The 72,089-nt window shown below is 32.6% G+C and overlaps 1 protein-coding gene across 1 annotated transcript; it reads left to right on the top strand.

Moving 5' to 3' along the window:
- Positions 1–4,381: 4,381 nt before the first annotated feature.
- LOC149775176 (protein Star-like) lies at positions 4,382–7,616 on the top strand. The gene is made up of 3 exons (XM_089944364.1): positions 4,382–4,748; positions 6,019–6,213; positions 7,210–7,616. The coding sequence occupies exons 1-3, from the start codon at positions 4,392–4,394 to the stop codon at positions 7,603–7,605; spliced, it is 948 nt and encodes a 315-aa protein (XP_089800490.1). The 5' UTR covers positions 4,382–4,391; the 3' UTR covers positions 7,606–7,616.
- Positions 7,617–72,089: the final 64,473 nt, after the last annotated feature.

Here is a 72,089-nt window from a genome sequence, read left to right on the forward strand (position 1 = left end):
ATTTGTTCATGCAAGCAGTAACCACGGCATAAAACTCACTGATGAGAGTGATCCTCAACAACATTTGCAAATTCTCAACTGTAAATTATATGCGTTGTTTGCTTTTATTTGTACGCCCCAGCATGTGACAGTGGTCACGGACTTTGGAATCGGTCTCGAAGAGACCATCACAGTTCTAGCAATGAGAGGCTGCGAAAAACTTAGGAACGGTATCACGGATCATAATCATGACTGATGGTGAATAGAGCTGCTTTCGAATACACTTCGCTGTAACTTCAATTGATTTAAGAAACACCTCAACCGTGCCTGGAGCACTACCGCCCAGAGCACAATAACGAGTTTGAGGTTCAGTTAGTCCGTCGCACCTAACTACTGAATAACAAAACCATAATGGTACCTGTTCAGCAACTTGTCCTGTTTGGTCGTTGTTGAAAGCAAAGCTTTACACCTCATGGTTGAGACATTTAAAGTCCGCATAGTCGATATAAGGAACTTTCATCTTTCGTTGCACTGCAGGCAATTTGAAAATGTTTTACCAAATTCTGGCTTTATTATTCGCTGCGGTTTTTCACTGATCCTACAACAGTAAAAGTCATGGTTGGTGAGCATTCGTTGGGTGTTAAACACGTACGTGGAACGTCTGCAAGGATAGTTATTATCCTTATTCTTACTTCCTTGTCCATACGTAGTACGATACCGACGCTGATTCTTTTATATCACTAATGAACAACAAATCAATCTGAGTTCGTTCATGTTGTCCATGTGGGGAATGTGCAAGTGGAGAAAAGCTTTTATCTCAAGTAAACACATTAACATTGATACCTGTGTTAAGTGTTTCAGATTTGTTTAGTGTGGTCTTGGTAACCTGCACGGGAAATTCTATATCTCCAAAGTTGTTTACCTAGGTGCTGTCGGTATTTTCGAGGTTGATCTTGGTTGTCACTCGCCAAGTATAACAGTTACGAAATTGCCCATTCAAAATATCCATCGTCAACATTTCTTTATGTTTAACACTTACCTTGACGGAACCCACGTTGGTGTTGATATATAACTGGATCCACGAAACGACTGATATGGTGAGATATGTACCTCAACTTTCAATCATCTTTTGAAAGTCCATCCAGATGCTGCTTTGGTATATTTCTCCAATGTCTCGAAAATCTTTTTAATATCTTTGTTATCGCTTAGGAACAGGATTGGTCAGGAACCGCTATGGACCCACGGTGTAAAAATTTAAATACTTCATTGTCAATTTGTTCTAACCAAATGCGCATTAAAGAAAGCATTTGCTTTAACTCGAGTGACCAAAGTTTATTAAAACCGATGTGATTACAGGAATCATATTTGTTAACATTGTCGAGCATTTTTTCTGGTTTTTATGTGTGTGTGTGTGTGTGTGTGTGTGTGTGTGTGTGTGTGTGATAATTTGCCACGTAATTTTCTAATTCACCAGTACGTTTATAAAAGGAGTGTATACTATAAGGCCTCCTTTTGGTCCAAAAATTCACAAATTTTCAAAAAGGTTATTAGCCTGATAATACCATAGTAAAATAAACATGTATCAACATTGGAAAAAACTTAAAATTGCAATTGGTTGTTCAAAATTATTTTATATGACTCCATAGACATAGCTCATGACATCACGGTTGGCTATTTTGTGCTAACATTTGAGCAATTTATACAAAAATTGAAGTGGTCCAAATTCCAACCCAATTCAGATTTTCAACAAATATAAAGGTATGTGTGAACAAAATTTAGCTAGAATATCGTTTTGGTTGCTGCACGTGGCCCATGTGAGAGATGATCAAGTCTGACTGCATCAGCGTTCATTTGTACCTTAGATCTTTACAATGGTTCAGTATTAACTATATCTAAAATCTAACACATATGCAAATTTCAAACTTATTCTCATTTCCGTTCCTGAATGAGAAAAGACATCAGACACACCGTGTTATTTGCTCACCCTTTATTCCAGTACAAAGTTCCACAAAATGCATTTTTCTCTTCTTTTCTAAATAAAAAAACGAACTAACAAAATCGACATTCAAATGTCGCCTGTCGTTTGTAATATTTTTTAGAATCGCATTTTGTGACATTTAGGTGCTCTAAACTTTGGGATGAGGTTAAGCTAAATATAGAAGATTCACTGAAGAAAGGCAACCCACCACAACAACAAAACCAACAACAACAACATGCAGCTTGCGTATTATTTTACGAATGGGGTCTAAAAGATAATGGCATGATGATAAAAATAATAATGCAATGTATGTTTCCAATTTGTTGAATTACACAACGGTTTAGTTTTCAAAGCCACTGTCTGTGTTAAAATAGTAATTGGAGAAACCACGTACTTAAAGTTAAGATATATTTTGAAAAACAAGCAAGTGTCTTTCCCGATCTTCAGCTAATATCGACTAAATGACTATTTTACATTTTTATGCATATCCACACATGGTCCAGTATGATAATAAGCACACATAGTCATGAAATAGTAATTGTTTTCAACCGGATTGTTCTCCAGCGTGTTCAGTACAAATATTCTAGGTATTTTTTATATTAGCATAACATATTTTGTTATAAGTCGAAGCTTGAATTAATTTCGCCTTGAATTTATACACGCAGAAGAAAATACATTGCTTAATTAAATCAAAATAACCTTTGTTTCTTTCATCACTACTCTTGCACAGTAAGTAAGCTACATTGATTATATCTCCAGCGAGTTATAACTGGTTCATGTAACTACATCAGGGTACTATGCATTGTTTGAGAGTATCGATCCACCACTGATTCTTATTAACCGCCTGCCATACCGTATACAGCCTCACAAACGTGTCTCCCTTTTGGTCACTTTCGTGGTTAATGCTAATCATCCACGCGTTGCACATAGTACATAGCTTGCTTGCCGAGTCACGGGGGACAGATACTTTGGCGATCATATTGACCCAAAAATGATAAAAGGCAAAACGCGCGTAATGACATTAGTCTTTTAATTTTAAGATGAATTGAGTGTCCCGGTGATGTAGTTAGAGGTTAATAAAGGTCATTCCTATTCTTTGTAAGTCTCAAAACTAATTAATCAATCTATTTATTTATTCATACATTATTTTCCATTGCTTATATAGTCCTAACAATAATATAAAAGTCAAAATGGTATCAATCACGCTGTTATCTTTACCAAACATAATTATTTAATTAATCATGGAAAAAATGTTTTTCAATTGCTTATCCAGGACAAAATAATAATGGAAACATGTATATAAAAAAGGAGTTCGTATTCCACAGCTGCACAGAGTTTCTGCTAATAAAAAGCGGCCATTTTATCCGAATCAGTGAATTGAAATGGCCATTCATATTTATCAATGATTCCATCTAATGCATTACCTGAAACAAAGTTATTGTCAGGCAATTTATTATATAGAAACATTATGACACCAGTATTATTGGGTACCGGTATATAAGCGTCCATAGCAACAATGGCCAGGATGTAGGCAAAGCTAATTAAAACATTCAAAGAAACGTTAAAAACATTGGTTCCATAGGATACTGAAATATTATATTCTCATAGGTAAGTCGTTTACATGTTTCCCTTTCACTTAACGCTTACAGTAGGCGCTCACCATTAGAGATCTCTACCATCTCACCTCTGTCCTATTGGGTTTGAGTATCGAGTTTGGCCAATGTTGAAATGTGAAAAAGCTTGCCCCTAGCTTCCCGTGGGTCAGTTTTTGTTACCTTAGTTTTACCATGCTCTTTCTCCACTAGGTATACTGGCCTCCATGTATAGCCCATCATGCGCTGAAAACTGCTGTGTAACCCCAAGCAAAGTAACTTAACTCTTACACACGTTTTGATGCATCCATACTTTAACACATTAAGTTGTTACTTGTGTGTGTTGTATTCCTAAATTTAATTTCAAAGGAAGTAATTTACTCTTTTATCTAATGGGTTTACATATTAAGTTTAAAAAATAACAAAGCATGTAAAGGTAGACTCCATGTTTAGCTTTTAAATATTTCCAGTTCAAATGATAAATTGCCTGTTGCGGAAATAATCTTGAAAAGTATTTTAATTACCTCGAAAACAAAGCAGTGATGTCACCTGAAACATGTAAATTTAACCTATTGCGAGCAGGAAACATAACAGTGTATATTACTTCATATCACGAATGTATTTATTTGTTGGTATAAATATCAGTGTTTATAGTTCACTCGTGTATAAAATCAAGTAACTAGTTCAGTCTCATGTAAGAACACATTCATTGTTATATTCACTCTGAAGTTATTTCATATAGGCATTGCATCATAAATACGAGATATAAAGTCATTTTAACTGTCGTGTTGAAAAAACTAATTTGACGTTGTACTTTTTATAGTGTCTTTGCATCAATCAAAATGAAGGCATTGAAGCGCAGGTGTAAAGTGTACTATCTTGTATTTATCCTCATGTTGACCATTGGGATAACATGGTGGATTCAGCGGAGCATTATAGGAGCAAAGAAGGCTCAATTTTTAAATGTCAATCATAAGTTCCAGCCATTTGTCCAAATAAGAAATACTTCATTCAACTACAAAGAAGAAACGGGGAAACTAAATGAGGCAAAGGTAAAAATGGATGACCCACGCCTAATTGAACTGATACGGAATTATTGGATAGAACCACCCTCTAAAGAGCCATATAACCTGAAAAAAGATCTGGAGGATTATTCTGCTGGACAGACCCCATACGCTGACAGCCGTATGAACCACAAGGTCGCTGTCTATGTCTCTCTTTCTTTCGCACACACGCACACACACACACACACACACACACGCGCGCGCGCGCGCACACACACACACACAAATGAATTGTACCTGGCTTATTTATGCTTTCAATACAGTGTCGTGATAGGAGTTCTAACATGCCAAATGACCATAATGTGTGAAGTATATCAAGTTTCTCCTCACTCACTTATGAATGCAAGGATAAGTTAATTGTCAGATGATGAGCTTAAAAACTGGGAGCATGGGCATATATAATACTTTTAACAGATGCTGCTTTGACTTTACTCACTGCAAAACGTCACGAGAACAGCTGTTATCTTGTTTTCTTTCCATGAGATCTAATTTCATGTAAATTAATGATATTGATGCAGCTTTGCTTGTAGCAATTTATTTGTAATTGTTGGAGAGATAATATTATTCATAACTATTTACATTTAGTCAAATATATACTCCAATATACTGTTAATTATATTATGTTTTAAGCGATCAAATATATTTCACTCGAATTCAACTTTCGAAGAATTGAATTATTTCCACTTCGGTGCGACGGAATCGAATATCTTCACAAATTCAATTTGCAACCATTACTATTAACCTTATTAAGGAAATCCTTGAAACACTGAGTATGTAATAATGATGCCAGGGGTAAATATCAGATGAGTGGATATAAAAAAAAAACTGTTTGCATCTAATTATTATCACCCACTCTTAGCCTTGTAGACTTTGTCTCTTTTCTTTTTCTATCCTGATTTTTCTGATGTCCGCAAGACACTGCCTCGAAATACAAAAGTAAATCAGATATCTTCTAATATAGTGCAATATTCCGACTGCTGAAAAGAGGCCAAGCCACGAAAACATATACAGCAAACGAGCGGAAACCGACCAGAATATGTGAAAGGAAAAATATATTGGATCTCATATGAATGCTGATATGAATTGAAATTTATGAAACGAGTCAAGAATCATAATGCATGTGAGCATTAAATTTAGACGAGTTACAAAATGCTATTTTGAATAAGAATACATGTAAGATTATTTCTATCAAATGACAAAACAAACTTATTTTACTTCGTGAAACAGCAAATTTGTGTAGTGACATGGGTTGCAAAAATATGCCTCGGTCATTACGTTTTGCATTAATGATGATATCACATCATTATGTCTTGTTTTTTTAAAATAATTTGAAGTTCAGACAATTGAAAATAATGAAGAGTAATATTCGTAATATATTTATGTGTGTGTCTTTTTGTTTCTTTAGGTAAATGGCTTTTTTATTGAAGCAGGTGCGTATGACGGTGAATCCTCGTCTACATCCTTATTTTTTGAGAAGTATCGAAAGTGGAATGGTCTGCTTGTAGAGCCGGATCCTAGACATTATCTAACAATAAAATCAAAACACAGAAAAGCGTATCGGATTAACGCGTGCTTAAGCACTAAACCTTACCCTATACAGGTAATTTTAAATTGCTATAAATTTATCATAATAATCCAACTGCTTTCGTATACTGGTGTAGACATTCACCTGAATCGTATTTACTATGCCAACTTACTATATAGATTCTATTAATAACAATATGGTCGGCTTACATGGAAGACGCAAAAAGAAGTTAAAATGCACTCGAGTCCCGAGATACACTTACATCAGTAATCAGTGTAAGACGTATTGATCTTGTCTTGTGGAATTAATATGCTGCAATAATCAGATTTGCGCCTATACTGTACGTTAGTTATCTCCTATTTTCATAATCTTTGTTTCCAATTACCATTATATATAGACGTATTTACTCTGTTTAAGGTATATAGCTAGGAAGATAGAAGTGACCATTGGCTACAGAAGGAGTTATTTATATCATAGGTGTTTGCAAGATATAATGTTAAACTCATTCGGTATGTTACGATATAACTCTTTAATAAGTCTTTTGACGGATCACAAATAAATCATTAATTGTGAACTCACTTTTGTGTCTGTTGCAGCAAAATATGACCTGTTATATTTTCTTTTTGTGTCATATGAAGACTTAAATTTATATCCTCTCACGTACTAATTTCATTTCTCCTGGTCATTCGTAAATGTTCTGTCGAAATATAACAAGCTGGACTCTATTACGGAAAAGTTGTTTTATCTTCCAAAATAGATTATACTGGAGAACTTTACTCAAGGTGATAAATTAATCTTCATTTACTCGCATATACTGATGGTCATATAGAAGAGAATATTTTCAAAAACAATTGACATTTTTTCTTGATATTACACTCAGAGACACGCCTAGAAAAGAATAACCATTATATATTTATTCTTAATCCAAGTCCACATTTGATCGAAGTTTAATATTTGATGGTCACATGGTTTAGATGTGTCATTCTGTAAATGGTTTTTGTTCCTGGAAACTGTTACTCAGAGCACTGAGGATTTGTTAGAATTAATATTATCATTCTTGACCTGATGCAGGTTACATTCAACATGGGGCATGGAATCAGGGAACAAATGGGACGCATACACGAAACAAAAGAAGCTGAAGAGTGGATTAAAAAGGAAAACATCGGGTTTACTAGCACAAAGGTGCAATGCTTTCCATTATATTCCTTACTTTTAGCAATGCAAGTGAACCAAGTAGATTTATTTACCCTTGATGTGGAAGGCGAAGAATTGCACGTGCTAGAGACTATACCATTTGATAAGATTAATATCGGGATGATGACTGTGGAGTACATACATTCAAGTGAAGAGGGGATCACACGCTTCCTAGAGGAAAAGGGATATAGAAAAATGATAAAAATGAGGACACCAGGGTGTGCAGATATTATCTTCAGGAAGAATGATATTCCATTTATAGGATATGAATAATACAGTTCAAAGTAACATCATTTGCATCGTACTAAATATTATCCAGACAAGTTGCTTCTTTTACATTCTTTCTCCGTTTCTATTTACTACATCAACTAATATTGTCATCCATTCAATCGACAATTTATCCACCAACCAATTATCTATATATTTATTTATCGACGTATCTTTATATCTACCAAACTAACCAGGGCCGGAAAATTACAGTGGTCATATGGGGTGGTTAAAGATGGAAAATCTATCTTTGACTTTAAGTTGGCTTGTAAAATTAAACAAAAGTATGGTCTAGATACTCTTTTACTCTTTCCTTCTTATGTTGAATATTCAAACACAAATACCCCAAAAATATAACAGCCGGTTTTTTTTCCTTTGTTAAATAAGTACATGAAATTTACATCAGATGCAATGACGTAATACTGCTAGTATATAGCTAGTTTATTCGTGTTCGCAACCCTGTTTACGTAATCTTAAATAACCAGGCATAAATTCAGAGGTGAACTGTTTACTTTATTGAATGTTCAATGTTCTTCAATCATGAAGTCAAATTTGAGTATGGAATCACTCTCCATACCTTAAAATAACCATAGGTCGAAAGTGGTCTCTGATATGTACGCTGAATAAGTGTCAGTGGTGATTGAAAACAGTTCAGAACAGATACCCAGGGCAACGGAGCTCCATTAACTGTACAGTTAAAGTGCTGTTCTATGTGTAGTGTACTAGCTGCTTAAGGTGTACAGTTTTACGCAAAATGAATTTACCTGGAGAGAAAACGTGCCTATTAGTGATTGTTATGCAGACTTTCCTTCTTTTATATGAAACAAGTTACATGATAAAGACATGTTGGTATAATAAGTGCAGGGTAGATCCGACAACACTATTCTCTCCAAATGTACCCATTGGAAATCCAGTAAATAATTTGGAAACGAGGTCGCAAATTGAGTTACCGAATACAAAAGAGACTCTTTTCTCTGGAAAGTGGTTCCGTGCTATCCCGATGAATCTGGAATTAGAGAAAGAAGTATATCTTGTCGATGACAACAAGACAAATTGTAAAAATTGGGCAGTAGTTACCACGATTTTTAAGCCATCAGAATCCGTCCGGTACATAGTTAAAAACTCCAACTGGTGTATGGTTGTAGTCGCTGATATCCAAACGCAGTCTAAGGAGTCCTATATGTCTGAACTTGGATACAAAGGAGAAAATGTTATTTTTCTGGAGCCCGATGATCATGGCAAATTGTACCCTGCGATTTCAAAAGCGTTGCCATGGAAACACTTCGGCAGAAAGAATATTGGTTATTTATATGCGATTCATCATGGTGCAGAGTACATATGGGATTTTGATGATGATAATATTGGTCTAATAGATCTGGCAATGGTTACAGCAAAGAAAAAGTTCAAGTATCTCATTCCATGTTCTGGGCTTAAAAAGCCAATGATTAACCCTTACCCGTACTTTGGTGTCAGTGAAACGTATTCATGGCCCAGGGGATTTCCTTTGGAGGAAATACGTAACCCTGCTGTAACTCCAGCATTATGCCAATCAAATGCTTCTTTGACAATTGGTGTCATCCAGTCCTTGGCAAATAAACAACCGGATGTTGATGCTATTTATAGATTCACCCGCGACAATCCGTTTGATTTTAAAGCTACGTTGGAAAGCCACTTACCTCTCATAATTCCGAAAGGTGTCTTTACTCCATTCAATGCCCAAGCAACTTTATGGGCGAAGCCAGCGTTTCTCTATCTGGTCCTCCCAATCAGTGTTGATGGAAGAGTCACCGATATTTGGAGAAGCTATATCGCAGAGTACTTTTTCCATAGGCATGATATAAAGTTAATTTTTAGTCCACCGTATGTTTTGCAAGACAGAAATCCTCATAACCTTCTGCAAGATCTCAAAGCTGAAAATGACTTGTACATGAGAAGCAGCGTGCTAATAAATCTTCTATCAGAACTTTCTAATACACACAGATCCCTAAGCCTCCAACATTTATACGAGGAGCTTTATAAGAGAGGATACATAGAATCTGAAGACCTTAAATTTATTCGAGCTTGGATCAAAACGGTAGAGGCCATTTACATAAAAAGGGGGGCTACTATTTCGAATTGAACATTGTGTATAAGCTTTGATTATTTTTTATTTTAAAAATTATTCTTTAAAGGGACATGCATTCATATTATAAAAGATTTCAGCATTTGTATATAACTTTGTTTCTAACTGTCATATGTCCAGAACGATTTCATTACAAATTACTGTTGAGCTTTAAACATATTTGTGCACAAAATAAAATGGGGATGTAAATCTTGTGTGACAATCATCTCGGTGGCTTTAATATATATGTTGTTGAATGCATAATAATTTTGTTCATATTGATTATGTCTCATAAACAAATGAATTGATTGCTTTTCCATAATGTAGGTATGCACAATTTTCATAAAATGATTATGGTTTTCTTACCACACTAACATCTTGGATAGCTCGTAAAGCTAGCTTTGATAAAGAATGTCATTGTTGTATTTGTATACAATGTATAACTGTCCTGTTTGCAATTTTAAACTAAAGACTCAATGGAGACAAATGGAGACAGTTTGAAAGAATATAACTCTTGCATTATTAAGAATTCTAAGGTATTTGGAAATCTTACGTTCTGGCACTTACGCGTCATCTTATATAGCCAAATACGGATAATTACATTTGAACTTTAAGTTTTATTCTGCCTGTTTGAACAGTGTGTCTCTATACTTGTACATAAGAAACCTATGAGCTTTAAAATATTTGTTATTTTATATCTACATTTTAATTTAGATTTATGGATTATGTAGTCTGAAATAAAGAATTTTTATCTTATCTAAAATGCGAGCAGTCTCTTTATTCATGTTATACAAGACGTACATCTTGGTATCCTATTCTAATTTTCTTGATTTAAACAATGCATTTGGTATATTCTCAGTATTATATATATATATATATATATATATATATATATATATATATATATATATATATATATATATATATATATATATATATATGCCGTTATGTGTATCTTTATTACGTGTTTTAATTTTTACGATTATAGATTGTAAGAGTCATTTTTGAAACCATTACAAAGTTTCATGATAGTGCTTTTGTGCTTTAAGATAAGGTCATTTTGTTTGGGAGACCTGTTATTGCGGCCATTTAACATTCGAAGCTGTTAAAGAAATCTAGATGACGAATTTTATGGGATTCCCACTTGGAAAAGCAGGTGACCTATGACTGGTTAGCTGCAAAACAACTGGCCATGCTGACAAGTAAAATATTCTGGAAATGGTTATTAGACCCTCGTTCTGTTTCTAAAACTCCGTCTTAGATTTTCATATAAGGGATGATTACATGAAAATTAGTTATTCCAACCTTCAACATCAGTCTTAATGAAATAATTTGGTTGTGTTCAATTGAGAGAATTTGATTGATTTGTTTCAATATTTTGTTGGAATTACAAAGTGCTCATAACTTTTAGATTTAGTAGCTGGGTTGGCATTAATGTAAATTCATTCATTTACATTTTGGATTTGATCATTGTTACAAGTCAAAACTATCCCTGACCATTTGGCACATCGGTATAATAGATTGGACTTCATTCTGGCCTTTACGACTCTTTACGATTCACAATATTGAAAGAACTTTAAAATGTTAAATTTTCACTTTGCATGCTAGGGAAATAATTTTTTTTAGAATTTGATAAAACTTGATGGTTTTCGCTCCATTCTGTTACTTAGTGTAAGGCTTTTGAGTCGTAACAATGTATATAGTCATAAACGTTCTATCATAATTCCAAAATTAAATAGTATTCCCAATGAATTTCATTGGTGTTCTGAATGAATTCCAAGCATGGAATAGTGTTGATGTTCTTCTTACAGTCATGATGTACCACACCGATAGAATCTATTATGTCTCTAAATGAATTCACAATAATCTCAAAATATTGATTTAGTCCAACAGTATTATTAAGCTCCTTGTAATTCCAGTGAATAATTTAAATAAATAAATAAATCCTCTCAACTAAAAACTGAACAACACTAAAATACTGATTCCACTTCGGATGTTAAGATAGAAATGATTAATTATATCATGAACAATACTAACATAAAAATATAAGTCACAATAAGAGGACCATCTTAATGGAAATTTCCATCAAACTGTAAACAAAACTTGTTCTGGAATCTTCTAAGATCACAATCAAGATTGTGTCTAGAACTCAAAACCAAGGTAACATGTTTACCCTATATGACATTAGACATATAGTCCCAAACTCCAATTCTTGATTACAAACAAAGATAAATGCATCTATATATTTGTCCGCAACTAATGATCTTTTGTTGGTATGCTCCGCTTATTATTATGTAACAGTTGTATCAGGTAAACGATCATGTGATATGATGTAGTTAATTTTTAACTGGCTAAAATAAGCTGCAGTGACTAACTTAAAAATTCCTTAATATCCATGCTTCACGTGGATCAATTGGAAACCCCAACAATTTTGATAAAAGCACGGGGTAAATAAGTGAATGCAGTGCTTCATGTTAAAGTGGACAATTTCCACTATAAACGACTTAAATATGTTCTGCGTACAAACGAAATATATAAACCCATCTTTAGGATTATTTATCTGTTCAATATGAATAATATATAACTGCAATTTTTTGCTGATGCTGCGACTGCGTAAAGCGTGCTTATTCCTGTTGATAAGCCAGATAATACTAAATTGGCAGCTGCTATACTCATGCTACCTAAAACTGTATACATGCTAAGCTGCATCCACTTTAAAACTGTAAATGCTGTATTGTTTTTATGTATAGCAACTTTCTTATGTCTACTTCTTTAAAGAATCATTTTAATTCAATTGACTGTCTGCATCCTAAATTTCACATAATTCTCGTTTCCAAATGTGATTTATCTATCATTTCTATCTGCTATTTTTAATAATGAATCTCATTTATGTCAAATTTGATTTGGTATCAACGGATATGCTAATCAACTGCTGAAAATGATGGAAAACCTTGAGTAATTTAATTTATGATTTTTATCAGTTTCAATCATATTTTGCTAACCTTATTGGAAACAATAAAATCTACTTTATAATAAAAGGGTAGGTAACAATCAATACTGCACGTGGTGTTGCATAATGGAACATTACGATTAAGTGTTTTATCTCATTTACAATTTGTGTAATTTCACAGTCCAATTTGCTCGTGATCTACAGATCAAACGTCATGTGTCATGTTCTCTGGCGGAATTTATTTAATTATTTGTTAATAGAACGAGAAATATAAAAAATATATAAATACCATTGATTTCTCTATCAATATTGTTTAACAAGGTCGATTCTACCTAGATATTTCTTCTTGTGTGAAGTTATTTTTACAAACATTGAAGCAGGCATATTTTTATCTATATTTTAACTTTGTTCATCTTGCATTCAATTTACAACAAATTCACGAGCTTAGTTAGTTCAAATGTGACAAACATAGTGTTTTCACTAATCTTCTTTAGACCAACGTACATGCATTAGCAAAGCACCAAGAATAAAAACGTGATGAAAAACGAAATAGTAAAACACTCATAATAGAAAACTACATATGTATCATATGCAGAGTTGATGAGGTTGTCCTAACTTGAACGACACCAAAAAAGAAGTCAAATATACAAAGCGTCTAACGTCGTATAATTTTTACGTAATTAAGTGTTCGATTTATTTGAATAAACAACTGGTAGAAATTTACGGATTAAAATATGCTGATGCTAGGATAACAACATCCGCCAACGACTCTGATATTTTGCTGATCTGGCATTAACAAAACTTGCATTTAATTTTCATGAATAGCTATTAATCCATTATTCTAACTCTTTGCCAGTGAAGGATTTGCCATTTCTCTCCACGCACATCTAATTTATTATTTTAGTTCTCGATACTTATTATGCATTTTACGATGTCAAAAACTTGGAGGAAAGTTTCATTTTCTAGCTGTTTGTCATTTAAAACGTGTAAAATTGGCAAAAGGTTCCAGAAGAGTTTTCGTTTTCTTATATGATAATTAATTTCGTAAGGGATTTGAAACAACTTAACTTTGTTCTCTATATACAATTTTGGTATTTAAAAAAACAATTTGACGATAAATTATGGTCAGATGCACAATAATTATTTTTCAAAGATGGAAATAGTATATATTTCTACAACATTAGTCGAAATAAAATAATAATAACAGTGATGAATGAACCGATACGACTTTAAGCTGAATGAATAATACAAGTAGATATAAACAGACACCAAACCTTGACAAGATACGTTGCAAGAAGCTTACAAAGCAGGTTATATTTATTATACGTTTAATTAGAATTAACGTTGAGAATACACCTGACTGTGGAAGAAAACATGCCTGTGAAAATATTAGCACAAATTCTTTGGTAAAAAATGTCAAACAATCGAAATAGAACTCGATTCAGAACATAGGCGGGTTCTCCCGATGAAACAACGGTGACACCAGAATTGTGTCAGGCGAGGTCCCCTATTTAACGAACCATGGGATGCGCTTTAGATTCGTCTGAACAGGGCATGTGGATGCAGAACCATATAGGTAGAGTGGCTTCACAAACAGTTAAGCGTCTCTGTTGGCCACGGTTGAAGCCATATAGTGCGAGAGCCTTAAGATGGACATGCAGACAATTGGCACCCTGGCCGTCTAATGGTACTTTTACTGTTGTGTATATGGTGGGCGTTGCACTGTTGACCACAATCATTGCCACCCTTATCGGATTGGTGTCTAGTGCCTGTCCTGGGCTGTGACCTGCTCTGCCTGGTCAGGTGATAAGCAAGTCGACGCCTCGCAGTGAAAACTCCAAAGACACGACGAAGTCCATATCCTGGCCAAGGCCAAGCTCAGCATCATCCTGGAGAGTGTTTCATGCCCTGCACGAATACTCCATGTCAAAGGAAATGTACCGAAATACTATCGACAATGAATGCAGCAAACAACCTGATCGGGGAAACACGTAGATGGCGCACTCCGCCCAATCCTTGAACAATGCGGCATAAAAATGATTTGATGAAAGGACCACGCCCGCATAGAGACATTAGCAACGTTATGTGAAGTTTGGAAGCCCTCCTTAGATGCGTGGCATTTCCTTTGCCAAGACCGTCTTCCTCCCCAGTGCGCCTCCTCTTCCTTTTTTCGAGATCACGACTGCAGTCACACACCTGATTTAGAGAAGTGAGTGGTGTGTGGATAGACCAGTGCTCGCGCAATATGTTCTTGAGAAGAAAACAAAGGAGTCTGTGGTTCCTATGGCTACACCGGACATCTCGTCCGGGAACAATGAATAGTCGACCTGTCCAGGTGGCTGTGACCACTTACTTGACCCATTTGAACGAGGCCGTCCTCAGTGGGTAAAAACGGTTTTCAGGGCGGTCATCGTGCTGGGCCACATGGGTTACGCCATTCCAGAGCTCGCAGTGAGGGACCTCGTAAACATTTTCTTCAACAGGCCCGAGAAGGAGTTGATGGAGTACGTCGACGCAACTGAAGCTAAAATGCGATAATCCGACCACAACACTAGTCGCCAGGGGTTTTCTATCACCTTTCCTGGTCTCTCAAGACCTCTCCGTCCGTTTCACTAGCTCGTCGTCTCAAGCTTGTATAGCCCTAATCGAAGAGCTGGTCGCCCACCTGGGCCTCTCCTCTCGTCGGTTTTCGAAAAGCAAGCTGAGCTAGTCGATACAATCTTGTGGTTTGAAGCGGCCATTAAGTTTAGTCGCCGAAAATATTAGGTAATTCGTATTGTTTCGGGTCACAAAAAGTAATTGTATTGTGGGTCTAAACAGTCATTTCACAGTCGGGACCTTACCTGCATTGCTGTTAGTGATGCACTTACAAGGCTTGCAAACAATTGATAATTGCGGTGGATATGCTTGCAAATGTCCTTGATTTCAACCGTGAAGATAACATCTAGAAAAATAAAACTTAAACTTATGGATAGTCCCATTAATATAGATTGTACCAGGCCATTTCAGTTTGCTATTCTGTCGGGATGTGTGACATAAATTTCAAGTAACCTTTTTTCTCTCACATGTCTCAGAAAAATATTAACTTCTTTTCCAGAATGTACTCAATAATTTTTATTAAAATTTGTCACAAACGGTACTTTCCTTGCTTATGTGTGTGTGTGTGTGTGTGTGTGTGTATTTGTGTGTGTGAGAGAGAGAGAGAGAGAGAGAGAGAGAGAGAGAGAGAGAGAGAAAGAGAGAGATAAGGCAATCTAGTGAGCCAACAGGCGTTTTTATACACAAGAGGAAGAAGTTCTTAAATATATTAAATCGGCAAAATCGTAATGGTTGACAGGTATGCATCTTCAGTGTCAGTTGATATGACTCCCTCATCGCTCGAACTCACCTATCCAAGGCTAAGAAAAAACAGATGTCACCTTTTTTACCAACATCTGTTCATCATTGTGATCACCGTTCTGAACCAGCCATCTGACTATGGAGTTTCAGCACAGCTGCATTATTGCACGAAGTTGCTGAACGGTTCTTTTCATCAGGCTGCAAACTTTGTGCCACATACATTAACGCTTATGTCGGGTCCACAGCCTCTGTGATATCCAGTTTATTCGTCGCCCTATACCGATTCAATAATATTTTCATACCTTGGAGATGTATTTCTTTAAATATTTACGCTTCGGTAAAGTTTCTGAGAAATTTGTACATGCATTTCACATGTTTCTGTTTTGTTTAGATTTTTTGGGTCTTTTTTATTCTCTTAAATATGGACCTGAATGAACAGAAAGAATAGAATTAATTGGGTCACAACTCCAGAGGCTTATTTTGCACATAACGGGTTACCTCCCTTATACCATGCATTGAGCGTTATGCAGCGTATTCCACATATAACTTGGATAAGTATTCCCTAGCCCGCAATATATTTAATTTGTTTATGTTGCATTAAATTCAATTATAATTAATGTGATAATTAGTACTAATATGGACTATACATAATTTTAATTTCTCCTTTCTATTCGAATCAAATTTCTAAAGTTTGAATGTTTTAAATATAAGTATATCGATGTTTTGCCCCTGCCCCCGAATTGAAACATTACCACGTCATTATAAAATATATTTCTGACCAATTATTAAAACTATTTACTTTGAGCATGATCATACTTGACAGAAAAAGTGAAACACAGTGATATATTTTCAAACTCCTACGAAAACAACCGAACTTATAAACTGTTAGCATGCAATATCCGTTTGCTTTTAATTTTTTTGGCTTCTTGTTGTTGTTTAGGTATTGTTATTGTCACAGGTGCCTATTTAATTTATCTCTATTTGTTTTACTTTTCAATATTATTGCAGATTTTTTTAATCACACTTGCGACTTGAATTTTAAAATATTCGCAATTTATGGCAAAACATATTGTGTATTTTTAAATCAGTTCATGAAATCGATAGGATGTATTTCAAAACGAATAGTCTGCCTCTGTTTCTGTTATACAATTATTTTATTTTTCAATTAGACAATGATTTTATAACCTCCGCATCCCTTTGGAAATAGGCTTTGCTTATTTGCTTTCAATCATGCATGCTAATTAGCAAAATTACATAATTTTCTCGTCATTTCTACTAGTGTTTGATTTTTCAGAAGTTTTAACATTTGAAAAATTATAATAAGCTCGCACGATGATATTTAATCTAAAAAGAAACATGATACTGAGAAACGACGTGTATCTTGAAAACAAAATAAATCCTTCTGACAGAATGTATTTTTATTTTCAATGCGAAAAGGGATATCAAATATATATTTTACATTATTTGATTAGCGTCACATTTTATAAGACGTTTACAATTCCATTGCGTTTTTAAATGGTTTGCTTAAGATCATAAAGAAATTTTCTCATTATCTTGTAATTTTGCTTTTATCATCTTCATTCAATCTAATGGACGATTAAAATCTTTCTCAGCTATATCCTCGCAGAAAGGGTAAATAACTGTTTTTGTTGGACCCTGTTGGCCCTAAAAGAAATTGAACAATCAACATTTCATGTTTTCCAAAGTAACCAAGCTCAAAACAAAGCAGTTTGTCATTCTTAAATTCATGTCTCCTAAGATGACATTCCAAGTACAGAAGAATGAAATACCGCGTTTTGAAAGGTCATTATCTCAAAGTATTTGTAAACAGCATCACTCATCGACAGTGCAGATTTCATAACGTAATAACCTTCTTTTCTAAATATAGTTTTATTATTGCGCCTTAGAACATTCAACTAGGTCTGTCAACACTTAGACGCCCTTGATACCGTCACACAGTAATCTGGCACCTTATTCTTGAAAAGAAAAGTAAAAAATTTGTATCGGTTTTATTTTTCAGCGAGTAAAATAATAATAATAATAATAATAATAATAATAATAATAATAATTTATAAAACGTAAGCAAGATTTTCCGGTAGGTATTTCCTGATTCAAAATGCTCGATTACCTTTTAACAACAGTTATACATTAAATTTTTCTTATGTTGCTACTAACTAGCTACACTATGAATTTATTCATTTATTCATTCGTTAAATCATTAATTGCACAAATTATTGGTGCTGAAAAGATATAGGAAAATAGTTTGCCTATGCTTGTCAACACAGATGTGCGCTTTCTAGAGATAGATGTATAGTTTAAGTGCACTCGACAAGAAGACAGAACCAATTATTATTTAAAACCCTTGCTCAGTAATTGCAAACTACTATTTTCTGAAGGTGATGCCATATTAATGTGTATTCAAATGATATCACCTATTCAATTTTCGTCGGAAAAGGAAGCATCTTGAGTAACCAAACCACATTTGTGAACACTTATAGTGACCCAGAAGTCTTGATTGGCTCTTCTCGAGCAATGTAGTTAATCAATAAATTACTCTTCCTGAGAAATTATTTACAAATTCTTTGAAAACTGCATCTCTCATCGACAGTGGAGTTTTTATAAACTTAAAGTCCCGTCTACTTTTCTATTCTTTTTTTATAACTGCACCTTAAATTTAACTAGGTCTACCACAAAATGGCCACCTTTGATACGGGCACACCCTGATCTGGCATCGTTTTCTTCAACAAAGAGCACGAGATAAAAGATTTTAATGATATCTCTTTCCCACTCGCAAATTAATAATAATAATAATAATAATAATAATAACAATAACAATAATAATACTTTGTAAACGTTTAGCAATAACCACTAGCTCTTTCCTGATCCCAAATAATCATGTACATCATAAAGCAGTTAAAAATTAAATTCTGAATGGTTTTTAAATAACTTGATACACTGTGCATTTAATCACTTATTAATTCGTTAAATCATTAATTAGTATTTAAATTATTGGTACTGACAAGATATAGAAATCTAGTTTGCATATGTTTGTCATACTCTGGGTGCCATTTTATAGGTATATTTATAGTTTATGTACAGGCACTCGTCAAGCAGAGAGCAACCTACTATTAAATACCATTGTCTAATGATTGTAGTATAAACATCTTAAGCATAATTTAAAGAAAGTTAAAACTGAATTGGGATACTTCCAATCAGTATGCTTTGTTTAAAACAAAAAAAAAATACAAAGCATCATGACCTCATTCTAAAGGCGGATACGAGATTTAATTTTTGTATCTAAAGAAATATTTAAAATTTGTATTTTCTCCGATCTCTGTTAGACTGACTAGATTGGTTAACGAAAATAATTCCCAACACAAAACGGCTAAGATGTTAAAAAAACAAATATCTTTTCCCCACTGCCTTAAACATACATTAAACAATCTTTTTCAAACTTATCTAAATCCATTTTGAAAAGTATTGTAATTATTGAAAGTTTATGTTGCAAAGAACTGAGGTAATTTAAAATCTGTCGTACAAAACAAGATGCACCATTGTATCTATTTATTAATTATAATTTCTGAGCTATTTCAACTTTTAATTTGTGACACACCTTATTAACAATGTATTTTGCATCTATTATTTTCTAGAGCTCTATCTGTACAACAGAGGATATTGATGCTGATTTTATCAGTAACCGACAGAGACGTCCTTCTTTAAAATCTAGTGTAGTTTGATACGTATAAAAAAAATACGTTCCACCAATTAAACCATTGTATAATATAGCATTTCAAGTACAGAAAAATCAAAAATCTTATTTTGAAAGATACATAACTCAAAGTCTTTGTAAACAGCATCATTCATCGAAGGTGCAGTTGTAATAAAATTAAAATCCCGTCTTATTTTCTACCTTTTTATAATTGCGCCTTAAACTTTTAACTAGGTCTGTCAAAACATGGCCGCACTTAATTCGGGCACATCCTGATCTGGCACCGTATTCTTGAAAAGAAAAGACAAAATGAATATTTGTAATGATCTCTCTTTCGGATTCGCAAATTGATGATGATAATAATAATAATAATAATAATAATAATAATAATAATATTATTATTATTATTATTATTATTATTATTATTATTATCATTATTTGTCAACGTTTAGCAATAGAAGTTAAAATATTTTACACTAGCTATTTCCTGATTCAAAATACTACTGTACATTATGGAGCAGTCAAAAATTAAATTCTGAGTGTTTTTTAATTAACTTGCTACACTGTGCATTTAGACATTTATTTATTCGTTAAGTCATTCATTAGTCTTTAAATTATTGGTATTGAAAATAAATAGAAAACTAGTTTCCATATGCTTGTCAATGCTTGGGTGAAATTTTATGGGTAGATGTATAATTTAAGTATAGACACTCACCAAGCAGACAGCATTCACTTTTTGAAGACCCTTACTCAGTATATACCAATTGTTATTTTTTGAATGTGATGCAGGTAAATGTGTATTGAAATGATATCACCATTTGCCTTTTCCGAATAGAGAGGATGTTCAACAAAGTCCTTTGTCAACCCATTTTAGTTATGAGGGAATAACAAATACATTTATATTCGATTTTCGTTTGCAAAAGAAGCGCCTCGATTGATCAAAACAACATCCGGGAACACTTATCCTGACCCAGAAGTCTAGATTGGCTCTTCTGGAGAAATGTAGTTAATCAGGAAATCAATAAATTACACTTCTTGAGAAATTATTTAAAAATTCGGGTGTTGAAATATCACATCATCACGTTGTCCAATTCAACGAACATCGACTAAAGAGGTATTTGTTACGAAAAGAAAAATTATAAACATTATAGATATCTCTTGCTCCTAAGAACGTTGGTTGAAATTTTAAGTATGCACTATTAAAATATCGTCTGTAGTTTGAACGGCACTTAACATCGTGAATGCGTGCCTCATAAATACATACTCCATCCTCTTTACACAACATTTATTGTTTTAAAGTTGTGTATTTACGTCGTAAAAGAATAACAAGGTCGGTTAATTACATTTGAACTTTAAGTTGTATTCTTCCTGTTTGAACAGTTGTGTCCCTATACTTGTACATAAGAAACCTTTGATCTTTAAAATATTTGTTATTTTATATATCTACATTTCAATTTAGATGTATGGATTTTATAGTCTAAAATAAAGAATTTTTATCTTATCTAAAAGGCGAGTTTACTTACGCGGAAAGAGCAGTCTCTTTATTCATGATATACAAGATGTACATCTTGGTATCCTACTCATAATTTTCTTGATTTAAGCAATGCATTTTGTATAGTCTCAGTATTATATATATATATATATATATATATATATATATATATATATATATATATATATATATATATATATATATATATATATATATATGCCGTTATGTGTATCTTTATTACGTGTTTTAATTTTTACTATTATAGATTGTAAGAGTCATTTTTGAAACCATTACAAAGCTTCACGATAGTGCTTTTGTGCTTTACGATAAGGTCATTTTGTTTGGCAGACCTGTTATTGCGGCCATTTAACATTCGAAGCTGTTAAAGAAATCTAGATGACGAATATTATGGGATTCCCACTTGGAAAAGCAGGTGACTTATGACTGGTTAGCTGCAAAACAACTGGCCATGCTGACAAGTAAAATATTCTGGAAATGGTTATTAGACCCTCGTTCTGTTTCTGAAACTCCGTCTTAGATTTTCATATAAGGGATGATTACATGAAAATTAGTTATTCCTATATTCAGCATCACTCTTAATGAAATCATTTGGTTGTGTTCAATTGAGAGAATTTGATTGATTTGTTTCAATATTTTGTTGGAATTACAAAGTGCTCATAAATTTTGGATTTAGTAGCTGGGTTGGCATTAATGTAAATTCATTCAAATACATTTTGGATTTTATCATTGTGACAGGTCAAAACTATCCCTGACCATTTGGCACATAGGCATGCTAGACTGGACTTCATTCTGACCTTTACGACTCTTTAAGATTAACAATATTGAAAGAACTTTAAAATTTTAAATTTTCACTTTGTATGCTAGGGAAATAATTTTTTTTAGAATTTGATAAAACTTGATGGTTTTCGCTGCATTCTATTACTTAGTGTAAGACTTTTGAGTCCTAACAATATATAGAGTCATAAACGTTCTATCATAATTCCAAAATTAAATAGTATTCCCAATGAATTTCATTGGTGTTCTGAATGAAACCCAAGCATGGAATAGTGTTGATGTTCTTCTTACAGTCATGATGTACCACACCGATAGAATCTATTATGTCTCTAAATGAATTCACAATAATCCCAAAATACTGATTTAGTCCAACAGTATTATTAAGCTCCTTGTAATTCCAGTGAATAATTTAAATAAATAAATAAATCCTCTCAACTAAAAACTGAACAACACTAAAATACTGATTCCACTTCGGATGTTAAGATAGAAATGATTAATTATATCATGAACAATACTAACATAAAAATATAAGTCACAATAAGAGGACCATCTTAATGGAAATTTCCATCAAACTGTAAACAAAACTTGTTCTGGAATCTTCTAAGATCACAATCAAGATTGTGTCTAGAACTCAAAACCAAGGTAACATGTTTACCCTATATGACATTAGACATATAGTCCCAAACTCCAATTCTTGATTACAAACAAAGATAAATGCATCTATATATTTGTCCGCAATTAATGATCTTTTGTTGGTATGCTCCGCTTATTATTATGTAACAGTTGTATCAGGTAAACGATCATGTGATATGATGTAGTTAATTTTTAACTGGCTAAAATAAGCTGCAGTGACTAACTTAAAAATTCCTTAATATCCATGCTTCACGTGGATCAATTGAAAACCCCAACAATTTTGATAAAAGCATGGGGTAAATAAGTGAATGCAGTGCTTCATGTTAAAGTGGTCAATTTCCACTATAAACGACTTAAATATGTTCTGCGTACAAACGAAATATATAAACCCATCTTTAGGATTATTTATCTGTTCAATATGAATAATATATAACTGCAATTTTTTGCTGATGCTGCGACTGCGTAAAGCGTGCTTATTCCTGTTGATAAGCCAGATAATACTAAATTGGCAGCTGCTATACTCATGCTACCTAAAACTGTATACATGCTAAGCTGCATCCACTTTAAAACTGTAAATGCTGTATTGTTTTTATGTATAGCAACTTTCTTATGTCTACTTCTTTAAAGAATCATTTTAATTCAATTGACTGTCTGCATCCTAAATTTCACATAATTCTCGTTTCCAAATGTGATTTATCTATCATTTCTATCTGCTATTTTTAATAATGAATCTCATTTATGTCAAATTTGATTTGGTATCAACGGATATGCTAATCAACTGCTGAAAATGATGGAAAACCTTGAGTAATTTAATTTATGATTTTCATCAGTTTCAATCATATTTTGCTAACCTTATTGGAAACAATAAAATCTACTTTATAATAAAAGGGTAGGTAACAATCAATACTGCACGTGGTGTTGCATAATGGAACATTACGATTAAGTGTTTTATCTCATTTACAATTTGTGTAATTTCACAGTCCAATTTGCTCGTGATCTACAGATCAAACGTCATGTGTCATGTTCTCTGGCGGAATTTATTTAATTATTTGTTAATAGAACGAGAAATATAAAAAATATATAAATACCATTGATTTCTCTATCAATATTGCTTAACAAGGTCGATTCTACCTAGATATTTCTTCTTGTGTGAAGTTACTTTTACAAACATTGAAGAAGGCATATTTTTATCTATATTTTAACTTTGTTCATCTTGCATTCAGTTTACAGAAAAATCACGAGCTTAGTTAGTTCAAATGTGACAAACATAGTGTTTTCACTAATCTTCTTTAGACCAACGTACATGCATTAGCAGAGCACCAAGAATAAAAACGTGATGAAAAACGAAATAGTAAAACACTCATAATAGAAAACTACATATGTATCATATGCAGAGTTGATGAGGTTGTCCTAACTTGAACGACACCAAAAAAGAAGTCAAATATACAAAGCGTCTAACGTCGTATAATTTTTACGTAATTAAGTGTTCGATTTATTTGAATAAACAACTGGCAGAAATTTACGGATTAAAATATGCTGATGCTAGGATAACAACATCCGCCAACGACTCTGATATTTTGCTGATCTGGCATTAACAAAACTTGCATTTAATTTTCATGAATAGCTATTAATCCATTATTCTAACTCTTTGCCAGTGAAGGATTTGCCATTTCTCTCCACGCACATCTAATTTATTATTTTAGTTCTCGATACTTATTATGCATTTTACGATGTCAAAAAACTTGGAGGAAAGTTTCATTTTCTAGCTGTTTGTCATTTAAAACGTGTAAAATTGGCAAAAGGTTCCAGAAGAGTTTTCGTTTTCTTATATAATAATTAATTTCGTAAGGGATTTGAAACAACTTAACTTTGTTCTCTATATACAATTTTGGTATTTAAAAAAATAATTTGACGATAAATTATGGTCAGATGCACAATAATTATTTTTTAAAGATGGAAATAGTATATATTTCTACAACATTAGTCGAAATAAAATAATAATAACAGTGATGAATGAACCGATACGACTTTAAGCTGAATGAATAATACAAGTAGATATAAACAGACACCAAACCTTGACAAGATACGTTGCAAGAAGCTTACAAAGCAGGTTATATTTATTATACGTTTAATTAGAATTAACGTTGAGAATACACCTGGGTGTGGAAGAAAACATGCCTGTGAAAATATTAGCACAAATTCTTTGGTAAAAAATGTCAAACAATCGAAATAGAACTCGATTCAGAACATAGGCGGGTTCTCCCGATGAAACAACGGTGACACCAGAATTGTGTCAGGCGAGGTCCCCTATTTAACGAACCATGGGATGCGCTTTAGATTCGTCTGAACAGGGCATGTGGATGCAGAACCATATAGGTAGAGTGGCTTCACAAACAGTTAAGCGTCTCTGTTGGCCACGGTTGAAGCCATATAGTGCGAGAGCCTTAAGATGGACATGCAGACAATTGGCACCCTGGCCGTCTAATGGTACTTTTACTGTTGTGTATATGGTGGGCGTTGCACTGTTGACCACAATCATTGCCACCCTTATCGGATTGGTGTCTAGTGCCTGTCCTGGGCTGTGACCTGCTCTGCCTGGTCAGGTGATAAGCAAGTCCGTCCGTTTCACTAGCTCGTCGTCTCAAGCTTGTATAGCCCTAATCGAAGAGCTGGTCGCCCACCTGGGCCTCTCCTCTCGTCGGTATTCGAAAAGCAAGCTGAGCTAGTCGATACAATCTTGTGGTTTGAAGCGGCCATTAAGTTTAGTCGCCGAAAATATTAGGTAATTCGTATTGTTTCGGGTCACAAAAAGTAATTGTGTTGTGGGTCTAAACAGTCATTTCTCAGTCGGGACCTTACCTGCATTGCTGTTAGTGATGCACTTACAAGGCTTGCAAACAATTGATAATTGCGGTGGATATGCTTGCAAATGTCCTTGATTTCAACCGTGAAGATAACATCTAGAAAAATAAAACTTAAACTTATGGATAGTCCCATTAATATAGATTGTACCAGGCCATTTCAGTTTGCTATTCTGTCGGGATGTGTGACATAAATTTCAAGTAACCTTTTTTTCTCTCACATATCTCAGAAAAATATTAACTTCTTTTCCAGAATGTACTCAATAATTTTTATTAAAATTTGTCACGAACGGTACTTTCCTTGCTTATATGTGTGTGTGTGTATGTGTGTGTGTGTGTATTTGTGTGTGTGTGAGAGAGAGAGAGAGAGAGAGAGAGAAAGAGAGAGAGATAAGGCAATCTAGTGAGCCAACACGCGTTTTTATACACAAGAGGAAGAAGTTCTTAAATATATTAAATCGGCAAAATCGTAATGGTTGTCAGGTATGCATCTTCAGTGTCAGTTGATATGATTCCCTCATCGCTCGAACTCACCTATCCAAGGCTAAGAAAAAACAGATGTCACCTTTTTTACCAACATCTGTTTATCATTGTGATCACCGTTCTGAACCAGCCATCTGACTATGGAGTTTCAGCACAGCTGCATTATTGCACGAAGTTGCTGAACGGTTCTTTTCATCAGGCTGCAAACTTTGTGCCACATACATTAACGCTGATGTCGGGTCCACAGCCTCTGTGATATCCAGTTTATTCGTCGCCCTATACCGATTCAATAATATTTTCATACCTTGGAGATGTATTTCTTTAAATATTTACGCTTCGGTAAAGTTTCTGAGAAATTTGTACATGCATTTCACATGTTTCTGTTTTGTTTAGATTTTTTGGGTCTTTTTTATTCTCTTAAATATGGACCTGAATGAACAGAAAGAATAGAATTAATTGGGTCACAACTCCAGAGGCTTATTTTGCACATAACGGGTTACCTCCCTTATACCATGCATTGAGCGTTATGCAACGTATTCCACATATAACTTGGATAAGTATTCCCTAGCCCGCAATATATTTAATTTGTTTATGTTGCATTAAATTCAATTATAATTAATGTGATAATTAGTACTAATATGGACTATACATAATTTTAATTTCTCCTTTCTATTCGAATCAAATTTCTAAAGTTTGAATGTTTTAAATGTAAGTATGTCGATGTTTTGCCCCTGCCCCCGAATTGAAACATTACCACGTCATTATAAAATATATTTCTGACCAATTATTAAAACTATTTACTTTGAGCATGATCATACTTGACAGAAAAAGTGAAACACAGTGATATATTTTCAAACTCCTACGAAAACAACGGAACTTAATAAACTGTTAGCATGCAATATCCGTTTGCTTTTAAGTTTTTTGGCTTCTTGTTGTTGTTTAGGTATTGTTATTGTCACAGGTGCCTATTTAATTTATCTCTATTTGTTTTACTTTTCAATATTATTGCAGATTTTTTTAATCACACTTGCAACTTGAATTTTAAAATATTCGCAATTTATGGCAAAACATATTGTGTATTTTTAAATCAGTTCATGAAATCGATAGGATGTATTTCAAAACGAATAGTCTGCCTCTGTTTCTGTTATACAATTATTTTATTTTTCAATTAGACAATGATTTTATAACCTCCGCATCCCTTTGGAAATAGGCTTTGCTTATTTGCTTTCAATCATGCATGCTAATTAGCAAAATTACATAATTTTCTCGTCATTTCTACTAGTGTTTGATTTTTCAGAAGTTTTAACATTTGAAAAATTATAATAAGCTCGCACGATGATATTTAATCTAAGAAGAAACATGATACTGAGAAACGACGTGTATCTTGAAAACAAAATAAATCCTTCTGACAGAATGTATTTTTATTTTCAATGCGAAAAGGGATATCAAATATATATTTTACATTATTTGATTAGCGTCACATTTTATAAGACGTTTACAATTCCATTGCGTTTTTAAATGGTTTGCTTAAGATCATAAAGAAATTTTCTCATTATCTTGTAATTTTGCTTTTATCATCTTCATTCAATCTAATGGACGATTAAAATCTTTCTCAGCTATATCCCCGCAGAAAGGGTAAATAACTGTTTTTGTTGGACCCTGTTGGCCCTAAAAGAAATTGAACAATCAACATTTCATGTTTTCCAAAGTAACAAAGCTCAAAACAAAGCAGTTTGTCATTCTTAAATTCATGTCTCCTAAGATGACATTCCAAGTACAGAAGAATGAAATACCGCGTTTTGAAAGGTCATTATCTCAAAGTATTTGTAAACAGCATCACTCATCGACAGTGCAGATTTCATAACGTAATAACCTTCTTTTCTAAATATAGTTTTATTATTGCGCCTTAGAACATTCAACTAGGTCTGTCAACACTTAGACGCCCTTGATACCGTCACACAGTAATCTGGCACCTTATTCTTGAAAAGAAAAGTAAAAAATTTGTATCGGTTTTATTTTTCAGCGAGTAAAATAATAATAATAATAATAATAATAATAATAATAATTTATAAAACGTAAGCAAGATTTTCCGGTAGGTATTTCCTGATTCAAAATGCTCGATTACCTTTTAACAACAGTTATACATTAAATTTTTCTTATGTTGCTACTAACTAGCTAACTATGAATTTATTCATTTATTCATTCGTTAAATCATTAATTGCACAAATTATTGGTGCTGAAAAGATATAGGAAAATAGTTTGCCTATGCTTGTCAACACAGATGTGCGCTTTCTAGAGATAGATGTATAGTTTAAGTGCACTCGACAAGAAGACAGAACCAATTATTATTTAAAACCCTTGCTCAGTAATTGCAAACTACTATTTTCTGAAGGTGCTGCCATATTAATGTGTATTCAAATGATATCACCTATTCAATTTTCGTCGGAAAAGGAAGCATCTTGAGTAACCAAACCACATTTGTGAACACTTATAGTGACCCAGAAGTCTTGATTGGCTCTTCTCGAGCAATGTAGTTAATCAATAAATTACTCTTCCTGAGAAATTATTTACAAATTCTTTGAAAACTGCATCTCTCATCGACAGTGGAGTTTTTATAAACTTAAAGTCCCGTCTACTTTTCTATTCTTTTTTTATAACTGCACCTTAAATTTAACTAGGTCTACCACAAAATGGCTACCTTTGATACGGGCACACCCTGATCTGGCATCGTTTTCTTCAACAAAGAGCACGAGATAAAAGATTTTAATGATATCTCTTTCCCACTCGCAAATTAATAATAATAATAATAATAATAATAACAATAACAATAATAATAATTTGTAAACGTTTAGCAATAACCACTAGCTCTTTCCCGATCCCAAATAATCATGTACATCATAAAGCAGTTAAAAATTAAATTCTGAATGGTTTTTAAATAACTTGATACACTGTGCATTTAATCACTTATTAATTCGTTAAATCATTAATTAGTATTTAAATTATTGGTACTGACAAGATATAGAAATCTAGTTTGCATATGTTTGTCATACTCTGGGTGCCATTTTATAGGTATATTTATAGTTTATGTACAGGCACTCGTCAAGCAGAGAGCAACCTACTATTAAATACCATTGTCTAATGATTGTAGTATAAACATCTTAAGCATAATTTAAAGAAGATTAAAACTGAATTGGGATACTTCCAATCAGTATGCTTTGTTTAAAACAAAAAAAAAAAATACAAAGCATCATGAACTCATTCTAAAGGCGGATACGAGATTTAATTTTTGTATCTAAAGAAATATTTAAAATTTGTATTTTCTCCGATCTCTGTTAGACTGACTAGATTGGTTAACGAAAATAATTCCCAACACAAAACGGCTAAGATGTTAAAAAAACAAATATCTTTTCCCCACTGCCTTAAACATACATTAAACAATCTTTTTCAAACTTATCTAAATCCATTTTGAAAAGTATTGTAATTATTGAAAGTTTATGTTGCAAAGAACTGAGGTAATTTAAAATCTGTCGTACAAAACAAGATGCACCATTGTATCTATTTATTAATTATAATTTCTGAGCTATTTCAACATTTAATTTGTGACACACCTTATTAACAATGTATTTTTGCATCTATTATTTTCTAGAGGTCTGTCTGTACAACAGAGGATATTGATGCTGATTTTATCAGTAACCGACAGAGACGTCCTTCTTTAAAATCTAGTGTGGTTTGATACGTATAAAAAAAATACGTTCCACCAATTAAACCATTGTATAATATAGCATTTCAAGTACAGAAAAATCAAAAATCTTATTTTGAAAGATACATAACTCAAAGTCTTTGTAAACAGCATCATTCATCGAAGGTGCAGTTGTAATAAAATTAAAATCCCATCTTATTTTCTACCTTTTTATAATTGCGCCTTAAACTTTTAACTAGGTCTGTCAAAACATGGCCGCACTTAATTCGGGCACATCCTGATCTGGCACCGTATTCTTGAAAAGAAAAGACAAAATGAATATTGTAATGATCTCTCTTTCCGACTCGCAAATTGATGATGACAATAATAATAATAATAAAAATAATAATAATAATAATAATAATAATATTATTATTATTATTATTATTATTATTATTATTATTATTATTTGTCAACGTTTAGCAATAGAAGTTAAAATATTTTACACTAGCTATTTCCTGATTCAAAATACTAGTGTACATTATAGAGCAGTCAAAAATTAAATTCTGAGTGTTTTTTAATTAACTTGCTACACTGTGCATTTAGACATTTATTTATTCGTTAAGTCATTCATTAGTCTTTAAATTATTGGTATTGAAAATATATAGAAAACTAGTTTCCATATGCTTGTCAATGCTTGGGTGAAATTTTATGGGTAGATGTATAATTTAAGTATAGACACTCACCAAGCAGACAGCATTCACTTTTTGAAGACCCTTACTCAGTATATACCAATTGTTATTTTTTGAATGTGATGCAGGTAAATGTGTATTGAAATGATACCACCATTTGCCTTTTCCGAATAGAGAGGATGTTCAACAAAGTCCTTTGTCAACCCATTTTAGTTATGAGGGAATAACAAATACATTTATATTCGATTTTCGTTTGCAAAAGAAGCGCCTCGATTGATCAAAACAACATCCGGGAACACTTATCCTGACCCAGAAGTCTAGATTGGCTCTTCTGGAGAAATGTAGTTAATCAGGAAATCAATAAATTACACTTCTTGAGAAATTATTTAAAAATTCGGGTGTTGAAATATCACATCATCACGTTGTCCAATTCAACGAACATCGACTAAAGAGGTATTTGTTACGAAAAGAAAAATTATAAACATTATAGATATCTCTTGCTCCTAAGAACGTTGGTTGAAATTTTAAGTATGCACTATTAAAATATCGTCTGTAGTTTGAACGGCACTTAACATCGTGAATGCGTGCCTCATAAATACATACTCCATCCTCTTTACACAACATTTATTGTTTTAAAGTTGTGTATTTACGTCGTAAAAGAATAACAAGGTCGGTTAATTACATTTGAACTTTAAGTTGTATTCTTCCTATTTGAACAGTTGTGTCCCTATACTTGTACATAAGAAACCTTTGATCTTTAAAATATTTGTTATTTTATATATCTACATTTCAATTTAGATGTATGGATTTTATAGTCTAAAATAAAGAATTTTTATCTTATCTAAAAGGCGAGTTTACTTACGCGGAAAGAGCAGTCTCTTTATTCATGATATACAAGACGTACATCTTGGTCTCCTACTCATAATTTTCTTGATTTAAACAATGCATTTTGTATAGTCTCAGTATTATATATATATATATATATATATATATATATATATATATATATATATATATATATATATATATATATATATATATATATATATATATATATATATATATATGCCGTTATGTGTATCTTTATTACGTGTTTTAATTTTTACTATTATAGATTGTAAGAGTCATTTTTGAAACCATTACAAAGCTTCACGATAGTGCTTTTGTGCTTTACGATAAGGTCATTTTGTTTGGCAGACCTGTTATTGCGGCCATTTAACATTCGAAGCTGTTAAAGAAATCTAGATGACGAATATTATGGGATTCCCACTTGGAAAAGCAGGTGACTTATGACTGGTTAGCTGCAAAACAACTGGCCATGCTGACAAGTAAAATATTCTGGAAATGGTTATTAGACCCTCGTTCTGTTTCTGAAACTCCGTCTTAGATTTTCATATAAGGGATGATTACATGAAAATTAGTTATTCCTATATTCAGCATCACTCCTAATGAAATCATTTGGTTGTGTTCAATTGAGAGAATTTGATTGATTTGTTTCAATATTTTGTTGGAATTACAAAATGCTCATAAATTTTGGATTTAGTAGCTGGGTTGGCATTAATGTAAATTCATTCAAATACATTTTGGATTTTATCATTGTGACAGGTCAAAACTATCCCTGACCATTTGGCACATAGGCATGCTAGACTGGACTTCATTCTGACCTTTACGACTCTTTAAGATTAACAATATTGAAAGAACTTTAAAATTTTAAATTTTCACTTTGTATGCTAGGGAAATAATTTTTTTTAGAATTTGATAAAACTTGATGGTTTTCGCTGCATTCTATTACTTAGTGTAAGACTTTTGAGTCCTAACAATATATAGAGTCATAAACGTTCTATCATAATTCCAAAATTAAATAGTATTCCCAATGAATTTCATTGGTGTTCTGAATGAATTCCAAGCATGGAATAGTGTTGATGTTCTTCTTACAGTCATGATGTACCACACCGATAGAATCTATTATGTCTCTAAATGAATTCACAATAATCCCAAAATACTGACTTAGTCCAACAGTATTATTAAGCTCCATGTAATTCCAGTGAATAATTTAAATAAATAAATAAATCCTCTCAACCTAAAAACTGAACAAAACTAAAATACTGATTCCACTTCGGATGTTAAGATAGAAATGATTAATTACATCATAAACAACACTAACATAAAAACATAAGTTACAATAAGAGGACCATCTTAATGAAAATTTCCATCAAACTGTAAACAAAATTTCTTCTGGAATCTTCTAAGATCACAATCAAGATTGTGTCTAGAACTCAAAACTAAGGTAACATGTTTACCCTACATGACATTAGACATATAGGCCCAAACTCCAATCCTTCATTATAAACAAAGATAAATGTATCTATATATTTGTCCGCAATTAATGATCCTTTGTTGGTATGCTCCACTATTTATTATGTAACAGTTGTATCAGGTAAATGATCATGTGATATGATGTAGTTAATTGTTAACTGGATAAAATAAGCTGCAGTGACTAACTTAAAAATTCCTAAATATCCATGCTTCACGTGGATCAATTGAAAACCCCAAAAAGTTTGATAAAAGCATGGGGTAAATAAATGAATGTAGTGCTTCATATTAAAGTGGACAATTTCCACTATAAACGACTTAAATATGTTCTGCGTACAAACGAAATATATAAACCCATCTTTAGGATTAGTTATCTGTTCAACATGAATGACATATAATTGCAATTTTTTTGTTGATACTGACGACTGTGTAAAACGTACTTATTCTTGTTCATAAGGCAGATAATCCTAAATTGGCAGCTGCTATAATCATGCTACCTAAAACTGTATACATGCTAAGCTGCATCCACTTTAAAACTGTAAATGCTGTATTGTTTTTTTGTATAGCAACTGTCTTATGTCTACTTCTTTAAAGAATCATTTTAATTTCTTTCATTGTCTGCAGCCTAAAATTCACAGTATTCTCCATTCCAATTTGTTTTATCCACCATTTCTATATGTTATTTTTAATAATGAATCTCATTTATGTCAAATTTGATTTGGTATCAACGGATATGCTAATCAACTGCTGAAAATGATGGAAAACCTTGAGTAATCTAATTTATGATTTTCATCAGTTTCAATCATATTTTGCTAACCTTATTGGAAACAATAAAATCTACTTTATAATAAAATAGTCGGTAACAATCAATGCTACGCGTGGTGTTGCATAATGGAACATTATGATTAAGTTTCTTATCTCATTTACAATTTGTGTAATTTCACAGTCCAATTTGCTCGTGATCTACAGATCAAACGTCATGTGTCATGTTCTCTGGCGGAATTTATTTAATTCTTTGTTAATAGAGAGAGAAATAAATAAATAAATAAATACTATTAATTTCACTATCAATATTGCTTAATAAAGTCGATTCTACCTGGATATTTCTTCTTGTGTGAAGTTACTTTTACAAACATTGAAGCAGGCATATTTTTATCTATATTTTAACTTTGTTCATCTTGCATTCAGTTTACAGAAAAATCACAAGCTTAGTTAGTTCAAATGTGACAAACATAGTGTTTTCACTAATCTTCTTTAGACCAACGTACATGCATTAGCAAAGCACCAAGAATAAAAAGGTGATGAAAAACGAAATAGTAAAACACGTATAATAGAAAATTAAACATGTATCTTACGCAGAGTTAGTGAGGTTGTCCTAACTTAAACGACACCAAAAGAGAAGTCAAATATACAAAGCGACTGATGTCGTATAATCTTTACTTAATTACGTGTTCGATTTATTTGAATAAACAATTGGTAGAAATTTACGGATTAAAAGATGCTGATGCTAGGATAACAACATCCGCCAACGACTCTGATATTTTGCTGATCTGGCATTAACAAAACTTGCATTTAATTTTCATGAATAGCTGTTAATCCATTATTCTAACTCTTTGCCAGTGAAGGATTGGCCATTTCTCTCCACGCACATCTAATTTATTATTTTAGTTCTCGATACATATTATGCATTTCTAGATGTCATAAACCTTGGAGGAAAGTTTTGACTTCGAGAAAACCTATTTCATTTTCTTGCTGTTTGTCATTTAAAACATGTGAAATTGGCAAAAGGTTCCAGAAGAGTTTTCGTTTTCTTATATGATAATTAATTTAGTTAGGGATTTGAAACAACTTAACATAGTTCTCTATATACAATTTTGGCATTAAAAAAAATATTGAAGATAAATTATGGTCAGATGCACAATAATTATTTTTCAAAGATGGATATAGTATATTTTTCTATTACATTAGTCGAAACAAAATAATAATAACAGTGAGGAAAGAACCGATACCACTTTTAGATGAATGTATAATAAAAGTAGAGATAAACAAACATCAAACCTTGATAAAATATGTTGCAAGAGGTATACAAAGCAGGTTATTTTTATTATACGTTTAACTAAAATTCACTTTGATAATACACCTGGTTGTGAAGGAAAAAGTGCCTGTGAAAATATTAGCACAAATTCATTAGTAAATAATGTCAAACAATCGAAACAAAATTCGATTCAGAATATAGGCGGGTTCTCCCGATGAAACAATGGCGACACCAGAATTGTGTCAGGCGAGGTCCTCTATTTGACGAACCATGGGTTGCGCTTTAGATTTGTCTGAACAGGACATGTGGATGCAGAACCATCTAGGTAGAGTGGCTTCACAAACAGTTAAGCGTCTCTGTTGCCACGGTGGAAGCCATCTAGTGCGAGTGCCTTAAGGTGGACATGCGGACAATTGTCACCCTGGCGTCTAATCAGTTTGTAGCTCCAGTAATTAGGACTCGTTGCAGTTCGAGGACGATACCGATGTGATCAGCTGGCAAAAGAGACGACCAACATTGACAAGAAATACCCATCTGCTGCTGCAGGAGTACCTGAGCGAGTTCATAGTCACACGTACCGATTCCGGCTTGGGCGGAACCAGGCCGCTGTCCAGGTAGACATCGGTCAGTGGCGTAAGGTTAAGCACCTGAATCCTAGCAACAGCCGGGGGTGTCTTTACCGGGGAGGTCCGAACGCGACTATTTCGCAACAATAACACGGAGATGTACGACGCTGTCTCGCTGTCGCTACCGTTTTTTCTTGCCTCACTATAGACGAAATTGTCGGCGGCAGTGTGAACTATCACGTCATCACTGGGGGTGGGGTACCTGCATCTTTTTGACACTGTAGAACAATTTGTGGGCTGCCTGCAACCAAAAGCTGGACGACAAATATCACCCGCGTGGACCACAGAGTCAATGGCACTTTTACTGTTGTGTGTATGGTGGGCGTTGCACTGTTGACCACAAACATTGCCACCACTATCGGATTGGTGTCTAGTGCCTGTCCTGGGCTGTGACCTGTTCTGCTTGGTCGGGGGATAAGCAAGTCGACGCCTCGCAGTGAAAGCTCCAAAGACACGACGAAGTCCATATCCTGGCCAAGGACAAGCTCAGCACCATCCTTGAGAGTGTTTCATGCCCTGCACGACCACTCCATGTCAAAGGAAAAGTACCGGATCACTATCGACAATGAATGCAGCAAACAACCTGATCCGGGAAGAAAACGTTGATGGCGCACTCCGACCAATCCCTGGACAATGCGCATAAAAATAGTTTGATGAAAGGACCACGCCCGCATAGAGACATTAGCAACGTTGGGTGAAGTTTGGATCCCTCCTTAGATGCGTGGCATTCCCTTTGAAAGACCGTCTTCCTCCCCAGTGCGCCTTATCTTCCTTTTCTCGAGATCACGACTGCAGTTACACACCTGATTTAGAGAAGTGAGTGGTGTGTGGATAGACCAGTGCTCGCGCAATATGTTCTTGAGAAGAAAACAAGGGAGTCTGTGGTTCCTATGGCTACAGCGGACATCTCGTCCAGGAACAATGAATAGTCGACCTGTCCAGGGTGGCTGTGACCACTTATTTGACCCATTTGAACGAGGCCGTCCTCAGTGGGTAAATATGGTTTTAGATCGGTCATCGTGCTGGTCCACATGGGGTTACGCCATTCCAGAGCTCGCAGTGAGGGACCTCGTAAACATTTTCTTCAACAGGCCCGAGAAGGAGTTGATGGAGTACGTCGACGCAACTGAAGCTAAAATGCGATAATCCGACCACAGCACTAGTCGCCAGGGGTTTTCTATCACCCGTCTGGGTCTCTTAAGACATCTCTGTCCGTTTCACTTGCTCGCCGTCTCAAGCTTGTATAGCCCTAATCGAAGAGCTGGCCGCCCACCTGGGCCTCTCCTCTCGTCGGTATTCGAAAAGCAAGCTAAGCTAGTCGGCAAAACCTTGTGGTATGAAGCCGCCATTAATTTAGTCGCCGCAAATATTTTATAATTCGTATTGTTCTGGTCACAAAAAGTAATTGTATTGTGGGTCTAAACAGTCATTTCACGGTCGGGACTTTACCTGCATTGCTGTTAGTGATGCACTTACAAGGCTTGCAAACAATTGATACTTGCTGTGGATATGCTTGCAAATGTCCTTGATTTCAACCGTGAAGATAAAATCTAGAAAAATTAAACTTAAACTTATGGATTGTTCCATTAATATAGATTGTACCAGGTCATTTCAGTTTGTTATTATGTCGGAGTGTGTGTTTCGGAGGTCAGCATGATTTGACATAAAGTTCAACAAACCTTTTTTCTCTCACATGTCTCAGAACCTGCATTAACTCTTTCAAATATTAACTTCTTTTCCAGAATGTACTCAATAATTTTTATTAAAATTTGTCACAAACGGTACTTTCCTTGCTGTTTATGTGTGTGTGTGTGTGTGTGTGTGTGCGTGCGTGTGTGTGTGTGAGAAAGAGATAATTATAATAATATTAATAATAATTTATATAACGTAAGCAAGATCTTTATGTAGGTATTTCCTGATTCAAAATGCTCGAGTATCTTTAAAAAACAATTATACATTAAATTTTTCTTATGTTGCAACTAACTAGCTACACTGTGACTTTATTCATTCATTCATTCGTTAAATCATTTATTGCACAAATTATTGGTACTATTATAGGAACATAGTTTGCCTATGCTTGTCAACACAGATGTGCGCTTTCTATGGATAGATGTATAGTTTAAGTGCACTCGACAAGAAGACAGAACCAATTATTATTTAAAACCCTTGCTAAATAATTGCAAACTACTATTTTCGGAAGGTGATGTCATTTAAATGTGGATTCAAATGATATCACCTACTCAATTTTCGTCGGGAAAGGAAGCATGTTGAGTGATCAAACAACATCTGTGAACACTTATCGTGACCCAGAAGTCTTGATTGGCTCTTCTCGAGGAATGTAGTTAATCAGTAAATTACCTTCTAGAGAAATTATTTAAAAATTCTCATCAACAGTGGAGTTTTATAAACTTAAGGTCCCATCTACTTTTCTATTCATTTTTTATAATTTATAACTGCACCTTAAATTTAACTAGGTCTATCACAAAATGGCCGTGCTTGATACGGGCACACCCTGATCTGGCATCGTTTTCTTCAACAAAGAGCACGAGAAAAGTTTTTAATGATCTCTCTCCCACTCGCAAATTAATAATAATAATAATAATAATAATAATAATAATAATAATAATGATAATAATAATAATAATAATAATCATTTGTAAACGTTTAGCAATAACCACTAGCTATATCGTAATCTCAAATAATCATGTACATCATAAAGCAGTTAAAAATTGAATTCTAAACAATTTTTAAATAACTTGATACACTGTGCATTTAATCATTTATTAATTCGTTAAGAAATTCATTAATATTTAAATTATTGGTACTGACAAGATATAGAAAACTAGTTTGCATATGCTTGTCATACTCTGGTTGCCATTTTATGGGTATATTTATAGTTTAAGTACAGGTACTCGTCAAGCAGAGAGCATCCTACTATTAAATACCATTGTCTAATGATTGTAGTACAAACATCTTAAGCATAATTTGAAGAAGACTAAAACTGAATTGGGATACTTCCAATCAGTATGCTTTGTTTAAAACAAAAAACAAAAAAGAATACAAAGCATCATGAACTCATTCTAAAGGCGGATCTATTTATTCATTATGATTTCTGAGCTATTTCAACATTTAATTTGTGACACACCTTATTAACAATGTATTTTTGCATCTATTATTTTCTAGAGGTCTGTCTGTACAACAGAGGGTATTGATGCTGATTTCATAGTAACCGACAGAGACGTCCTTCCTTAAAATCTAATGTAGTTTGATACGTATAAAAAACAGTTCCACCAATTAAACCATTGCATAATATAGCATTTCAAGTACAGAAAAATCAATTATCTTATTTTGAAAGATACATGACCCAAAGTCTTTATAAAAAGCATCATTCATCGAAGGTGCAGTTTTCATAAATATAAAATCCCATCTGATTTTCTACCTTTTTATAATTGCACCTTAAACTTTTAACTAGGTCTGTCAAAACATGGCCGCACTTAATTCGGGCACATCCTGATCTGGCACCATATTCTTGAAAAGAAAAGACAACATGAACGTTTGTAATGATCTCTCTTTCCGACTCGCAAATTGATAATAATAATAATAATAATAATAATAATAATAATAATAATATTATTATTATTATTATTATTATTATTATTATTATTTGTCAATTTTTAGCAATAGAAGTTAAAATATTTTACACTAGCTATTTCCAGATCCAAAATACTAGTGTACATTTCAAAGCAGTGAAAAATGAAATTCTGACTGGTTTTTAATTAACTTGCTACAAAGTGCATGTAGACATTTATTTATTCGTTAAGTCATTCATTAGTCTTTAAGTTACTGGTATTCAAAAGATACAGAAAACTAGTTTCCATATGCTTGTTAATACTTGGGTGAAATTTTATGGGTAGATGTATAATTTAAGTGCAGACACTCGCCAAGCAGACAGAATTCACTTTTTGAAGACCCTTACTCAATATATACCAATTGTTATCTTATGAAGGTGATGCAGTAAATGTGTACTGAAATAATATCACCTTTTTGCGTTTTCCGAATGGAGTCGATGTTCAACAAAGTTCTTTGTCACCCCGTTTTAGTTATGAGGAAATAACAAATACATTTATATTCAATTTTCGTTTGCAAAAGAAGCGCCTCGATTGATCAAAACAACATCCTGGAACACTTATAGTGAAACAGAAGTCTAGACTGGCTCTTCTGGAGGAATGTAGTTAATCAGGGAATCAATAAATTACACTTCTTCAGAAATTATTTAAAAACTCGGGTGTTGAAATATCACATCATCACGTTGTGCAATTAAACGAACATCGACCAAAGTGGTTTTTGTGAAGAAAAAAACAATTATATACATTATAGATATTTCTTGCTCCTAAGTGCGTTAGTTGAAATTTTAAGTATGGAATATTAAAATATCGTCTCATAGTTTGAACGGCATGTAACATCGTGAATGTGTGCCTCATAAATACATACTCCATGCTCTTTACACAAGATTTATTGCTTTAAAGACGTGTATTTACGTCTTAAAAGAATAACAAGGTCGACGACACGTGGACACACCTGACCCATCTCACACTCAAGCTGGATATCATAACATTTCAATGACTATGACTTTAATTAGAACATAGATCAAATCAAGATATTGTAAATTATATAATATAAAACAATATCCTTCCTCCACAAGAATGAGCAAATTTCCCGATGAACTTGCACCCACCAACATAGCTAATTTAAGGGTTTGATCCAAAATTGGACTTTCTTGCTCAAACAGTTTCAAGAATATGTGACCTGGTTATTTAATCCAAGGCAATTATTATTAATCAAGCAGTCACATCAGTCAAGATTTGTATGCTTTTAGGTAATGATAATAAGACAGACATCAATGGATAATCCACACCTGTTCTTGTTACGGGCATAAAATTACAAAATTACACGAGTTTTAATATTTTTCCATCTTCTCCTTAAACGAATCACCCAACCTTCACGTTAGCTTCTACATATCATGGTATTCATAGGGTAGAAAAGGATAGCAAAGTACTGGAGTATTTAAACATGTTGTCTGCCATTCAAGTTAAATATCTTAACATTATTAGCAGGATGCCCACACCGTTAAGCCTGACTTTGGATCGTATACTTCAAAAACTGTACCTTTTCTGAATTTTAATTTAGAAAGTTCGGTAAATAAGTTTCATGAATTACTCACATAAATATAGTTTTCATTTTACATATGTTATAGCAACAATGTTTGTTCTGTAAGTTGAAATTTAATTTAAAGACTACATTTGTAGTTGTCCTGACAACAAAAGCACTGAATATCTTCGAAAATAATAAACAAAATAACGAGCATGATATTGTTAAAGTTACTAAGCACTAACAAGTAGCTCTTCTTTCAAGAAGATGTCCACACTGTGGAATCTGACATTGCATCGTATACTTCAAAAACTGTACCTTTTCTGAATTTTAATTTAGAAAGTTCGGTAAATAAGTTTTCTGAATTTCTCTCATAAATATATTTCTCATTTTATAAGCTACATTTCACGCCTTTTATACCACAATGTTTGTTCTCTAAGTTGAAACGTAATTCAAAGACTACATTTTTAGTTGTCCTGACATCCAATGCACTGAATATCTTCGAAAATAATAAACAAAATAACGAGCATGACATTGTTAAAGTTACTAAGCACTAACAATTAGCCCAACTTCCAAGAATCTTAATCATTCTGTACCTTCATGATTTTTTCATTTTATATGGAACACACTTAACTTGTAAGAGCATTATTTTGTCATTATCCTAAAATAGAAACTTAACAAAACACCACGACTACTGTATTAGTGCAGATCACATTTTCATCAATAATTTCCTTTCTTTGCATGAACTAATTCGAACTGTTTAGGCGAAACGCTTTTATTGACACGTTTGTTGTGAAGACGTTGGTGACCTTAGAATTGGATCACCTTTACAATCAAGATTTTATTAACTGTAATGGAGTTGATATTTACCTAATCCAGCAGGTTGCTTGTGCGACCGTTGTCTTCTTTGATAGCCATCTTGCGCCATGTCACCACATATAGTTCCAAATATATTTCTCATTTACAATATAAAGGTGTTATTGACCCTTAGATACACATAAAATTTCAATTTAAATGTATGCTTGACCACATAAATTATTTGAAATGTACACGCTCGCAAGGTTTCCTATTTTGCAAATTTGAGACTCTTTATGACCTGGTTGTATGTTTCTACTGGGATTTTTGCCTAGACGATAAAAGTGATAAGTAAAAGAAAAACTATCCACGGAACCAGAAAAAATAAAAACAATATTTTATTGGCGTTTATTTATGTAGAATTTTGTTTTTAAATTACTGCCTTTTGTTGACATTCTTTGAAATAATAATTACAACAATGATATATCCAGGAATAAGTAACATGACAGACCACTCCTAATGTCGTACAGTTGTTACCATGGACACAGGTATTCAAATGACACCTTGACAGCCCCATCTTGGTGAAAATTTGAAAGAAACGGATATCATTACCTGTGAAATTATATACCATGGGGTGTTGCAAGTATGAGCCTAGTATTTCATACCACAATGCGATGGTATTGCCCATCCGTCATAGAAGAGATTTAAAATTTTAACGGCAAAGAATGTTATGTAAATACTGATGCGTATAATACAGATACGTACATAAAAAATGCTAACACAGATTAAACATGTACATAAGATTGCGTTTGAAGTAAAGAAAAATCAAATATCGATTTTTAAAAGATACATGTCTCAAAGGCTTTTATAAACAGCATCTCTCATCGACAGCGTAGTCTTTATAAACCTAATATCCTATCTTCTTTTCTACTTTATATGATTGCGCCTTGAAATTTTAACTAGGTCTGAAAAAATAATGGCCGCATTTGAAACGGCCTCACCGTGATCTGGCCCCGTATTCTTGAAAAAGAAAGCATAAGACAAAAATCTGAGTTCAACTATCTTTCCAGCTACCATAATAATAATAATAATAATAATAATAATAATAATAATTTATAAACGTTTACCAATAAAATAAATGTTCTACTAGTTATTTCCTGATTCAAAATACTCGTGTACATTGTAAATGATTCGAAAATTCTGGTATTGAAATATCACATTATCACGTTGTCATATTCAAATAACCTCGACTACAGAGGTTTTCTAAAATGAAAACTTAATCTGCACTACAACAATATTTACTAGGTTTTTAAAAGTACATTAAGCTTATAAGTTAATTATTTTGTAATTGTAACTAGATAGAAGCTAAAAAAGCACCTTGAATAATGTATCAGTGCTGAGCTATTTTTCAAGAATAAATTCTTTTTTTATAAACGTATGTAAAAACCTTTAAACGATTTTTGTTTATCACTCTCCAATGAAGCTACAAGTTCGTACTGTTTAGGCGAGAACGTTTTTATTGAGGTTGGTGACCCTAAAATGCGACTGAATTTACAACCAATATCGTATTAGCTGTAATGGAGTTGATACTTACATACTCCAGCGGAGTACATGTGCGAGCTTTGTTTTCCTCCCTCTCCAAATTGAGCCATGTCACCGTATGTAGCTCCAAATGCATTTCTCAGTTACAGTATGGTGGCTTCATGGACCATAACACACACACACACACACACACACACAATTTGATTTTAAATGTATGCTTAACCACATAGATTTACTGAAATGTACACGCTGGCAATGTTCTCTAATTTGCAAGTTTGAGATTAGAATGACGTGGTTGTTTTCTTTTGCATTGGTTTCTTCGCTTAGACGATACAATCAATACAAGAAAACTCCATGCTACCATAAAAACCCAACAGTTTTGTGTGTTTGTTTATGTAGAATTTAGTAATTTTGAATTAGTACCTTTCGTTGACGTTAACTGAAATAATAATTATACAAATTATTTATCCTCTAATAAGGAATATAATTATTACTACTACTATTAAAAATTTATATTTTCTCCGATCTCTGTTAGACTGACTATATTGGTTAAGGAAAATAATCCTCTACAAACAACAGCAAAGGTCTTAAACTAGAAGCTTTTCCACACTACCTTAAACATACACGAAACAATCTTTTTAAAATTATATAAATCTCCATTTTGAAAAGTATTGTAACAATTGAACATTTATCCTGTAAAGAACTGATGCAAATCTACAAAATATCGTTAAAAAAACTCCACCTTTGTATCCGTTATTCATTATGATTTCCAAGTTATGTTTAACTTTTAAGTTGTGACGCATCTAATTAACTTTGTCGTTCTGAATTTTTAACGGCAAAGAAAGTTATGTAATTATTTATACTGCAATTATCAGTAACCGACAGAAAAGTTCTTCACTAAAATCTAATGCTGTTAGATACGTATAGAAAGTGTTCCACCGATTAAATAGGTGCATAAGATGGTATTTCAAGTACAGAAAAATCAAATATCGTATTTTGAAAGATACATATCTCAAAGTCTTATAAACAGCATCCCTCATCGACAGTGCAATCTTTATAAACTTAATATCCTATCTTCTTTTCTTCTTTTTTATAACTGAGCATTCAAATATAAACTCGGTCTGTCGAAACATGGCCGCATTTGATACTGTCACACCGTGATCTGTCACGGTATTCTTGAAAAGAAAAGCATAAGATCAATATTTGTAAAGATCTCTCTTTCCGACTAGAAAATTAATAATAATAATGATAATAATAATAATGATAATGACAATAATAGTAATGATAATAATAATAATTCATAAACGTTTGGCAATGAAAGTTAAAAGATTTTCCACAAGTTATTTACTGATTCAAAATGCTCGTGAACATGAAAAATAAAGAAACATTAAATTCTAGGTTGTTTCTAACTGGCTACAGTGTTAATTTAAACATTTATTTATTCGTTCAGTCATGCATTAGTCAATACATTATTGGTACATAGAAAAAGATAGAAAACTAGTTTGCCTATTCTTGTCAAAACCTGGATGCCTTTTTACGGGTAGATATATAGTTTAAGTGCAGACACTCATCAATCATCCAACTTTTCAAGACCCTTACTAACTATATAACAATTATTTTTTTTCTGAAGGTGATACAGGTAAATGTGTATTTAAATGATATTACCTTTATGCGTCTTACGAATGGAAGTGATGTTCAACAAAGTCCTTTGTCAACCCGTTTTAGTTATAAGAAAATAGCAACTTCATCTAAATAGTATTTTCGTCTGAAAACTAAGCGTATCGATTGATCAAACATCTGCAAACACTTATCTTCACCCAGACGTCTAAGCTGGCTCTTCTCTCGAGATATGTAGTTCATCCGGCAATCAATAAATTACACTTCTTGAGAAATGATGTAAAATTCGGGTATTTAAATATCACATTATCACGTTGTCCAATTCAACTAAGCTCGACTAAAGAGGTTTTCTGAAACGAAAACTTAATCTCTACTACAATAATATTTCCTAGGTTTTTAAAAGCACATTAAGCTTGTAAGTTAATCATTTTGTCATTGTACCTAAATAGAAACTAAACAAAACACCATGATTAATGTACCAGTGCTAAGGTGTTTTTCAAGAATTAATTCGTTTTTATAAACATATGTAAAAACATTTAAACATTTTCTGTTAATCATTCTCCAATGAAGCTACAAATCCGTACTATTTAGGCGACACCCATTCATTCACGAGTCCGTTTTGAAGAGGTTGGTGACCCTAAATTTTCATCACCTTTACAATCAGGATTTTATTAAATGTAAAGGAGTTAATATTTTTACCTAATCCAGCAGTGTGCTTGTGCGAGTTTTGTCTTCTTTACTTCCCCGCCATATTTCACTATGTCACTACATGTAGTTCCAAATATATTTCCAGAATTACAATACAGAGTTTACTGACCTATATATACACACGTACAATTTCATTTTAGATGTATGTCTAACCACATAGATTAATTGATATATACATGCTGACAAGGTTCTCTAATTTGCAAATTTGAGAATATAATGACGTGGTTGTTTTTGGCTTTTTCGTATTGGTTTATTCTGCTAGACCTTAAAAGTAATAAGAAAGAGAATAACATTCCACGCCACCAGAAAATCCCAACTTTTTATTTATGTTTATTTATGAAGAATTTAGTCTTTTAAGTTACATCCTTTTCTTGATATTGATTGAAATAATAATTATACTAATTATTTATCCTCGAATGAGGAACATGACTATTACTACTACTACTTGATTTAAAGCCATGTGCTAAAGACGTAAAATTGTTACCATGGACACAGGTATTCAAAAGACACCTTGACATCTCCACCGCTGTAAATGTTTGAAATCAAACGGAAACCGTTATCTGTCAAAGATCACTTCTGTGCTTCGTGTAATTCAGAGGAGATAATAAATATTAAAAACACGCATTATCTAATGATTGTAGTATAAACATATCAAGCATAATTTTCAAAAAGACTCAAATTGAATTGGTATTCTTCCAAGCAGTATGCATTGTTTAAAAAAAGATTAAAAAGCATAACGAACTCACTATAATGGCGGAAACGAGATGTATTTTTTTTTATCTAAAGATATATTTTAAATTTGTATTTTCTCTGATCTCTGTAAGACTCACTAGATAGGTGAAAAACATTATCCCCACACACAAAAACATCCGATTTTAAACAAACAAGTAGATTTTCTCCATTACATTAAACATACATTAAAATATCTTTTTCAAACTTATCTAAATCTCCATTTTGAAAAGTATTTTAATTATTGAAAGCTTATGTAGTAAAGAACTGAGGCAATTTAAAAGATGTACAAAACAAGATGCACCGTTGTATCTGTTTATTCATTATGATTTCTAAGCTATTTTAACTTTTAAGTTGTGACGAGCCTTATTAACAATGTATTTCTGCATCTATTATTTTCTAGAGTTTTATCTGTAAAACACAGGGTAGTTATCTAAACATAACTAAAATCTTGAGCATGTATAATGTTCCGTTCCATGACATAAAACTTTGCAGACTACATAAATTATATGCAAAGTTTACCTGATGCAGGTTCTTCTTTTCTTATAGGCAACCGTCTTCGTTCATCGTTTACTCTTTCCCGTTTAATGTGTTTTTGTTCACTTCAGGATTAGCTTCTATGAAAAAGGTGGTACAAACATATAACTAGATTTGAAACCTAAAAGCACGTGACATGCATACAACATAGGGACGAAAACAGTCAATTTCCCAGTCAGTAGAAATGAAAAACGTACCCCTACACGATATAATATTGCATGTATTGGCCTACTGTTTCATACCCACATACGATGGCACTGCCTATTTGTCATTGAAGAGGTTTGAAATTGTAACTGCAAAGAAAGTTATGTCAATATTGATGCAGCCATTATCAGTAACCGACAGAAAAGTCCTTCCTTAAAATCCAATGTAGTTTGATACCTATAAAAAAAACATGTTCCACCAATTAAACAGTGGCTAATATTGCATTTCAAGTACAAAAAAATCAAATATTTTATTTTGTAAGATACATGACTCAAAGTTTTAATCAACAGTATCACTGATAGACAGTACAATTGTTATAAAACGTAAAATCCCATCATCGGTTCTACTTGTTTTAATAAATGAGCCTTAAACTTTTAATTAGGTCTGTCAAAACATGGACGCACTTGATTCAGGCACATCCTGATCTAGCACCGTATTCTTCAAAAGAAAAGGACAACATGAACATTTGTAATGATCTCCCTTTCCGACTCGCAGGTTGATACTAATAATAATAATAATAATAACATTATTATTATTATTATTATTATTATTATTATTATTAATTATAAATTATATTTTCTTTTGAAAAAGAAGCGTCTCGATTGATCAAAACAATATCCGGGAACACTAATCTTGACCCAGAAGTCTAGACTGGCTCTTCTCGAGGAATGTAGTTAATCAGGCAATCAATAAATAACACTTCCGGAGGAATGATTACAAAATTAGGGTATTGAAATATAACATTAACACGTTGCCAAATTAAATTAGATCGATTAAAGACGGGGTTTGTTTCATAGAAAAGAACTATTATATACATTATAGATATTTCTTGCTTCTTAGAGAGTCAGTTTAAATTTTAAGTACGCAATATTAAAATATCGTCGTTAGTTTGAACGGCATTTAACATCGTGAATGTGTGCCTCATAAATACATACTCCATCCTCTTTACACAACATTTATTGTTTTAAAGTTGTGTATTTACGCCTTAAAAGAATAACAAGGTCGACGACACTTAGACACACCTGAACCATCTCACACTCAAGCTAGATATTATAACATTTGAATCACTATGACTTTTATTAGAAGATAAATCAAATCATGAAATTGAAAATTATGATAAAAAAAAACATAACCTTCCGCCGCAAAAATGAGCAAATTTCACAATGACCCAACTAACAGATTTAATTTGAAGAATATAAGACCTGGTTACTTAATCCAAGGCAATTATTATTAATCAAGCAGTCACATCAGTCAAGATTTGTATGCTTCTAGGCAACGATAATAAGATGGCGATCAATGGATAATCCATACCTGTTGTTGCGAAGGGCAAACATTTACAAAATTACACGAGTAGTAATCTTTTTCCTTCATCTCCTTAAACAAATCACCCACCCCTCACATTAGCTTCTACATATCTTGCTCTTAATAGGGTGGAAAAGGATAGCAAAGTGCTGGAGTATTTATACATGTTGTCTACCATTCAAGTTAAATATCTTAACATCATTAGCAGAATGTCCACACCGTTGAGCCTGACTTTGTATCATATACTTCAAAAACTGTATATTTTCTGAAATTTAATTTAGAAAGTTCGGTAAATAAGTTTTATGAATTTCTCTCATAAATATATTTCTCATTTTATAAGCTACATTTCACGTCTGTTATAGCAACAATGTTTGTTTTGGAAGTTGACATTTAATTCAAAGACTACATTTTTAGTTGTCCTGAAAACCAAGGCACTTAATATCTTCGAAAATAATAAACAAAATAACGAGGATAACATTGTTAAAGTTACTAAGCCCTAACAATTAGCTCAACTTCCAAGAATCTTATTCATTCGGCGCCTTCATTATTTTCTCATTTTATATGGAACACACTTAACTTGTAAGATCATTATTTTGTCATTTTTCTAAAACAGAAACTAATCAAAACACATAGCAGCCCTATCCTAATGTCGTACAGGTGTTACCATGGACACAGGTATTAAAATGACACCTTGACAGCTCCACCTCCTTGAAAGTTTGAAACCAAACGGATATCGTTACCTGTAAAATTTCACTTACGTGTTTCGGGTAATGCTGAGGAGATAATAAATACTAAAGACAAGCATCGTCTAATGATATTAGTATAAACAACTTAAATATAGTTTGAAAAATAATCAGATTGATATCAAATCCTTTCAGGCAGTATGAAGGTTTTTTTTAAAAAAAAAGATTAAAAATCATCATGAACTCGGTCTAATGGTATATACGAAAGATGAATGTTATATCGAAGGAATATTTTAAAATTGTAGTTTCTGTCAGACAGCCTAGATTCCTAAAGAAAATAGCCTTTCATAAACACCGACAGCTAAGATCTTAAAATTGCACGAAGCTTTCCCCACTACCATAATCATACGTAGAAACATATTTCCAAAATTAAATCTCCATTGGAAAATTACTGTTTTGATCATAAGTTTATGTTGTAAGGACACCTGGCAGTTGAAAAGATGTTGTACAAAAGAAGCTGCACCTTTGTATCTGTTTATTCATTATGATCTCTAAGCCATTTTGAACTTTTAATTTAGGACGGTCCTCATTAACTATGTCGTACTGCACCTATTACATTATATAACTTCATCTATGAAATAGAAGGAAATTACATTAACATAGCTAAACGTTTGAGCATGTATAATGCTATATTTTATGACATAACAATTCACAAGCTACGTAAAATATATCCTTAAAATTTACCTGATGTAAATTCTTCTTTGCATTATGGTACCCATTATCATTTATCATTCACTCTTTCTCTTTTATTGTCGCCTTCTTTTCGTCATTATTTTCTATCAAAAAGATATTGCAAACATATTTTAACTAGATTTGAAACGAAGAAGCACGTAACCAGCATACCACATAGGGATAAAAAAGTTACGTGTCCCAGTCAGAGGAAACAAAATACGCATGCCTATACCATGGGGTGTTGCAAGTATGAGCCTAGTATTTCATACCACAATGCGATGGTATTGCACATCCGTCATGGAAGAGATTTAAAATTTTAACGGCAAGGAATGTTACTCGTATAATACAGATACGTACATAAAAAATGCTAACACAGATTAAACTTGTGCATAAGATTGCATTTCAAGTAAAGAAAAATCAAATATCGATTTTGAAAGATACATGTCTCAAAGGCTTTTATAAACAGCATCTCTCATCCAAAGCGTAGACTTTATAAACTTAATATCCTATCTTCTTTTCTATTTCTTTATGATTGCGCCTTGAAATTTTAACTAGGTCTGAAAAAACATGGTCGCATTTGATACGGCCTCACCGTGATCTGGCACCGTATTCTTGAAAAAGAAAGCATCAGACAAAAATTTGAATTGATCTATCTTTCCAGCTACAAAATAATAATACAAATAATAATAATAATAATAATAATAATAATAATAATAATATTAATAATAATAATAATAATTTATAAACGTTTAGCAATAAAATAAAATGTTCTACTAGTTATTTCCTGCTTCAAAATACTCGTGTACATTGTAAATGATTTGAAAATTCTGGTATTGAAATATTATCACGTTGTCATATTCAAATAAGCTCGGCGTCAGAGGTTTTCTAAAATGAAAACTTAATCTCTACTACAGTAATATTTACTAGGTTTTTAAAAGTACATTAAGTTTGTAAGTTAATTATTTTGTCATTGTAACTAGATAGAAACTAAACAAAACACCTTGAATTCCTTTTTATAAGCATATGTAAAAACATTCAAACGTTTTTTGTTGATCATTATCCAATGAAGCTAGAAATTGGTACTGTTTAGGCGAGAACGTTTTTGTTGAGGTTGGTGACCCTAAAATGCGACTGAATTTACAACCAATATCGTATTAGCTGTAATGAAGTTTATATTTACATACTCCAGCAGGGTACATGTGCGAGCTTTGTCTTCTTCCCTCTCCATATTGAGGCATGTCACCGTATATAGTTCCAAATACATTTCTCAGTTACAGTATAGTGGCTTCATTGACCATAACACACACACACACACACACACACACACACACACACACACACAGACACAGACACACACACACACAATTTGATTTTAAATGTATGCTTAACCACATGTATTAACTGAAATGTACATTCTGGCAATGTTCTCTAATTTGCAAGTTTGAAATTAGAATGACGTGGTTGTTTTCTTTTGCACTGGTTTATTCGCTTAGACGATACAATCAATACAAGAAAAATCCATGCTACAATTAAAACCCAACATTTTTGTGTGTTTGTTTATGTAGGATTTAGTCATTTTGAATTAGTACCTTTCGTTGATATTAACTGAAATAATAATTTTACTAATTATTTATCCTCTAATAAGGAATATGATTATTACTACTACTATTAAAGCCCACTCCTAATATCGTAAAGTTGTTACCATGGACACGGATATCCAAATGACACATTGACATCTGCACCGCGGAGAATATTTGAATATCGCTACCTGTCAAAATTAACTGATGTGCTTCGTGTAATGCAGAGGAGATAATAAAAATTTAAAACACGCGTCGTGTAATGATTGTAGGATAAAGATCTGAAGCATAATTTGAAAAAGCCTCGAACTGAATTGATATACTTCTATGCAGTATCCATTGTTCTAAAAAACTATTAAAAATTATCATGAACTCACTCTAATTGCGGATACGAGATATAATTTTTCTATCTAAAGAAATAGTTAAAAATTTATATTTTCTCCAATCTCTGTTAGAATGACTATATTGGTTAAGGAAAATAATCCTCTACAAACAACATCAAAGGTCTTAAACAAACGAGAATCTTTTCCACACTACCTTAAACATACGCGAAACAATCTTTTTAAAATTATATAAATCTCCATTTTGAAAAGTATTGTAACAATTGAACATTTATCCTGTAAAGAACTGAGGAAAATGTAAAGATGTCGTTCAAAACAAACTGCACTTTTGTATCTGTTATTCATTACGATTTCCAAGCTATGTTTAACTTTTAAGTTGTGACGCATCTAATTAACTTTGTAGTTCTACAACTATTATATTCTACAGCTATGTCAATGAAACAGACGGTAGTTACATAAACATAACTAAAAGCTTGATCATGTATAATGTTCCATTGCATGACATAACAAAGTTTACCTTAGGCAAGTTCTTCTCAGCTTAAAGATATTCGTTTTCTTTCATTACTTACTCTTTCTCGTTTAATTTTTCTTCTTTTCACCTTTAATTTCTATCAACAAATAAACACTGACATTTTAATCCTAGAAGCACATGACACACATTCAACGTAGGGACGAGAAGAATACATTTCCCAGTAAGAGAAAATTAAAAATGCACGCCCACACGATGGAATGTTGCATATATGAGCCTAGTGTTTCATATCACAATGCTGTGTTGCTGCCCATCCGTCATGGAAGATTTGAAATTTTAACGGGAAAGAAAGTTATGTAATTATTTATGCTGCAATTATCAGTAACCGACAGAAAAGTTCTTCACTAAAATCTAATGCTGTTAGATACGTATATAAAGTGTTCCACCGATTAAATACGTGCATAAGATGGCATTTCAAGTACAGAAAAATCAAATATCGTATTTTGAAAGATACATGTCTCAAAGTCTTATAAACAGCATCACTCATCGATAGTACAATCTTTATAAACTTAATATCCTATCTTCTTTTCTTCTTTTTTATAACTGAGCATTCAAATATAAACTCGGTCTGTCGAAACATGGCCGCATTTGATACTGCCACACCGTGATCTGTCACGGTATTCTTGAAAAGAAAAGCATAAGATCAATATTTGTAAAGATCTCTCTTTCCGACTAGAAAATTAATAATAATAATGATAATAATAATAATAATAATAGTAATAATAATAATAATAATAATAATAATGATAATGATAATAATAATAATGATAATAATATTTTATAAACGTTAAGAAATGAAAGTTAAAAGATTTTCCACAAGTTATTTACTGATTCAAAATGCTCGTGAATATTGAAAATAGTGAAACATTCAATTCTAGGTTGTTTCTAACTGGCTACAGTGTGAATGTAAACATTTATTTATTCGTTCAGTCATGCATTAGTCACCGCATTATTGGTACATAGAAAAAGATAGAAAACTAGTTTGCCTATTCTTGTCAAAACCTGGATGCCTTTTCACGGGTAGATATATAGCTTAAGTGCAGACACTCATCAAGCAGACAGCATCCAATTTGCAAGACCCTTCCTCAATATATAACAATTACTTTTTTCTGAAGGTGATACAGGTAAATGTCTATTCAAATGATGTCACCTTTATGCGTCTTACGAATGGAAGTTATGTTCAACAAAGTCCTTTGTGAACCCGTTTAAGTTATAAGAAAATAGCAACTTCATGTAAATAGTATGTTCGTCTGAAAACTAAGTGTATCGATTGATCAAACATCTGCGAACACTTATCTTGACCCAGACGTCTAAACTGGCCCTGCTCTCGAGATATATAGTTAATCCGGCAATCAATAAATTACACTTCTTGAGAAATGATTTAAAAATTCGGGTATTTAAATATCACATGATCACGTTGTCCAATTCAACTAAGCTCGACTAAAGAGGTTTTCTAAAACGACCACTTAGTCTCTACTACAATAATATTTCCTAGGTTTTTAAAAGCACATTAAGCTTGTAAGTTAATCATTTTGTCATTGTACCTAAATAGAAACTAAACAAAACACCATGATTAATGTACCAGTGCTGAAGTGTTTTTCAAGAATTAATTCTTTTTTATAAACATATGTAAAAACATTTAAACATTTTCTCTTGATCATTCTCCAGTGAAGCTACAAATCTGTACTGTTTAGGCGACACCCATTCATTCACGAGTTCGTTTTGAAGAGGTTGGTGACCATAAATTTTCATCACCTTTACAATCAGGATTTTATTAAATGTAAAGGAGTTAATATTTTTACCTAATCCAGCAGAGTGCTTGTGCGAGTTTTGTCTTCTTTACTTCCCCGCCATATTTCGCTATGTCATCACATGTAGTTCCAAATATATTTCCAGAATTACGATACAGAGAGTTCACTGTCCTATAGATACACACTTCGAATTTCAATTTAAATGTATGTCTAACAACATAGCTTAATTGATATGTACATGCTGACAAGGTTCTCTAATTTGCAAATTTGAGAATATAATGACGTGGTTGTTTTTGGCTTTTTCGTATTGGTTTATTCTGCTAGACCTTAAAAGTAATAAGAAAGAGAATAACATTCCACGCCACCAGAAAATCCCAACTTTTTATTTATGTTTATTTATGAAGAATTTAGTCTTTTGAGTTACATCCTTTTCTTGATATTGATTGAAATAATAATTATACTAATTATTTATCCTCGAATGAGGAACATGACTATTACTACTACTACTTGATTTAAAGCCATGTGCTAAAGACGTAAAATAGTTACCATGGACACAGGTATTCAAATGACACCTTGACATCTCCACCGCTGTAAATGTTTGAAATCAAACGGAGACCGTTATCTGTCAAAGATCACTTCTGTGCTTCGTGTAATTCAGAGGAGATAATAAATATTAAAAACACGCATTATCTAATGATTGTAGTATAAACATATCAAGCATAATTTTCAAAAAGACTCAATTGAATTGGTATTCTTCCAAGCAGTATGCATTGTTTAAAAAAAGATTAAAAAGCATAACGAACTCACTATAATGGCGAAAACGAGATATAATTTTTTATCTAAAGATATATTTTAAATTTGTATTTTCTCTGATCTCTGTAAGACTCACTAGATAGGTGAAAAACATTATCCCCACACACAAAAACATCCGATTTTAAACAAACAAGTAGATTTTCCCCCACTACATTAAACATACATTAAAATATCTTTTGCAAACTTATCTAAATCGCCATTTTGAAAAGTATTTTAATTATTGAAAGCTTATGTAGTAAAGAACTGAGGCAATTTAAAAGATGTACAAAACAAGATGCATCGTTGTATCTCTTTATTCATTATGATCTCTAAGCTATTTTAACTATTAATTTGTGACGAACCTTATTAACAATGTATTTCTGCATCTATTATTTTCTAGAGTTTTATCTGTAAAACACAGGGTAGTTATCTAAACATAACTAAAATCTTGAGCATGTATAATGTTCCTTTCCATGACACAAAACTTCACAGACTACATAAATTATATGCAAAGTTTACCTGATGCAGGTTCTTCTTTGCTTATAGGCAACCGTCTTCGTTCATCATTTACTCTTTCCCGTTTAATGTGTTTTTCTTCACTTCAGCATTAGCTTCTATGAAAAAGGTGGTACAAACATATAACTAGATTTGAAATCTAAAAGCACGTGACATGCATACAACATAGGGACGAAAACAGTCAATATCCCAGTCAGCAGAAATGAAAAACGTACCCCTACACGATATAATATTGCATGTATTGGCCTACTGTTTCATACCCACATACGATGGTACTGCCTATTTGTCATGGAAGAGGTTTGAAATTGTAAATGCAAAGAAAGTTATGTCAATATTGATGCAGCCATTATCAGTAACCGACAGAAAAGTCCTTCCTTAAAATCCAATGTAGTTTGATACCTATAAAAAACATGTTCCACCAATTAAACAGTGGCTAATATTGCATTTCAAGTACAAAAAAATCAAATATTTTATTTTGTAAGATACATGACTCAAAGTTTTAATCAACAGTATCACTGATAGACAGTGCAATTTTTATAAAACATAAAATCCCATCATCGGTTCTACTTGTTTTAATAAATGAGCCTTAAACTTTTAATTAGGTCTGTCAAAACATGGACGCACTTGATTCAGGCACATCCTGATCTAGCACCGTATTCTTGAAAAGAAAAGGACAATATGAACATTTGTAATGATCTCTCTTACCGACTCGCAAACTGATAATAATATAAAATGATGAGAATAATAATAATAATAATAATAATATTATTATTATTATTATTATTATTATTATAATTATATTTGTTATTATTATTATTATTATTATTATTATTATTATTATTTTATTATATTAATTATAAATTAAATTTTCTATTGAAAAAGAAGCGTCTCGATTGATCAATACAACATCCGGGAACACTTATCGTGACCCAGAAGTCTAGACTGGCTCTTCTCGAGGAATGTAGTTAATCTGTCACTCAATAAATTACACTTCCGGAGGAATGATTAAAAAGTTCAGGTATTGAAATATAACATTATCACGATGCCAAATTAAACGAAGATCCACTAAACAGGTTTTGTTTATGGAAAAGAACGATTGTATGCAGCATAGATATTTCTTGCTTCTTAGAGCGTAAGATTAAATTTTAAGTACGCAATATTAAAATATCGTAGGTAGTTTGAACGGCATTTAACATCGTGAATGTGTGCCTCATAATACATACTCCATCCTCTTTACTCAACATTTATTGTTTTATAGTCGTGTATTTACGTCTTAAAAGAATAACAAGGTCGACGACACGTGGACACACCTCGTCCTTTTCACGCTCAAGCTGGATGTTATAACATTTGAATGACTATGACTTTAATTAGAACATAAATCAAATCATGAAATTGTAAATAAAAAAAAATAAAAAAAACATCACCTTCCTCCACAAGAATGAGCAAATTTCACAATGAACGTGCACCCATCCAACAGATCTAATTTGAGGGTTTTGATCCAAAATTGGACTTTCCTGCTCAAACAGTTTCAAGAATATGTTACCTGTTTATTTAATCCAAGGCAATTATTATTAATCAAGCAGTCACATCAGTCATGATTTGTATGATTTTATGCAACGAAAATAAGATGGAGATCAGTGAATAATCCACACCTGTTGTTGCTAAGGGCATAAAATTACAAAATTACACGAGTATTAATCTTTTTCCTTCATCTCCTTAAACGAATCACCCAACCTCACATTACCTTCTACATATCTTGCTCTTAATAGGGTAGAAAAGGATAGCAAAGTGCTGGAGTATTTAAACATGTTGTCTACCATTCAAGTTAAATACCTTAACATTATTAGCAAAATGTCCATACTGTTGAATCTGTCATTGGATCGTATACTTCAAAAACTGTACCTTTTCTGAATTTTAATTTAGAAAGTTCGGTAAATAAGTTTTATGAATTTCTCTCTTAAATATATTTCTCATTTTATAAGCTAGATTTTACGTCTGTTATAGCAACAATGTTGGTTCTCTAACTTGAAACTTAATTCAAAGACTACATTTTTAGTTGTCCTGACAACCAAGGCACTGAATATCTTCGAAAATAATAAACAAAATAACGAGCATGACATTGTTAAAGTTGCTAAGCACTAACAATTAGTCCAACTTCCAAGAATCTTATTCATTCTGTGCCTTCATTATTTTCTCATTTTATATGGAACACACTTAACTTGTAAGATCGTTATTTTGTCATTATCCTAAAATAGAAACTTATCAAAACACCACGACTAATGTATTAGTGCAGATCACATTTTCATCAATAATTTCTTTTCTTTGCATGAACTAATTCGAACTGTTTAGGCGAAACGCTTTTATTGACACGTTTGTTGTGAAGACGTTGGTGACCCTAGAATTTGATCACCTTTACAATCAAGATTATATTAACTGTAATGGAGTTGATATTTACCTAATCCAGCAGGTTGCTTGTGCGACCGTTGTCTTCTTTGATAGCCATCTTGCGCCATGTCACCACATATAGTTCCAAATATATTTCTCAGTTACAATATAAAGGTTTTATTGACCCTTAGATACACATAAAATTTCAATTTCAATGTATGCTTAACCACATAAATTATTTGAAATGTACACGCTTGCAAGGTTTTCTAATTTTCCAATTTGAGACTCTATACCATCTGGTTGTATGTTTCTACTGGTTTATTTGCTTAGACGATAAAAGTGATAAGTAAGAGAAAAGCTATACACGGAACAAAAAAAGCCAATATTTTGTTCGCGTTCATTTATGCAGATTTTAGAATTTTAAATTACTGACTTTTGCTGATATTCATTGAAATAATAATTACAACAATTATTTATCCACGAATACTTAACATGACAGCCCACTCCTAATGTCGTACAGGTGTTACCTTGGACACAGGTATTCAAATGACACCTTGACAGGTCCACCTCGGTGAAAGTTTAAAACCAAACGGTTATCGTAACCTGTGAAATTTTACTTACGTGATTCGGGTAATGTAAAGGAGATAATAAATATTAAAGCCAAACATCGTCTAATGATAGTAGTTTAAACAACTTAAATATAGTTTGAAAAATGATCATATTGATATGAAAACCTTTCAGGCAGTATACATTTTGAAATTTTTGTTTTTAAAGTCATCATGAACTCAGTCTAATGGTATATACGAGAGATAAATGTTATATGTAAAGAATATTTTAAAATTTTATTTTCTATCAGACACACAAGATTGCTAAAAAATACCCCCTCCTAAACACCCACAGCTACGATCTTAAAAAAGCACGAAGCTTTCCCCACTACCTTAATCATACGTAGAAACATATTTCCAAAATTAAATCTCCATTGGAAACTTACTGTTCTGATTACAAATTTCTGTTGTAAGGAACCGAGGCAGTTTGAAAGATGTTGTACGAAAGAAGCTACACCTTTGTATCTTTTTATTCATTATGATCTCTAAGCCATTTTTAACTTTTAATTTATGACAGTCCTCATTAACTATGTCGTACTGCACCTATTCCATTATATAATTTTATCTATGAAACTGAAATAAATTATATTAACATAGCTAAACGTTTGAACATGTATAATGCTATATTCTATGACATAACAATTCACATGCTACGTAAAATATATTATTCAAATTTACCTGATGTAAGTTCTTCTTTGCATAACGGTACCCATTTTCGTTCATCATTCACTCTTTCTCTTTCATTGTCGCCTTCTTTTCGTCATTATTTTCCATCAAAAACCTATTACAAACATATTTTCACTAGATTTGAATACAAGAAGCACGTAACCAGCATACAACATAGGGATAAAAACGATACGTGTCCCAGTCAGAGGAAACAAAATACGCATTCTTACACCATGGGGTGTTGCAAGTATGAGCCTAGTATTTCATACCACAATGCGATGGTACTGCCTATCCGTGATGGAAGAGATTTGAAATGTTAACGGAAAAGAATATTATGTAAATACTGATACTGCATTTATCAGTAACAGACAGAAAAGTTCTTCACTAAAGTCTACTGTTGTTAGATACGTATAATAAAAAAATGCTAACACAGATTAAACATGTGCATCGGATGGCATTTCAAGTACAGAAAAATCAAATATCGATTTTGAAAGATACATGTCTCACAGGCATTTTTAAACAGCATCTCTCATCCACAGCGCAGTCTTTATAAACTTTATATCCTATCTTCCTTTCTATTTTTAATGATTGCGCCTTGAAATTTTAACTAGGTCTGAAAAAACATGCCCGCATTTGATACGGTCAAACCGTCATCTGGAACCGTATTCTTGAAAAGGAAAGGATAATTAAACAAGTTTGTATTGATCTCTCTTTCCAGCTCCAAAATAATAATAATAATAATAATAATAATAATAATAATAATAATAATAATTTATAAACGTTTCGCAATAAAATTTACTTCTAGTTTTTTACTAGTGTGCATTGTAAATGATTTTAAAATTCTGGTATTGAAATATCACATTATCACGTTGTCATGTTCAACAAAGCTCGACTACAGAGGTTTTCTAAAATGAAAACGTAATCATTGCTACAATAATATTTACTAGGTTTTCAAAATTACATTAAGCTTGTAAGTTAATTATTTTGTCATTGTAACTAGATAGAAACTAAACAAAACACCTTGAATAATGTATCAGTGCTGAGCTATTTTTCAAGAATAAATTCTTTTTTATAAACGTATGGAAAAGCATTTAAACGTTTTTTGTTGATCATTCTCCAATGAAGCTACAAATTCATACTGTTTAGGCGAGAACGGTTTTGTTGAGGTTGGTGACCCTAAAATTCGATTGAATTTGCAATCAAGATTGTATTAGCTGTAATGGAGTTGATATTTACCTAATCCAGCAGAGTGCTTGTGCGAGAGTTGTATTCTTCCCTCTCCATATTGCGCCATGTCACCGTATGTAATTCCAAATACATTTCTCAGTTATAGTATAGAGGCTTCATTGACCATATGATACACACACACACACACACACACACACACACACACACACACGCACGGACAATTTGATTTTAAATGTATGCTTAACCACATAGATTAACTGAAATGTACACGCTGGCAATGTTCTCAAATTTGCAAGTTTGAGATTAGAATGACGTGGTTGTTTTATTTTGCACTGGTTTATTCGCTAACACGATAAAATCAATAAGAGCAGAAAAGTCCACGCCACCAGAAAAAAACTAACATTTGTGTGTGTTTGTTTATGTAGAATTTATTCGTTTTGAATTACTACCTTTCGCTGATATTAGCTGAAATAATAATTTTACTAATTATTTATTTTCTAATAAGAAATATCATTATTACTACTACTATTAAAGCCCACTCCTAATATCGTAAAGGTGTTACCATGGACACGGATATCCAAATGATACATTGACATCTGCCCCGAGGTGAATGTTTGAATATCGCTACCAGTCAAAATTAACTTCTGTGCTTCGTGTAATGCAGACGAGATAATAAATATTTAAAACACGCGTAGTCTAATGATTGTAGTATAAAGATCTTAAGTGTAATTTGAAAAAGGCTCAAATTGAATTGATATACTTCCAGGCAGTAGTCATTGTTTTAAAAAAAGATTAAAAATAATCATGAACTCTCTCTTATGACAGATACGAGATATAAGTTTTGCATCTGAAAAAAACAGTTAAAAATTTATATTTTCTCCAATCTCTGTTAGAATGATTGGTTAATGAAAATAATATACTCAACAAAAAACAGCAAAGATCCTAAATAAGCGAAAAGCTTTTCCCCTCTACTTTAAACATACGCGAAACAATCTTTTCAAAATTATATAAATCTCCATTTTGAAAAGTATTGTATCAATTGAACATCTATTCTGTAAAGAACTGAGGCAAATTTAAAAATGGCGTTCAAAACAAAAGGCACTTTTGTATCATTATGATTTCCAAGCTATGTTTAACTTTTAAGTTGTGACGCATCTAATTAACTTTGTCCTTCTGCAACCATTATATTCTACAGCTATTTCAATGAAACAGAGGGCAGTTACATAAATGTAACTAAAAGCTTGATCGTGTATAATGTTCCATTCCATGAAAAAAAAAGTTTACCTGATGCAAGTTCTTCACAGCTTAAAGATACTCATTTTCGTTCATTATGTTCTCTTCCCCTTTTATTTTTTATTTTTTTCACCATTAATTGCTATCAACAAGTTAACACTGACATTTTAATCCTAGAAGCCCCTGACAAGCATTCAACGTAGGGACGAAAACAATACATTTCCCAGTCAGATAAAATTAAAAACGTATGCCCACACGATCGAATGTTGCATATCTGAGCCTAGTGTTTCATATCACAATGCGATGGTACTGCCCATTTGCCTATTCTTGTCAAAACATGGATGCCATTTTACGGGTAGATGTATAGTTTAAGTTCAGACACTCATCAAGCAGACAGCATCCAAGTGTTTAAGACACTTACTAAATATATAAGAATTACTTTTTTCTGAAGGTGATACAGGTAAATGTGTATTCAAATGATACCACTTTTATCCGTCTTACGAATGGAAGTGATGTTCAACAAAGTCCTTTGTCAACCCGTTTTAATTATAAGAAAATACTAACTACATGTAAACAGTATTTTCGTCTGAAAACTAAGCGTATCGATTGATCAAACATCTGCAAACACTTATCTTGACCCAGACGTCTAAACTGGCTATTCTCGAGGGATATAGTTAATCCTTCAGTCAATAAGTTACACTTCTTGAGAAATGATTTAAAAATTCGGGTATTTAAATATCACATGATCACGTTGTCCAATTCAACTAAGCTCGACTAAAGAGGTTTTCTAAAACGACAACTTCGTCTCTATTACAATAATATTTTCTATGTTTTTAAAAGGACATTAAGCTTGTAAGTTAATCATTTTGTCATTGTACCTAAATAGAAACTAAACAAAACACCATGATTAATGTACCAGTACTGAGGTGTTTTTCAAGAATTAATTCTTTTTTATAAACATATGTAAAAACATTTAAACATTTTCTCTTGATCATTCTCCAATGAAGCTACAAATCCGTACTCTTTAGGCGACACCCATCCATTCGCGAGTACGTTTTGAAGAGGTTGGTGACCCTAAATTTTCATCACCATTACAATCAGGATTTTATTAAATGTAAAGGAGTTAATATTTTTACCTAATCCAGCAGAGTGCTTGTGCGAGTTTTGTCTTCTTTACTTCCCGAATTTCAATTTAAATGTATGTCTAACAACATAGCTTAATTGATATGTACATGCTGACAAGGTTCTCTAATTTGCAAATTTGAGAATATAATGACGTGGTTGTTTTTGGCTTTTTCGTATTGGTTTATTCTGCTAGACCTTAAAAGTAATAAGAAAGAGAATAACATTCCACGCCACCAGAAAATCCCAACTTTTTATTTATGTTTATTTATGAAGAATTTAGTCTTTTGAGTTACATCCTTTTCTTGATATTGATTGAAATAATAATTATACTAATTATTTATCCTCGAATAAGGAACATGACTATTACTACTACTACTTGATTTAAAGCCATGTGCTAAAGACGTAAAATAGTTACCATGGACACAGGTATTCAAATGACACCTTGACATCTCCACCGCTGTAAATGTTTGAAATCAAACGGAAACCGTTATCTGTCAAAGATCACTTCTGTGCTTCGTGTAATTCAGAGGAGATAATAAATATTAAAAACACGCATTATCTAATGATTGTAGTATAAACATATCAAGCATAATTTTCAAAAAGACTCAATTGAATTGGTATTCTTCCAAGCAGTATGCATTGTTTAAAAAAAGATTAAAAAGCATAACGAACTCACTATAATGGCGGAAACGAGATATAATTTTTTTTTAAATCTAAAGATATATTTTAAATTTGTATTTTCTCTGATCTCTGTAAGACTCACTAGATAGGTGAAAAACATTATCCCCACACACAAAAACATCCGATTTTAAGCAACAAGTAGATTTTCCCCCACTACATTAAACATACATTAAAATATCTTTTTCAAACTTATCTAAATCTCCATTTTGAAAAGTATTTTAATTATTGAAAGCTTATGTAGCAAAGAACTGAGGAAAATTTAAAAGATGGAAAAACAAGATGCACCGTTGTATCTCTTTATTCATTATGATTTCTAAGCTATTTTAACTTTTAATTTGTGATGCACCTTACTATCAATGTATTTCTGCATCTATTATTTTCTAGAGTTTTATCTGTAAAACACAGGGTAGTTATCTAAACATAACTAAAATCTTGAGCATGTATAATGTTCCGTTCCATGACATAAAACTTTGCAGACTACATAAATTATATGCAAAGTTCACCTGATGCAGGTTCTTCTTTTCTTATAGGCAACCGTCTTCGTTCATCATTTACTCTTTCCCGTTTAATGTGTTTTTGTTCACTTCAGCATTAGCTTCTATGATAAAGGTGGTACAAACATATAACTAGATTTGAAACCTAAAAGCACGTGACATGCATACAACATAGGGACGAAAACAATCAATTTCCCAGTCAGTAGAAATGAAAAACGTACCCCTACACGATATAATATTGCATATATTGGCCTACTGTTTCATACCACATACGATGGTACTGCCTATTTGTCATTGAAGAGGTTTGAAATTGCAACTGCAAAGAAAGTTATGTCAATATTGATGCAGCCATTATCAGTAACCGACAGAAAAGTCCTTCCTTAAAATCCAGTGTAGTTTGATACTTATAAAAAAGCATGTTCCACCAATTAAACAGTGGCTAATTTTGCATTTCAAGTACAAAAAAATCAAATATTTTTTTTGAAAGATACGTGACTCAAAGTTTTAATCAAAAGTATCATTGACAGACAGTGCAATTTGTTTAAAACTTAAAATCCTATCATCGGTTCTACTTTTTTATAAATGAGCCTTAAACTTTTAATTAGGTCTGTCAAAACATGGACGCACTTGATTCAGGCACATCCTGATCTAGCACCGTATTCTTCAAAAGAAAAGGACAATATGAACATTTGTAATGATCTCTCTTACCGACTGGCAAATTGATAATAATAATAATAATAATAATAATAATAACAACAACAACAACAACAACAACAATAATAATAATAATAATAATAATAATATTATCATTATTATTATTATTATTATTATTATTATTATATTAATTATAAATTAAATTTTCTTTTGAAAAAGAAGCGTCTCGATTGATTAAAACAACATCCGGGAACAATAATCGTGACCCAGAAGTCTAGACTGGCTCTTCTCGAGGAATGTAGTTAATCAGGCAGTCAGTAAATTACACTTCCGGAGGAATGATTAAAAAGTTCAGGTATTGAAATATAACATTATCACGATGCCAAATTAAACGAAGATCCACTAAAGAGTATTTTTTTTTTATAGAAAAGAACGATTATATGCATAATAGATATTTCTTGCTTCTTAGAGCGTAAGATTAAATTTTAAGTACGCAATATGAAAATGTCGTCGGTAGTTTGAACGGCATTTAACATCGTGAATGTGTGCCTGAAAATACATACTCCATCCTCTTTACACAACACTTATTGTTTTAAAGTCGTGTAGTTACGCCTTAAAAGAATAACATGGTCGACTACACGTGGACACACCTCGCCCGTCTCACGCTCAATCTGGATGTGATAACATTTGAGTAACTATGACTTTAATTAGAACATAAATCAAATCATGAAATTTTAAATAAAAAAATTAAAAAAAAAACATCACCTTCCTCCACAAGAATGAGCAAATTTCACGATGAAAGTGCACCCAACTAACAGTTCTAATTTGAGGGTTTCGACCCAAAATTGGACTTTCTTGCTCAAACAGTTTCAAGAATATGTTACCTGTTTATTTAATCCAAGGTAATTATTATTAATCAAGCAGTCACATCAGTCATGATTTGTATGATTTTATGCAACGAAAATAAGATGGAGATCAGTGAATAATCCACACCTGTTGTTGCTAAGAGCATAAAATTACAAAATTACACGAGTATTAATCTTTTTCCTTCATCTCCTTAAACGAATCACCCAACCCTCACATTAGCTGCTACATATCTTGCTCTTAATACGGGATAAAAGGATAGCAAAGTACTGGAGTATTTAAACATGTTGTCTTCCATTCAGGTTAAACATCTTAACGTTATTAGCAGGATGTCCACACTGTTGAATCTGACATTGCATCGTATACTTCAAAAACTGTACCTTTTCTGAATTTTAATTTAGAAAGTTTGGTAAATAAGTTTTATGAATTTCTCTCATAAATATATTTCTCATTTTATAAGCTACATTTCACGCCTGTTATAGCAACAATGTTTGTTCTCTAAGTTTAAACTTAATTCAAGGACTACAATTTTAGTTGCCTGACATCCAATGCACTGAATATCTTCGAAAATAATAAACAAAATAACGAGCATGACATTGTTAAAGTTACTAAGCACTAACAATTAGCCCAACTTCCAAGAATCTTATTCATTCTGTGCCTTCATTATTTTTTCATTTTATATGGAACAGACTTAACTTGTAAGAGGATTATTTTGTCATTATCCTAAAATAGATACTTAACAAAACACCACGACTAATATATTAGTGCAGATCACATTATCATGAATAGTTTCTAGTCTTTATAAAGATACTTATGAACTTTAAAAATTTCTTGTTCATCATTATCTAATGCATGAACTAATTCGAACTGTTTAGGCGAAACGCTTTTATTGACACGTTTGTTGTGAAGACGTTGGTGACCTTAGAATTGGATCACCTTTACAATCAAGATTTTATTAACTGTAATGGAGTTGATATTTACCTAATCCACCAGGTTGCTTGTGCGACCGTTGTCTTCTTTGATAGCCATCTTGCGCCATGTCACCACATATAGTTCCAAATATATTTCTCAGTTACAATATAAAGGTGTTATTGACCCTTAGATACGCATAAAATTTCAATTTCAATGTATGCTTAACCACATAAATTATTTGAAATGTACACGCTCGCAAGGTTTTCTAATTTTCCAATTTGAGACTCTATATGACCTCGTTGTATGTTTCTACTGGTTTATTTGCTTAGACGATAAAAGTGATAAGTAAGAGAAAAGCTATACACGGCACACAGAAAAGCCAATATTTTATTCGCGTTCATTTATGTAGAATTTAGAATTTTAAATTACTGACTTTTGTTGATATTCATTGAAATAATAATTACAACAATTATTTATCCACGAATAATTAACATGACAGCCCACTCCTAATGTCGTACAGGTGTTACCTTGAACACAGATATTCAAATGACACCTTGACAGGTCCACCTCGGTGAAAGTTTAAAACCAAACGGTTATCGTAACCTGTGAAATTTTACTTACGTGATTCGGGTAATGCAAAGGAGATAATAAATATTAAAGCCAGACATCGTCTAATGATAGTAGTTTAAGCAACTTAAATATAGTTTGAAAAATAATCATATTGATATGAAAAACTTTCAGGCAGTATGCATTTTGAATTTTTTTTTTTAAAGTCATTAGGAACTCAGTCTAATGGTATATCAGAGAGGTAAATGTTATATCTAAAGAATATTTTAAAATTTTATTTTCTATCAGATAGACTAGATTACTAAAAGAATACCCCCTCCTAAACACCCACAGCTAAGATCTTGAAAAAGCACGAAGCTTTCCCCACTACCTTAATCATACGTAGAAACATATTTCCAAAATTAAATCTCCATTGGAAAATTACTGTTCTGATTACAAGTTTCTGTTGTAAGGAACAGAGGCAGTTTGAAAGATGTTGTACAAAAGAAGCTGCTCCTTTGTTTCTGTTTATTCATTATGATCTCTAAGCCATTTTTAACTTTTAATTTATGACGGTCCTCACTATGTCGTACTGCACCCAGTCCACTATATAACTTTATCTATAAAACAGAAGGAAATTACATTAACATAGCTAAAAGTGTGAGCATGTATAATACTATATTCTATCACGTAACAATTCACAAGATACTTAAAATATATTATTAAAATTTACCTGATACAAGTTCTTCTTTGCATAACGATACTCATTTACGTTCATCATTCACTCTTTCTCTTTCATTTCTTTTCGTCATTATTTTCTATCAAAAACCTATTACAAACATATTTTAACTAGATTTGAAACCAAGAAGCGTGTAATCAGCATACAACATTGGGATAAAAACGATACGTGTCCCAGTCAGAGGAAACAAAATACGCATGCTTACACCATGGGGTGTTGCAGGACACACGGTACTAATTCAGCTCCAATAGGAAACATATTGAAACACCATCATATTCAAAATTCCATAACTTAAAATTTCTGGGTGCTGATGATGAGACCTATAATTCTCCATGCACATCTAACCTTTGTGCAAGCTTATGTGTGGAGAACACCACATGACCCGCGGCAATTTGTTTACATACATGTGCATGAAACACATGTTATTGATTCTGCACCAAATGAATCAGGTGCTACTTTCATTATCGAGTACTCCTGAGTCAAGCCTGTACGAATGCTAAAATTGCATCAGTAGAAATTTGTCTATATTTTCTTAAAATTACATATAGGATAAGCTCTCAAAAGATATTTTTACTAAAATTTTAATTTTCATTATTAACCAATTATGGACCACCAAACCCGTAAATATTCTATTATTTATTCACCCATGTATAGACTGGTTCACAGTCCTTCCGTATAATTAGTACCGTGTGTCTTATAACCAGATTTAAATTTTTTAGAAAAAGTTGTAATTTAGTCATTGATATTGGAGCATAATTGTAGGAAAGAATTGGCCATGCTTGTGTATGGATAATAGTGCAAATAGCATTTTATGTGATACCAATGTCTATAGCTAAATTGCATCCGCATTACATGTTGCTGTGTTGTATTGTACCTATTAGTGGCTTATTCTTGTTATTAAAATAATTGTTTTCTGCCTTTGTATCTTCATGTTATCTTTATATGGCATGCATGCTACACAAAAGGCACACAAGCATGCTGACATCAGCAAGTATGACATCACAGGGTATCAAATTACATGACGCATTGTATTTTCATCTCTCACTGGCTATAAGACAAGTTCTAAATGTTTTAAATTTCAAAATTGCATTTCTTTTCTTGCTCACTCTCACAGAAATAAGATGTAGTGCATCCCTATTCACATCAATCAAACAAAACAAATAAGTGTGCCACATGACAGGTCAAAATGATAAGAGGTCATTGCCCTTTTGTGACTAAAACAAATACACACACCCATGAAGCATCAAGAGATGCTGACATTCCATACTTATTTAAACTATCCTCACATGTGATTCATCACCCCCAAATCAAAATAAAAAGGTATAAAAGCCAAAGAAAAGTTCCATAAGCTTTATTATACTGAACAATTAAATAACAGAGTGCTACGTTTTAGTATAAAACTATGGGGAAGGGTGAGGAAGCAAAGAAAAGACAGAGTAATGTCTTCAAGCCTGGTAATGTTCCCCACAACAAGGGGGGAAATGTGCATCAACCCAAAAGACACAGCAGCATGAGGTCTGTTACATAAGGACAACAAGAGACAAATTTGATAAAGCTATCCAAAGTTCCTATAATGCTGACATTGATGTTGGAGACAGAAGGTGTATGTACAAACTGTTACGGATCAAACTATTAAGGATGCTGGAGGTTGAGAAATGTGTGAAAAACTGTGCGATGCCAAGACAAGTCCATGTTTCTACGCAATATGCAGACACTGATAAAACTTATCAATGCATAAACTACTTGTTAAATTTAAGTAATAGAATTGAATTGCATATTAAAGTTGTCTAATACATAAATCTATACCTACATTTACCCAAAACTCATAACAAATTAAGAAAAGTCTCCAAATCATTACTGTGGCTACTTTCCACTATAAGCAGTGTTAAATTACTTACTTTTTAATATAAAGCTGAATAAAATGTATACATTATTGAACAAAAGAGAAACAAAGCAAACGTTGCAATCACTCAATTACAGTCAAAGGGCAGGTAATACACCTTGATTTGGCAAACCAAACAGCAAGCTCTAATTTACAGCTAAATGATTCCTTACTATTACTTGATGGTAAATGCAGAGCAATGTTGGCTTTATAAATAGCTTTTGTTTCAAATATGAAACCATATTTCTAACATGAAGCTTGTTTTCATCTATTCACAACAACATATCTGGTGAACAAAACACATATCGCTTAGTGCACATAGGAAAAATGCTGAGATGTGCAATAATGTGTTCTGAAAGCACTAGTTGCAACACCCTGACTATAAAGGTTTTCTATCATGGGACTTGGTACATGAAGAAAAAAGAGGTCTGGTGTGGTGGGAGAGAGCAATATGTTCACCATGCAGTTATACATCAAGAATGTTTCAACTGTATGAAGAGAGGTTGGGGAAGAAAAACTGCCTGTGTAAATAATGCAATACAGATAGGACTTTTGCAGACTTATATTGGGAATGAAGGGTTGAAAACTATTATTTTAAGTGAAAATGTCCCTCCCTGATCCCTCAACAAAAGGGATGCAGAAAAGTTCCAATACTGTTTGCCAAAACATTTAACGTACCAATATAAGAAACATGCTGAACATAGAATAGGTGTCAAGGAGTTTAATTCTGTGATAAGAAATATGACATATATAATTGATATTCAATGTGACTTGACATATAATAATGCAATTTACAGGTTGAGGCAATGCAGCATGTGCAGTTTTGTGCACAGAACTTGATTTGTACGATGTTCTCTGCTTTGATCTGCTGAGTGTGTCTCTAAAGTTAAATGATCCGAATTGATACACAAGTGATTATGACATAAGTGGCTTACGTATAAAATCTTCCCCCACCCCCTTTTGGGGAATTATTGCATGTGTTAAATGGTATTTAACCATATAGGCCAATCTTTGGGCACCATCATATGAAATTCTGCCATCAGACCATACTATGCTCTTTTCCCCATGGCCTGAGCTATCTACTGCCACTGTCCAGTGTATAAAACCATCCCCATCTGTCTTTTGTATAGAAATGTTCTCCAAAATCACATGCAAACCATGAAAAAAGACTCTATTATGATTGTCATATGCAAAAACCACCAAAATGATACTCTGGATGAACATGGTAACCATGGAAACAACAAGCTCCTATTATGGTATAGGTCGCATATAGGACACACGGTACTAATTCAACTCCAATAGTAAACATATGGAAACACCATCATATTTAAAATTCAATAACTTAAAATTTCTGGGTGCTGATGATGAGACCTATAATTCTCCATGCACATCTAACCTTGGTGCAAGCTTATGTGTGGAGAACACTATATGACCCGCGGCATTTTGTTTACATACATGTGCATGAAACACATGTTATTGATTCTGCACCAAATGAATCAGGTGCTACTTTCATTATTGTGTACTCCTGAGTCAAGCCTGTACGAATGCTAAAATTGCATCAGGAGAAATTTGTCTATATTTTCTTAAAATTACATATAGGATAAGCTCTCAAAAGATATTTTTACTAACATTTTAATTTTCATTATTAACCAATTATGGACCACCAAATCCGTAAGTATGAGCCTAGTATTTCATAACACAATGCGATGGTACTGCCTATCCGTGATGGAAGAGATTTGGAATGTTAACGGAAAAGAATATTATGTAAATACTGATGCTGCAATTATCAGTAACAAACATAAAAATTCTTCACTACAGTCTAATGTTGTTAGATACGTATAAACAAATGCTAACACAGATAAAACATGTGCATCAGATGGCATTTCAAGTACAAAAAATCAAATATCGATTTTGAAAGATACATGTCTCACAGGCTTTTTTAAACAGCATCTCTCATCGACAGCGCTATCTTTATAAACTTAATATCCTATCTTCCTTTCTATTTGTTATGATTGCGCCTTGAAATTTTAACTAGGTCTAAAAAAAACATGGCCGCATTTGATACGGCCAAACCATGATTTGGCACCGCATTCTTGAAAAAGAAAGCATAAGTTAAATGTTTGTATTTATATCTCTCTCCAGCTAGATAATAATAATAATAATAATAATAATAATAATAATAATAATAATAATAATGATAATAATAATTTATAAACGTTTAGCAATAGAGATTTCTACCAGTTATTTCCTGATTCAAAATAAATGTGTACATTGTAAATGATTTGAAAACTCTGGCCTTGAAATATCACATTATCACGTTGTCATTTTCAAATAAGATCGACTACAGAGGTTTTCTAAAATGAAAACTTAATCTCTACTGCAATAATATTTACTAGGTTTTTAAAATAACATTAAGCTTGTAAGTTAATTATTTTGTCATTGTACGTAGACAGAAACTAAACAAAACACCTTCAATAACGTATCAGTGCTGAGATATTTTCAAGAATAAATTCTTTTTTTATAAACATATGTAAAAGCATTTAAACCTTTTTTGTTGATCATTCTACAATGAAGCTACAAATTCATACTGTTTAGGCGAGAATGATTTTGTTGAGGTTGGTGATACTAAAATTCGATTGAATTTACAATCAAGATTGTATTAGCTATAATGGAATTGATATTTCCCTAATCCAGCAGAATGCATGTGCGAGCGTTGTATTCTTCCCTCTTCATATTGCGTCATGTCACTGTATGTAGTTCCAAATACATTTCTCAGTTACAGTATAGAGGCTTCATTTACCATAAGACACACACACACACACACACACACACACACAAAATTTGATTTTAAATGTATGCTTAACCACATAGATTAACTGAAATGTACACGCTGGCAATGTTCTCGAATTTGCAAGTTTGAGATTAGAATGACGTGGTTGTTATCTTTTGCACTGGTTTGTTCGCTTAGACGATAGAATCAATACAAGAAAACTCCATGCTAACAGAAAAAAACAACATTTTTGTGTGTTTGTTTTTGTAGAATTTAGTCATTTTGAATTAGTACTTTTCGCTGATATTAACTGAAATAATAATTTTACTAATTATTTATTCTCTAATAAAGAATATGATTATTACTACTACTATTAAAGCCCACTCCTAATATCGTAAAGGTGTTACCATGGACACGGATGTCAAATGACACATTGACATCTGCACCGCGGTGAATGTTTGAATATCGATACCTGTCAAAATTAATTTCTGTGCCCCGTGTAATGCAGACGAGATAATAAATATTTAAAACACGC

The sequence above is a fragment of the Sinohyriopsis cumingii genome, chromosome 19 (genome assembly GCF_028554795.1).
Source record: "Sinohyriopsis cumingii isolate HCF-2022 chromosome 19, ASM2855479v2, whole genome shotgun sequence".
Taxonomy (NCBI): domain Eukaryota; kingdom Metazoa; phylum Mollusca; class Bivalvia; order Unionida; family Unionidae; genus Sinohyriopsis; species Sinohyriopsis cumingii.

Excerpts from the sequence above, each read along its gene's own strand:
- LOC149775176 (XM_089944364.1), top strand. The coding sequence starts at position 4,392 with ATGAAGGCATTGAAGCGCAGGTGTAAAGTGTACTATCTTGTATTTATC. Across the intron at positions 4,749-6,018 it reads ACAGCCGTATGAACCACAAG|GTAAATGGCTTTTTTATTGA; the intron begins GTCGCTGTCTAT and ends TTGTTTCTTTAG. Across the intron at positions 6,214-7,209 it reads CTAAACCTTACCCTATACAG|GTTACATTCAACATGGGGCA; the intron begins GTAATTTTAAAT and ends GACCTGATGCAG.